Genomic DNA, 64012 nt, shown 5'->3' with positions numbered 1-64012 from the left:
GGGCAAAGTCTCGGAGGGACTCTTGGGGCTTCTGTCTTTTCCCGAAGAATTTCTGCTTCAACTCGGAGACAGTACACTTGTCAAAGGTATTGCGTAGCCTATCAAGAATCTGGACCACATTCTGACACTGTTCTCGGGGCCAAGACTTGACTTCCCGGAGAGCGGGTCCTTTCAACTGCCCGATGAGGATGCCCACTTTCTGTTCCTCTGTAAACGGACACAGGGCGAAGGTGGCTAACAATTTGTCTCTGAATTCAGAGAGAGTGTGTGATTCTCCCTCGTAGTGGGGTAACCAGGGGGCCCCCGGATAGTAGGGCATAGTCAGAGGCATCATGGTGGGAGTCCCAGGGACACTAGTTGTAGCAGGGCTGAAAGGACTCTCTGGAGGACTTAACATGCTCCGGTACCCTGAGGAGGGACCAGGGGACGGGACTTGCGCCAGTCCCGTATCTTCGTCCTGGGCGGACATGACTGGCCTAGCTGAGGGAAGTCTGTAGGGTTACACAATGTCCGTTGCTATGGGCGATGGCTAGAATGGGACGTGGGCACCTTAAGACACAGTCACTATTCCCTGGGAGGTGAGCCAATAACCTAGCGTCGGAAACAATCTCTACCCCCCTTTAACTTCCCCAGCGGTACTCACTCAGGATCAGCCGCGGTGACAGGACAGCTCCGGTACACGAAGGTCTCCGTTCCCGATGTCCGGCAGGCAGCAGGGCTCGGTGATGCTCAGCGGTGTTCTCCTCCAGTCGCAGGACACGTGCGCCGGAACTCCGGATGAGGCGCACACTGTTGGCAGGCTTCAGGCGCGGCCTGCGCCGAAATCCAAGATGGCCGATTAACCCTCTTCGTTGCCGGCCGCACACGCTCCAGCTCCTCCTCCACGGTAGTTCGCGCCACTCGCGCAGGGGGCGGAGCCTAGTGACGCCTCTGGAGTTCCCGCCAGTGAGGATTTGGCGGGCTGGAAATACTTGCTGCGCCACACGCCTCTGAGGTAAATGCTTCGGGCGCAGCAGCGCCGGATGTAGCAGAGCTGACACAGTTCTTGCAGGGCTTAACCTCCTGAGTGCTGGAGCGGAGCTCGACAGCACGTGGCAGCAGTAAAACAGTTCAATGTGAAACACACAAAGTCACTTGGGCCTATACCCGAATGGCAGCAGGGTTAGGCAGTACAATCGTTTCTTAATAAAGTACAGTCTTTAGTGCCAGGATAAGGCACAGAAGTATATATCCTGTGATTCGTGACGCCACTTGCAACATCCCCCACCGGGGCCTAGCCTTAAAGGGGAGGCCTGGAGACAGCCGGGGCCCGCTGTACCGGAGTGGCTGGCGGTTGCGGCCTAAGCACGCTATCGTCACGGTGCTTGGTACGGGGGAACCGGAGGGCTGTCCTACAGCCTGGCAGGTCTCCAGCAGGGTGGTGTTGGCAAGAAATGATGAGGGAGCGGCTGCTATAGCGGATCTCCCTAGGGCAGTGATGGCTAACCTATGGCACTGGTGCCAGAGGTGGCACTCTGAGCCCTTTCTGTGGGCACTCAGGCCATCACCAGAGAGGACTCCAGGTATCTTCCTGCAGTCCCAGACATCCCAGGACTTGCTGTGCACAGAGCTATTTTAAAGGGACAGGACTACCTGGGACTATTTTCTGCTTTATTGGTGTCCTCAGAGTGCTGGTATCAACGAAAACTGTGGCATAGAAGGAAGTATAAATCACAAATTAAATTTCTGTGTTGGCACTTTGCGATAAATAAGCGGGTCTTTGTTGTAGTTTGGGCACTCGGTCCCTTAAAGGTTTGCCATCACTGCCCTAGGGCAACCCCTTAATGTCCCGAGTGTGAGTCTCTGGGTGATGGGCAGGGTGCCGGTGATGAAGGCAGCCGTATTAGCAGGGACCAGACGGAGACAGAAGTTGAAGAAAACAACTTACAGTTCTTTATTTGAACTGCAGGAACCGCAGCAAACGTGCCTTTAACAGGTAGGTAGGGTGCCGAGATGTGAGTTGGAGGGAGCCTCAGGAGATAGTTCACCAGCCTGGACGTAGAGGGCAGGCTGGGAAGGCAGCTGTGTCCTGGTAGGAAGCTTCAGCTTGTCCTGTAGGGCTTCAGGTATCACCTTCAAAGGTAAGATGATACCCCTTTTCCTCACTATACTAACTCTAGTCTAATGCTCCACTCTTCAGAGGCAGGGGCTAAGCTCTTCCTGCTCTGGTATGGGCTAGACAGAGATTTCTCACTCACTCACTGATTCTCCTAGGATTCCACACTAGAATAATCTAGTCTCCAGAACATTCCTGGCCAGAGGTTTTTTATTACCTTCCTTTGGTCAGGTGGTGGCTGCTCCTCCAATCACATCTCAGCTTACAGAGCACAGGATGTAACACATATCATTGGACAACAGCATCTTGCATTATACAAAATACTTAACCTCTGCCTTGCCAGGCAGGATTCACCACTGCAATATCCCTATGTCCTATCAGGACCATGTTGTGTAATGGGATTACATGCAGGTGGGACGTATTCGCAAACCCTCCCTCGCCATTGCATCGGCGAGGGTGTTGCACAAGATTACCACATAATTATGGTACCCGAACCAATATTACTACATACATTAGTTACAGGACCAGAAACAAGCAAAGACAGACAGTCTTATACTGCACCAGATTTATCACAGTGCCTGATGCTGGATAATAAATCTGACTTAGTAGACTGTCTGTAGGATAACAGAGAATCACCTCAGACAGGAGATGGTGCAATTGATGACATCTGGCTTTGATTGCAGGAACCGTTTTCATTTTCTTCTTCTACCTGGCCACCATGTCAGCTTCTTACAGCTATGAGCTATGATTTGTCTATGCAGATTTGGCAACACAAAAATATATAAATCACTTTTATGCCCCTACAGTAGCCAATATAGTCAGAGTAGCCCCACAGTCACCAAAATAGTAACTGCCCCAGGTAGCCCATAGTCACGTTGCCCCAAAGTAGCCTAGTCACAGTGTATTAAACAATCATGGCTGACTATTATTAAGGCTGGATGGATATAGTCACAGTGTCCCCCACTGTAGCTGCCAGTCACATTTCCCCCTCACAGTAACCAGGTTGCAGTGAGCCCCATAGCAGTCAAGTCATAGTCTATCCTTGATTTTTATCACATAAATAAAAATATAACTTCCCTTAATCCATTACCTTTTCTTTGCAGAATCTTCCCTGCAGAGATGCAATGCAGGTATCACGTAATGGCAGCTACAGGTTCAGGTTTATGTGCAGTGGCTAACCTGTGGCCAGTGAGATGTTGTACAAATTAGTACAATTAATCAGGAATGGAAAAGATGGAACACTGGAACTCCAGGCCCATGACCTGAGTCCCACTTTTCCCCCCTGATGGTTTCCTTGCATCCGTGTGTCCATCATAAGACCGTGGACAGATATCTATCCAGCTAGCAACAAAGCTACCTATAAAATGACTGCAGGCAAATATCCAGTAGATTCAGAGTAATTGATAGCTATGATAATGGATATAAACTCCAAGGAAGGAAGCAGCACTCCAGGATATATAGTGAATGTTTATTCCACCAGTGGTAAGAGCTACATTTCGGCTGACTCTATGCAGCCATTCTCAAGCATAGTGAAACAGTGATACAGGGCGGGTTTAAATCCCCCGCAGGATGTGACATCATGATTACAAAAACAGGTGGTGTGATAATGAGTTGTTAAATCATGCTCAAAAACATATAAATGTGCAATATTATTACATCATATGATCATAACACAGTATCAAGTGTACAAAAAACAGTGTAGCCAATCGATATGCCAATCGATATTCCCCCGCACGCCGTCTAGCCACAGTGTGTAAACATCATGTTAACGATTGTGTATTATTATTACATCATATGATCATAACACAGTATCAAGTGTACAAAAAACAGTGTAGCCAATCGATATACCCCCGCACGCCGTCTAGCCACAGTGTGTAAACATCATGTTAACGATTGTGTAAACATCATGTCCACGTGTTCCGCTAGTGCCACGTTCATAACGCGACGCTAGCGCACAGGGGGCGGAGTTTGGGGCGATCGCATATGCGTTTCCAGAGAAACGCATGCGATCGGGTTATTAATCGCATGTGTTTCCCGGGAAACGCATATGCGATCGGCCCGAGCCCCGCCCACTGTGCGCTAGCGTTGCGTTATGAACGCGACAATAGCGGAACGTGTGAACGCGCCCTCAGGGATCGGTCCCGCTATTACGAGAACTACCAGGTGGGACGGCAGACATCTTTGAAGTGGGCAAGAGCACATTTAGCTGATGAGCAATAGAGCTGTCACAAAAACTATGGTATGACTGCGCTACGACAGGTACGTAATAACTTTAGGTGTATTCCCAAGGGTTTCATGAACAAAAAGTTGTGATTCCAGGCGAATTCAGCCCAACATCATGTGGTCAGGCGGTACCCTGGAGGAAGCTGTCAGGTCAGATGCAGGTCATATGTATGATGTTAATGTGATAGAATACACAATGTGGGACTCCTTAACCGCGTACTGCCAGGCGGACCCGGGAGATCCCACGAGAGGAGAAGAGAAAAAAATATAAATATATAAATATAAAGGTAGTGGCTGACAGTCGGCGCTCTGGGTTGATTATTAACAGGCATCATGTGAATAGTGATCTAGATCAAAAACAATCAAAAACAATCAAAAACAATCGTTACACAATCGTTAACATGATGTTTACACACTGTGGCTAGACGGCGTGCGGGGGAATATCGATTGGCTACACTGTTTTTTGTATACTTGATACTGTGTTATGATAATATGATGTAATAATATTGCACATTGATATGCTATATATACCTTTTATATGTTTTTGAGCATGATTTAACAACTCATTATCACACCACCTGTTTTTGTAATCATGATGTCACATCCTGCATGGGGATTTAAACCCGCCCTGTATCACTGTTTCACTATGCTTGAGAATGGCTGCATAGAGTCAGCCAAAACGTAGCTCCTACCACTGGTGGAATAAACATTCACTATATATCCTGGAGTGCTGCTTCCTTCCTTGGAGTTTGTGTGCATATGGGATCCTGAGTCAGTTCTTTGAAGCCTGCACCCACATTGGATTTAATCTGGTTATCCACAGTGCTGCTCCTTCTACCTATTTATATGATAATGGATATAGCTATAAAGTTAATTGGAAAATTTGATAACTTTTTATTATACAAACGGTAACTTTTATTTGCTGATAAAAATTCCATATTGTTAGCCCCTATCCAGTTCAAGTCCTAATGCCTGCAATTTCAGAAATTCAAATCTGTACTCTTGGAATTGCAGCATGAGGGAAAATACTTCAAAAGCATAACAAAATTTGCCAGTCAGGGGCCCCAAAATTTACTGAGGTTTTATTGAGTGATTATTTGATTAATATAGATTTTTAAGAAATGGGGTATAATCTTGGAATTCCTGTGTAGCAGCGCAGTGAAGGTTGCGGTCACATGGGGCATTTACATTGCACTTAAAAACACAATGCAAATGCCTGGGGGCGGGTTCAGCCCAGTTGCATATGCATTTCAATTGAAACACGTGTGATTGGTATTGAACAAGCAGTGTTTTGTTTTTTATGAGTTTTTTATATGAAATGTAAAGGTTTCCTAGTAACGTCAATATAAAATATATAATTTATTTTGTAGTGATATATACAGAGACCTCTGATAAGATACTATAAGATCTCTATATACCAGTGCATTAATCTTTTATTCTTTTTAATAGTGTAACTCTATGGAAGCTCTAGTGAAGCTCTTAGATAAAACCCTTCCATTCTTCCATCCTTATTGGATAGTGGTTAAGATCACTGTATTTCTATTGCATGCTTGATATTTGATTTAGGTCTGAATGGAATTCCCAGCCTCTTTTCTTGGCAGGCCACTGCCACCCTGCACTAACCCGTTGTGAAGAAAATCAGGTGTGCACTGCGCAATGCTATTAGTTGCAATGCTATTAGTGCACATGACAATTGACATGTAGATAAGTAAGCATGGGCAGGGACTTTACATCTTTTTAACATCCCAAAAATTCCTTCACGACCACTTAGAGAAACTCCCTGGATCAACTAAAACTATTTACAAAAACAGCAACAGCATGGTGGCACCCACTGCAGCTCACAGGCATCACTGGAGCATTGCTGGGAAGATGAGAAGAAGGAGGACAGTTTGCCTTTGGCTCACATGAGCCACTACATGCTCCAGTGCCTGCTTAACGAACGCTGTGTTGGCCATAAAGTCAATAGTGCCATCCTGCTGTATCCCCACTATAAAGATAGCATACCCTCCTTGATTCAACCACTAGAACTTGATAGGAAATGAGAGAATACATGCACATCCTTGTGGAGTTTCCATCCGACAATGAGAGCTCTATGGCAGTACAAGGCCAAGAAGGAGGAGGAAGTCGGCATAGCAGCAGACGCATCAGCACCATCTTGGAAGGGAGGGTTGACACGCAACACGCAACATTGTGTTTAATTCTCTGAAACGTTCATCAGTGCCAGCATTAGATATGGTCCATAGTACCAGGACGTAGACTGTGGCCATTCTAAGGTGAATGTGATTTACATCGTGGATGAGTACCTGATGACACATCTCATGTGGACAGAGCTTGTCCTCTATGCTTTGGAGGTGCTGGACTAACCTACAGAAAGTGTCCTATCATAGTGTGTGTTTAGCACTGCCTGGGGTTTTAACACTGACAAGAGAATCTGCCTATTCAGAGTCAACATGGACATTCTTATATTTGATAAGATGTACCAAGCATGGATCCCATGGGTCTTGGCTGTGCCAGCACCTAAGTGAGTGGTTAAAGTGTTGACTACCTCCTCCTCTGCCTCTTCCACTTTCAATGTTCTTAGATCAATATTTATGAAAATTCGCTAAAAACGCCTGGTCATTAAGGCCTTTTAAGGCCTGGCGAGAAAGGGGTTAAAGAAAGTGAAAATTTGAACCTTTGTACATTTTGATTTGGATGTAATTAAATATTTAAAAGAATATTTAAGGAATATTTATAGTGTATTTATTTAAAAAAAAATAGTCAGGTGCTGTGACTGCACTATAGTATCATATAGTACTATCACTGCCCCTGTACTGAAGCATATCAGTATTTACATGCAGTTCTTCAGACTGCCATAAAAAGGGCAATTATTATTTTTTGCAAGTTCCTGACAGACCATATCTCCAGCAGCATACTCTCCCTAGCTCTGTCATGACCGGATGAGTTATAGGAGAAATTAGTACTATTTGGTACTGGAACATTGTAATGTATGAGGATATAGGTGGAAATAGTACTAACACTGGTACTGGAACCTTGTGCTGTATGTTCATATAAATCCCTAGTGGAGCATCTATGGCTTTAAGCCTTCACACGCCTATAAGGCACCTTAATTGGCAAACTCTCCATAAGGAGAACTCTTACCTTCTGACTCTAACCCTAACTTGTGCAGCAACCTGTCACAAGCTCTATCTCCTCTCTGGAAAGTCGCCCAGACACGTGAACCTGCCTTATATACAGCTGTGTACAAATGTATATGTTCCATAGCAGGCATAGCTGTGTTGTTAGATGGACAAACACTGGTTGATTGGCTGCTCAGCTGCTTATCAACCAGCGTTTTGGTCTGCAGCCGAACACCAAACACGAACTCTTGGCTATCTTGGTTATCCGAGTCCAGGGACCCAAATGGTAGGGTTGAGGCTTGCTTATCACTAGTAGTTATGTAAAAGTTTTCTCCTCATATTTTTCTGAGGAACAAGTGTCCGAATTATGCATATCCACTAGTTCAAGTACATTTATGTGCTATAACTCCTTCACCTCTGTTTTCCAGCCATGGGGCTTCCAGTCACTTAGAACTGCTGGCCTAACTATAGATTTGTGGACACCCATATAGTTTTCCCCCTAAATCTTTGTTTCAGCCTGTCTCGTTGATATGCTGGTGAGGAGGATTATCAGGTCATACTTTGCATGCCATGTGTCCGCCTCTTCCTTTGCTCTCTCTGTCCTGGAGCTGGCAGCAGCAATGGGCACTACACAGTTCTCAAGTGAATCCATTTACGGCTCCAGCCTCCTTTTACCTGGTGCCCGGCCAGACTGGCCATGTATGGGCACCCCTCTGCTTGTGTGGAAGCCCAAGGGGGGAAGGTCATTGCCCAGAAGCCTAATATGGCTAGACAGAAGGGGAGAGATCAGGGAGTGGAAGGCAGGGATGAGTAGGATGCATGAGTTATATATAAATATGCTTTAGACATTACTGCTGCCTGACCGAGCTGGAGAGCTAGCCATAGCATCCCCCTGCACTGCCTGAGACAGACCGGAGCCCTAGGTGAGTGCCCCTCCGCTACCTGTACTTGCTGACCTGGACAGGAGAGTAGCCTCTGACAGGGAGATACAGTGGAAACATGAGGGAAACATAATAAATTAAATATTAATATGTGGTATAGCCATAAGGTGATAACATACAATTATTCAAGCAATGATAACACAGTCTTTAGTAGAATTATCACGAAAAGAAGAGTAGCTAAATATAATGCAACTTGATCAGAACAGTGAGAAGTCTAGAAACAAGTGGCACAGGCTTATTTTTCTTCTCCTATGAGTCTTGTCACATCAGCCTTGCTGTATCACTTACAATGGCAGAAGATAAAATTACAATTTGTTTGCGGGTAGACAAGCTGACTTTTACTGTCTAGTAAAGAATTATAAAGTACTTTAGGCATTTTTAGATGTTTTTATCCTTGGCATACATTTTTTTTCTTTTTTACCTTTTTTTAAAGAAAAGTGTTTCATTTGCCATTATATTAATCCATAAACATTTCCTCTGTAGAGTTTTTTTTTAAATTAATATTTTAAATGTATTAACCCTATATACCATGGGGCAAAATTATCAATGTCTGTACAAGACTTTCTTGGCATACGGTGCACTGAAAAGAATGGCGTACGTCACATTAGACAGATTTATGAACAAAAAAAAAGAGTAGGTCACGCCTTGCTATATAAGCTAGAAACGGCATGGCTTCAAAAAAGCGGAACTGTATACAAATTTATGGTAAAAAAAAAGTTGTAACCTTAGCCAACTAATAGGAGGAGCAAAATATGAATAGACAGCCTCAACCTACACTAGATATATATTCCAGCATCAGACACTTTGATATATCTGGAGTATAAGACTCTTCGGACATGTTTGTTTGAGTAAATACTTGTATCCCCCAAGAAATGAATAATTAATAATCTTTCCTTTCCCTTCATTATTCCTCCTAATAATGAATGAATTAAATGTCAACTAGGTACTACCTTTCTCCTTGTTAAAGGGATCTGCATAGACTGATCCATCCACCACTGATACGGATGGTGTCAGACATTGAAAGGGAACAGCACCACATATAACTCAAAAAAGATTGCATTGGTAAATAAAAGTATTTAATAGTTGACCAAAATCATGAAATCATACATATTTATCAGGAATAAATACAAATGAACAGCTTGAGTGTGGCACTTTACAGACTGAAGAGTATAAATGAATTACTGTAATTTTTTATTATCACAGATATAAATAAGTTTAGTATAGTCATCAACAATTATACATATACAACACAAAATAACTAACTTCAAGCAAATAAGTGTATAAACAAACCATTGGTGGTCTAAGTGCAAGCAAATCTTGCCAAGTATATCAAAAGAGTAAAGTGAAAATCACTCAGCGGTGGATTCCATATACTGTAGCAATCCTTGAGAAAGGTCTCTAGACTGAATTTTCAATATCAAATAAAGATCAAGTGCTGAGTTATTTTTATCTTATTTCTTGAGTGCTACTCTTTTCATTGCATATATACGCCTATTGGTGCTGTGTATCATAGTATACAGGACATTGTGCACAACCCTTTATGTTAATGGTGTAATTTATGTGGACACTTTTAGAAAGCTACCATCATGTGTGACGATGAAGAGACTACCGCACTTGTGTGCGACAATGGCTCCGGGCTTGTGAAAGCTGGATTCGCTGGAGACGATGCCCCAAGAGCAGTATTTCCATCTATTGTTGGTCGCCCCCGCCACCAGGTATACATAGATGCACTGGACAGGAACATACTTTACTGTAATGCTTTGATGTTTTATTTATATTATCAGAATAACTTTTGTGATAATGTATACTATTAGTTTTATAATAATTATCAAGCACAGTTCATCTTTGTAAATTAATTTTTGTCTCATTACCAGAGGCTACAGCAACTCTATAAATGTACTCTTTAGACAATACCTATGCTAGGGTAATAAGCTACATTAATTTACATTTGATTTTTTCAGGGTGTCATGGTTGGTATGGGTCAAAAAGATTCCTATGTAGGTGATGAGGCCCAGAGCAAGAGAGGTATCTTGACTCTGAAGTACCCCATTGAGCATGGTATCATCACCAACTGGGATGACATGGAGAAGATCTGGCATCACAGCTTCTACAATGAGTTGCGTGTAGCCCCAGAGGAGCACCCCACCCTGCTCACTGAGGCCCCATTGAACCCCAAAGCCAACCGTGAGAAGATGACCCAGATCATGTTTGAGACCTTCAATGTCCCAGCTATGTATGTTGCAATCCAGGCAGTGCTTTCCCTGTATGCCTCTGGCCGTACCACTGGTAAGACTCTTATTACATGCACTAACCCCTTTCATTTTAGGAATAATAATTGTTCTACTTACAATGTATGTAAAGAAATGACCTACAGTCAGATTTAATGATGTATAAATGACAATATTACAAAATACTCTGAAATATAAAGTGTTTGGGCTTAGTGCCAAACATTTGAGCCTTCTGCTATTTTTCCAATATGATAGCTTCAGAGTTGTCCTTCATGCAACTCATTTACCATGTTTTTCAAATACTCTTATTTTTAGCACAGACAATAAGCTTTAAAAGTCGTAGAAGGGCTAACACATCAGCTAGAAAGTGTGCATTTCATTACTACATGCCCCTTGTTTTATTTACATGATTACTTACATTGTGAGGTTTTACATGAATATGTGCTTGCAGGTATTGTGCTGGACTCTGGGGATGGTGTAACACACAACGTCCCAATTTATGAAGGTTATGCCTTGCCCCATGCAATTATGCGTCTTGACTTGGCTGGTCGTGACCTGACTGACTACCTTATGAAGATCCTGACTGAGCGTGGTTACTCTTTTGTCACTACTGGTAAGTTATAATTGGTCAATCTTCACCTCCTTGCACACATAAGGGCTCATTCACACTGCCGTCTGTGGGGCCGTACATGAGGCCGCATGTACATCCCCATAGACGGCAATCGCGGCATGGAGGGGAATCCGATGCCATACATGTGTGGCACTGATCCGGGCCGTACACCGCAAAAAGATAGAGCAAGCTCTATCTTTCGGCGTGTGTGCGGCCGTGTCCCACTATTCTCTATGGAGGGAGGAGGGGTCACCTCCTCCCCCACTCCAGCACACGGTGGTATGCCCGCACGGTGGGCATACCGCGTGTGAATGTACCCTAATTTAGATTTATAAATGTACAGATATATAAATATTTTGATTATTATTTTTACATTTAGCTACAAGAATATATTCTATAACACTTTAACCCCTTTATGGCCATGGGTCATGGATGCCTACAAATGAAGAGAGTGTATATACTTTTGAAATTCTGCAAACTTTAAGCTAAGGTTTCCTGCAGCCTCTTTTATATTTTGCCTTAAGCTGAAAGGCTGGAGGGGACACACTCAAACGCCTATATCTCCTGAAGCTAGAATCACAAATCTGGTATCATATCTAATAGGAGAATCTTCCTTTTAATAAGCTATATGAATTATGTATGGATGTTTCATAGAACCGGTGATATCCACTCTTGAAGTTACAGTCGGAAATCCGGAAAAGTATATAAAAATCAAAAAATTTTACTACAAGTTCAAGAGTGGATATCTCTGGTTCTGTGAAGCATCCATGCACAATCTATATATGGCAAGAATTGTGTTCAGGGTTCAAGAGATATAGCCTTCTGAAGTTGGCTACTGTCATGACATTTATAAACGTGCTTTCTGCACAGGGCTTGTACCAATAGGACAAATATAGCCGTATGGCAGTCGTGAATGGGGTTAATATGAAGTTGCAATTAATTTCAATGACTTCATTTTTTTGTAGTGTTTTGTCATGTACAATATTTGCTTTATATATTTTACTAAATTCAATATTGTCCAAAACAGCTGAACGTGAAATTGTCCGTGACATCAAGGAAAAGTTGTGCTACGTGGCTCTTGACTTTGAAAATGAGATGGCAACAGCTGCCTCCTCCTCATCTCTGGAGAAGAGCTATGAATTGCCTGATGGGCAGGTCATCACCATTGGCAATGAACGTTTCCGTTGCCCAGAGACTCTCTTCCAGCCATCCTTTATTGGTAGGTATATTGTACATTTATGTGTATATTGATTAACAGAATATTTTCTACTAGGGCTAAATTTTTAATTATGATGATTCTAGGTATGGAGTCTGCTGGTATTCATGAGACAACTTACAACAGCATCATGAAATGCGACATTGACATCAGGAAAGACTTGTATGCCAACAATGTCATGTCTGGTGGTACCACCATGTACCCAGGTATTGCTGATCGTATGCAAAAGGAGATCACTGCTCTGGCACCCAGCACCATGAAAATCAAGGTAATGTAACAAACCTAATATTTGATTTCTGATTCATTTAACATATTACACAAATATTCTATATTCCTAAATTACTTTCCATATGTTTTTATTCTAAAAATACATAAGACTACCATAGAAGCTACTATCCAATACTTCTCGTGTAGTATAACTACATAGTATGTTTACCCACAAATATTATATTAAACTTATGTAGTTTCCATTGGTAAATGTATAATAATGGAATAAATTATTTGTATATTTCTAAATGGAAAAATCCTAATGCTTGTCTTATCTCTCACAGATCATTGCTCCACCTGAGCGTAAGTACTCTGTCTGGATTGGTGGCTCCATCTTGGCTTCTCTGTCCACCTTCCAGCAGATGTGGATCACAAAACAGGAATATGATGAGGCTGGTCCATCCATCGTCCACCGCAAATGCTTCTAAATGTCTTCACTTGATTCTTGTTATCTTCTGTCTCAGGTTGACAATGTTCTTTGCTCAAAATATCCCAACAGCCATAGTATTTTACAAATGGAAATGTCTGTCATTCTTTTCTATTACCTATTGTGACTCAACAAATATGCAAAGTGTACATAAATTGTAATTTATTTTAAAAAGTTTTGTAACTTCAAAAACATTGAACATAAGGAAGCGAAGAGAAATATCAAGGAACAAAGAAGATGACCACTTCAGCTCTTAAAATTCTTATATTGGAAATCTGGTCTTGATAAGAGTTGGTCTTATCAGAGCAAATGTATTGTATCTTCTCAAAGAGAATGGAGGGGTTTGATTCTATTAAATACAGATTCAGATGTTTCTTTCTTTGAAAATGTCAATTTAATTTAAAAATATACTGCTAGAAATACAGTGCCTCAGTGGTTGCTACAAAGGTGTCCTGGCTTTGAATGTGACCTACAACCACACAATGTTTGTGTGGGTTTCTTCTTAAACTCAATTTAATATCTTGAGAGGTTAATTTCCCACCCTGCAACATTGACCCAGTGGTGTAGAGGTGTGCACTTATATGGCAGCCATGTGTTCTTGGCTCTACAACCTACCCTTCACTCTGAGCCACTTGACAGAAGCACGGTATAAAAGGTTTATGTTGACATGTTACAAAGTCAGTCCATTTATGACTGACTGTGGTGACAGAACCTAAAAGGATTTTATGAGAAGAGTTTAGTAGGCAAAATTTATCATTAATTCTTTCCTCGGTTCTGAAAAGATATACACATATGTAGAAGGAGGAAGACTGCATCCTTGAAGATTTCTTGCTGCAGCCCCTACTGTGTTGTGTGTGTTACGAATTTCTGCTGTATAATTTCCAGGAATAATTCTGTAGTCCCACACATATTCAGGTCATCACATAGTAAGTGGGTTTTATAACACAGCAGTGGTCAGTACAGAATATGTTTTCTATTATTTAAATTGCATAGCTGTTGTTCCATCGTAGTGTGTTTTTCATTTTACTGACAACTTTATGCATATGAAAGCAATTTATACAGTTCTTGAACAGACAAGATCAGCTATTGCAACCGTAAAATCAACAGTTTAAACACTAGGGTTGAAGCAAAGTAAATTAAAAAACAAGATTAAGACTGGATTAGATTTTATTGAAAAATAATTTTACACTTTAAATTTTGTGTGGGATCAAATTCTAAAGACACATTTAATAGCTGTGAAAACATGGATAAAAAAAGAAGTAAATGGAGTTGGGGATATGCCATAAATACCTCAGATGGGAAAACTCCTAATAAATATAATATAACATTTAAAGAGCACCTGTCACCAGCTTTTCCACCAACTAAACCCAAGAGACACCTATGTTAGGGTTTGAAATGTCATTTAAGTTATGATAAAATTTGCCTGTTTAAAAATGGCCTTCAAAGAACTTTAAAGAGATAAGTCATTTGGAAGGTATGAATTGTCACTCACGTTACTCCTATCATTGGGCTTTTTTATCACCAGTTTTAAAGGAAATCTAACATCAAAATCAATCAGATACACTTAATCATAGGTCCTGCACCATGACTGTGGTATTAATCTTGTGTCTGTTATTCATGGCCTCCTTTCTTCTACAATGAACTTTTAAAACTATGCTAATGAGCCAGAAATCAGAAACCCCCCTCCCTGCCAAGATGACAGGAAGTAGGGGGGGAAGGTGAGACTGAGACCTGTTGCTGCAGAGTAACATAGCATAGCACAAAGTACTTCTGTAACATTCCCATAGCCCGTTTAGCACATTAGCATAATTTGATAAGTCGATCTTAGAATGTAGGAGGATAGGTATAACAACTATAAGATGATCACCATAGTCACAGCGCCTGGACCTAAGAGTAAGTGTCCCTGGTTGATCATGCTTCATTTTAGTGATAGATTTCCTTTAACGTTAAAGAAGTAAAGTCAAAAAGATATTTGCTATGCTACCTATGAGTGCTGTTAGTTCAGTTGTGTAAAAGGTTCACATTTTAAGTACTTTGAGGAAATTGGATTGAACAGTGTAAAAGGAACCTACCGCTGACACTTATGAGTGTATCCGATTGGCACAGGTCTGATAAAGTATCCTGTGAATGACTTTCTGGTCTCCAATGCTTCCTAGAAAGAGGTTGAACCTGTTTAGATTTGGAAAAGATGTTACAGGGTATAGAACATGAATCCAGTGTTGCATGACATTTATTAAATGTTTTACTTTTTAAATTGGAGAAGGAACCACTAAGTAATATTTTAAAATATTTTTTTTCACTGAAACAGCTAGTACTGTAAATTAGCAATATCTTTTAGGTAATTAAGCCTGTTATGCCCTTTGAGTTATTCATACTTTTACTATTGCTATCTTTTACAGCTAGTATGTCTTAACATGCTACCATGTTAATAATTTATTCGTCAATGTTGGGCTTTTATAAAGTGGAAAAACTGTGGTAAAATGTAGCACAGATCCCCTCTTACATGAGTCTAGTACACCCCGTATACACATGTGCACCAGTATATCCGAGTAAGTCCTCACAATAGGATTTCCTGCAATCTTTTAAATTATACACTAGAAAACACTGACAACTCATTTGATATCTTACCCACATTCTAATAATGAAACAATATCATATTAAACATTGACATCCTCTTATATGGTATGAAGAATTGGGTTATCTGTAATGTATCTGCAGGGAGTATGTCAATGTAAGAGGGATGGTTAAGAAACTCATCACTGGGAGCTTGGCATATGAATCATGTTGCTCTATCCAAAACCTTGTCTCTATTTTTAAATAAATGCCTTGCTATATTTGCCTTTCCTGATAACCACACTTAGTAATGGATATCTTTCTTAATTACTTCTTTATTTGAATAAAACAGGTTGAAAGACTTATGTATCTGGGATGGGTATAAAATAATATATTTTATAATTGGTCAGTAATGCAAATTGTATTTAATACTTGAATGATTTGTATACATTTTAGGAAATGTCATTTACATTTAAACTAAAGATGTCATTATCTGTACATCTTTGGAACAACCCTTTAAGAATGTGGTTATAAATAATGGAATATGAAGGAAACTAAAGCTTTAATGCTTGCAAGTCAACGGTACAGGATTTTATATTGAAAGATTTCCGGTTACAACAGTATTTTATTTCAGTTCTTCTTCTATAAAGAAAGAGACCAAGGAAAATGAATTACAATGATGTGAGTGCCAAGCATTGCATCTCACCTGCTACAGTAAATCATGTCCCAACTCAACACATTTAATGCTCCCTCAGTACTCCTTTGTTAGCTCTTTAACCTCTTGCTGCCGATGCCTTTATTCCATTTTGCATTTGTTATTTGCTCCTCTCCTTTCAAAATCCATAACTCTTTATTTTTTGGTGTATAGAGCTGTATGGGGGCTTTTTTTTCTGTGTTACAAATTGTATTTCCTAGTTTCAGTATTTAATATCAATGTACTGAGAAGCAGGAAAAACATTACAAATATGGTGTAATTGATGAAAAATGCATTTGGGCCATTTTCCTGTGAGCTCTTTTTTTTACGGCACTTTATGATAATCAGTAGATTATATTATGTCTGTGTAAAAGAAAAAAATGAATTAGTCTAAACTCTATGTCTAGTCTATGCTATGCTGTGCCAATTCAGTCTCCTAATGGTTCACAAAAAAAACTTAAAGTAACAAATCCAATCTCATCCGTAACAGCTTAATGACCCCACATTTCTCAGGTTTTCTAACCCACTATAAAATATCTAACCAACAAAACTCAGCGAAAGGAACAATTGAAGTTTGTATTGTGCTTTTCACGACCAGTCAACGTAAAATAAGGAAGACTCACGGGCTGAGCCCTCTCCATTTACGCCAGGTGTCTACACTACTGTACAGAATATTAAATGATGCTTCTAGGACGTACAGTTCATCTCGCAGATGATAAACCATCACATGGCTCTGTAATCTGAAAATTAAAAAAGTAAGGCTTGTAAAGGAGGAAAGTAACAATGGAAATACAAAAACCTGAAAAAATCTGATCCTGGAAGGGTTAAAGGTAATTCTGGAAATTATTCCAATAAACAATTATTAAACATTTTCTATAAATTATACTGTAATTCTCACATACTGGAGTAATGATATAAATGCATTTTAGGTTTCAAATATTTCAAGTAGATTCTTGTCCAGCCATTAGCAACACAGATTTGAAGAACAGCTAAGGTACTAAACATACTCCTGGTAATATTAGCCTGGTGACAGTGCTCAGTCTCTATGCCAGTAAATTCACTGTCCTTATATGATCCTAAAAGCGTTTAAGCCTTCTAAATCCAGTTTATACATCAATGGGACACAAGCTTTTACTTGTAAAGATATTCTCAAAGCAGCTATGTAAATCACTAATAGTTCTTTAGGTGTTACTTCATCTTATAGAACTTAAGAACCTAAAGTATTTGATAAATTGTGGTACAAGCTCTTACCAGTATATACCGTATATACTCAAGTCTAAGCCGACCCGAGTATAAGCGGAGACCCCTAATTTTACCACCAAAAACTGGGAAAACCTATTGACTCGAGTATAAACCGAGGGTGGGAAATGCATTGGTCACAGACGCCCCCAGTATATAGCCAGCCTGCCCCCTATAGTATACAGCCAGCCCAGCTTGCCCCCAGTAGTATACAGCCTGCCCCCAGTAGTATACAGCCTGCCCCCAGTAGTATATAGCCAGGCCAGCCTGCCCCCAGTAGTATACAGCCTGCCAGCCTGCCCCCAGTAGTATACAGCCTGCCCCCAGTAGTATACAGTCAGGCCAGCCTTCCCCTAGTAGTATACAGCCTGCCTCCAGTAGTATACAGCCACCCCAGCCTGCCCCCAGTAGTATACAGCCAGTCCCCAGTAGTATACAGCCACCCCAGCCTGCCCCCAGTAGTATACAGCTAGCCCAGCCTGCCCCCAGTAGTATACAGCCACCCCAGCCTGCCCCCAGTAGTATACAGCCAGCCCCCAGTAGTATACAGCCACCCCAGCCTGCCCCCAGTAGTATACAGCTACCCCAGCCTGCCCCCAGTAGTATACAGCCACCCCAGCCTGCCCCCAGTAGTATACAGCCTGCCCCCAGTAGTATACAGCCACCCCAGCCTGCCCCCAGTAGTATACAGCATGCCCCCAGTAGTATACAGCCAGCCTAGCCTGCTCCCAGTAGTATACAGCCAGCCCATCCTTCCCCCAGTAGTATACAGCATGCCCCCAGTAGTATACAGACTGCCCCCAGTAGTATAGAGCAACCCCAGCCTGCCCCGAGTAGTATACAGCCTGCCCCCCAGTAGTATACAGCCTGCCCCCAGTAGTATAGAGCCACTCCAGCATTAAAAAAAAAAAACTTATATACTCACCCTCCAGTGGCCCCGATGCGCAGCGCTGCTCCCCCGATGTCATCGCGGCTCCTCTTCTGTCTTCCCGGCTCGTCTTCTGGCTTCCCAGCTCCTCAGGGCGCCACCATCTCCTTCTCCCGGCCGGCAGGCGCATAGTATGACGCACCGCTGCTGACGTCATACTATGCGCCGCCTGGGGGAAAAACATGGCGGCACCCTGCAGGAGGTTACAGAAGAAAGAAGAGGAGCCAGGAAGCCAGAAGACGAGCCGGGAAGCCAGAAGAGGAGCCGCGATGACATCGGGGGAGCAGTGCTGCGCATTGGGGCCACCGGAGGGTGAGTATATAAGTTTTTTGTTTTTTTAAAGTGCATTGACATATGTATTGACTCGTGTATAAGCCGAGGTGAGGATTTTCAGCAGATTTTTTGTGCTGAAAAACTCGGCTTATACACGAGTAAATACGGTAATTAGAGATGTTTTATTGGTGTTAATAATCCCATTTATGTTAAGTTTGCCATACACACTAGATGCATACCAGCTATCTATATAGTATGGGGTCTACCCCAATGGCAGATGTTGGAGAAGAGAAAGGTTAATCTTGTTAAAGGCTTACCGGTAACACCAGCGATCGGCGCTAGCATGGGCGCCGCCATCTTACCTGGGATCGCCTCTCCCCGTGACGTCATCGGGGGAGGCGATCCATCTCCATGGTAGCCTCGGGTCTTCCGAAGACCCGAGGCTATTTCGTTTTAACCCCTTCATTACAATGTGCTGATAGCACATTGTAATGAATGAGGAGGAAAATCCCCATATACTGCCATACTGTTGTATGGCAGTATATGATAGGATCGACCAGACAACCTAGGGTTAAAGTACCCTAGGGAGTCTGAAAAATAGTAAAAATAAAAAAAAAAAAAGTTAAAAAAAAAAAAATTATAATAAAAAAACCTAAAATTTCAAATCACCCCCCTTTCCCTACAACTGAAATAAATATAAATAAACAGTAAAAATCATAAACACATCAGGTATCGACGCGTCCGAAAATGCCCGATCTATCAAAATATGATAACGCTTTTTCAAAGCGTTTAACCCCGTAACGGAAAATAGCGCCCAAAGTCGAAAATTGCACTTTTTTTGCCATTTTGAAAAATATAAAAAAATCTATAAAAAGTGATCAAAAGGTCGTACAGTCCTAAAAATAATATAATTGAAAATATGATCAAATTTCGCAAAAAATGACACCACCCACAGCTCCGTACACGAAAGTATAAAAAAGTTATTAGCGCCAGAAGTTGGCAAAATCAAAAAAAATTTTTTGTACAGAACGTTTTCATTTTTGTAAATGTATGTAAACATTATAAAACCTATACAAATTTGGTATCCCCTTAATCGTAGCGACCCAAAGAATAAAGTAGTCATGTCATTTGGGGCGCTCATTGAAAGACGTAATATCCAAGCCCACTTGAAAATGGCGCAAATGCGTTTTTTCACCATTTTCATTGCATTTGGAATTTTTTTCCCGCTTCCATTCCGCTGGCATGGAATATTTAATAAAATAAAAATTTAAGGTACAGTATGGTAACATTTACAGTAAAATGGACAATGGTAATGTTGTTGTTGTATGCCTTATGTTTATGAGCGACAGTTTTCCTGCTATATACCTGCATGTCATTTAAATTAAAAAAAGGACCATGTTAAATTCAAATCTGTTTTTTTTTTAATTTTTACCGGTGTTTTGTATGCGTTGGAAAAGGGGTAGTCTTATACGGCGAATATATCTTAAACTCTATATTTTAACAGGAAAGTAGGGGGGTCGTCTTATATACCAGGTCGTCTTATACGCCGGAATATACGGTATATATATAACAGCCACCAATACTTTAGGTTGGTACCCATTTATCAACTGTGTAAATATACATATATAAATAAAATGAAACAAATATTTGGAAAAAATTATTGAAGAGAGAATTTATACAAAATAATTGGAATATGAGGACAATTTTTACTAAAATAGTTTCAGTCATTTCAATAAGACCATCCTGTTTGAGAGTTTTTAACTTGTACATCCAGTATTTTTAGTATTTTTAACCTGTTGTTTGTCTCTGGATTTATATATTCTATTGGTGTGATTTTAATTTTGGATTCCCCTTTATGTTTCAGGAAGCACTGGCACTGACAATCAACCAGATAATAACATCATTGCTTTGCCAAACTTAATAGAGTGAACTTCTCTTTTGTTGTTTTAGAATTAAAACTGGAAGATCTTTTTACCGATTTGCAGCATGGGCAGCATGGTCTATTACATGTAAAGCTGCATTCGTGTTGTATCTTCATGGTCTTGTTAGAATCCCATAATTTCTTGTTTCTATGCTGTTTGGGAACGCTTGGGGCCAAGACATTTTTTTATGGTGGGTGTGTAATGTTTTTTAAAAGAAAAACATTTATTACAAAAAACATAAAACCAGGGGATAAGCAACAAAAATCCAGGGCTGTTGGCGGGATGGCACAGATATAGGGGCAGATTTATCAAGTGGTCTGAAAGTCAGAATATGTCTAGTTGCCCATGGCAACCAATCACAGCTCAGCTTTCATTTACCAGTGCTCATGAATATTTTAAAGGGGAGCTGTGATTGGTTGCCATGGGCAACTAGAAATATTCTGACTTTCAGACAGCTTGATAAATCTGCCCCATAGTGTCCCAGAGCTGCAGGCATAATAACACGGATACAGACTCCCAGAGCTGCTGGCAGGATGGCATGGATACAAAGTCCCAAAGCTGCTGGCAGGATGGCATGGGTACAAAGTCCAAGAGCTGCTGGTGGGATAACATGGGTACAGAGTCCAAGAGCTGCTGGTGGGATAACATGGGTACAAAGTCCAAGAGCTGCTGGTGGGATAACATGGGTACAAAGTCCAAGAGCTGCTGGTGGGATAACATGGGTACAGAGTCCCAGAGCGCCAGGCAGGATGCATTGGTACAGAGTCCCAGAGCGGCAGGAGGGATGGCATGGATACAGAGTCCCAGAGTTGCTGGCAGTGTGGAATGGATACAGAGTCCCAGTGCTACTGGCAGGATGGCATGAGTACAGAGTGTCAGAGCAGCAGGAGGGATGGCATGGGTACAGAGTACCAGACCTGCTGGAAGTATGGAATTGATAGAGAGTACCAGAGCAGCAGGAGGGATGGCATGGACACAGAGTACGAGAGCAGCAGGTGGGGTGGCATTGGTACAGAGTCTCAGAGCAGCAGGAGGGATGGCATGTATACAGAATCACAGAGCAGCAGAAGGGATGGCATGGGTACAGAGTACCAGAGCAGCAGGAGGGATGGCATGGATACAGAGTACCAGACCTGTTGGAAGTATGGAATTGATAGAGAGCCCCAGAGCAGCAGGAGGTATGGCATGGATACAGAGTGCCAGAGCAGCAGGAGGGATGGCATGGGTACAGAGTCTCAGAGCAACAGGAGGGATGGCATGGGTACAGAGTACCAGACCTGATGGAAGTATGGAATTAATAGAGAGTCCCAGAGCAGCAGGAGGGATGGCATTGGTACAGAGTCTCAGAGCAGCAGGAGGGATGGCATGGATACAGAGTACCAGAGCAGCAGGAGGGATGGCATGGATACAGAGTCACAAAGTAGCAGAAGGGATGGCATGAGTACAGAGTCACAGAGTAGCAGAAGGGATGGCATGGGTGCAGAGTCCCAGAGCAGCAGGAGGGATGGCATGGATACAGAGTACCAGAGTTGCTGGCAGTGTGGAATGGATACAGAGTCCCAGTGCTGCTGGGGGGATGGCACGGGTACAGAGTCCAGAGTAGCAGGCGGGGTGGATTGGATACAGAGTCCAATGCTGCTGGCAGGATGGCGCGGGTACCGAGTCTCAGAGCTGCAGGCAGGATGGCATGGGTACAGAGTCTCAGAGCAGCAGGAGGGATGGCATGGGTACAGAGTCTCAGAGCAACAGGAGGGATGGCATGGGTCAGGGGCGGACTGGCCATTGTACCCACCGGGAATTTTCCCGGTGGGCCGCTCAGTCCTGGGCCGGTCTGGGGCCGGTCAGGAGCTGGTCCAGGGCCGGCCGTACTCCCTACAACTTTTAATTTAATGTATAGTACCTGCATCGTACGATCGTACGATGCAGGTACTATTAATTTGCACACAGACGCAGTGCAGCACTGCTGCTTCTGCGTCTGTGTATACATTCAGCTACACAGGTCGCACAATTAACGTCATTGAGCGACCTGTGTAGCGTGGAGGAGGCTGGCACTTACCGTGTCAGCTGTCCGGCCCTCCCTGCAGCTCCGCGGCTTGGTGTAAGAGGCGCGGAGCAGTGACGTCACTATCCCGCGCCTCTACACCAAGCTACCAAGGACGGGAAGAAACCTACAAAGAGGTGAGTATTGTTTTTTTAAATTATAGAATGGGGGACATTAATCGGGGGGGAGGGGGGCGGGCATTGTTCTATCTATCTGGGGCTGGCAGGGGGCATTAATTATATGGCGGGGGTGCTATTATTCTACATGTGGGGCTGGCAGGGGGCATTAATTATATGCCTGGCGCGGGAGGCATTAATTATATGTCAGGCGGGGGGGGGGCATTAATTATATGTCTGGCAGGGGGGCATTAATTATATGTCTGGGGGGGCATTATTCTACATGTGGGGCTGCAAGGGGCATTAATTATATGTCAGACGGGAGGGCATTAATTATATGTCTGGGGCGGGGGACCGGCATTATTCTATATCTGGGGCTGCAGGGGGCATTAATTACATGTCTGGTGGGGGGGGGGGCATTAATTATATGTCTGGCGGGGGCATTAATTATATGTCTGGGGTGGCATTATTCTATATCTGGGGTAGGCTGGGGTCATTAATTCTATGTCTGGGGTAGGCTGGGGTCATTAATTCTATGTCTGGGGTAGGCTGGGGTCATTAATTCTACGTCTGGGGTAGGCTGGGGTCATTAATTCTAATGGTAGTTATATTCCTGTACATAGGGGGCAGTATTATAGTAGTTATATCCTTGTAAATAGGGGCAGTATTATAGTAGTTATATTCATGTACATAGGGGGCAGTAGTATGGTAGTTATATTCCTGTACATAGGGGACAGTATTATAGTAGTTATATCCTTGTAAATAGGGGGCAGTATTATAGTAGTTATATTCTTGTACATAGGGAGCAGTATTATAGTAGTTATATTCCTGTACATAGGGGGCAGTATTATAGTAGTTATATTCTTGTACATAGGGGGCAGTATTATAGTAGTTATATTCTTGTACATAGGGGGCAGTATTATAGTAGTTATATTCCTGTACATAGGGGACAGTATTATAGTAGTTATATTCTTGTACATAGGGGGCAGTATTATAGTAGTTATATTCTTGTACATAGGGGGCAGTATTATAGTAGTTATATTCCTGTACATAGGGGGCAGTATTATAGTAGTTATATTCCTGTACATAGGGGGCAGTATTATAGTAGTTATATTCTTGTACATATGGGGCAGTATTATAGTAGTTATATTCCTGTACATAGGGGGCACTATTATAGTAGTTATATTCTTGTACATAGGGGGCACTATTATAGTAGTTATATTCTTGTACATAGGGGCAGTATTATAGTAGTTATATTCTTGTACATAGGGAGCAGTATTATAGTAGTTATATTCCTGTACATAGGGGGCAGTATTATAGTAGTTATTTTCTTGTACATAGGGGGCACTATTATAGTTATATTCTTGTATATAGGGGCAGTATTATAGCAGTTATATTCCTGTACATAGGGGGCACTATTATAGTAGTTATATTCTTGTACATAGGGGGCAGTATTGTAGTACGGTAGTTATATCCTTCTACATAGGGGGCAGTATTATAGTAATTGGCTTGTATATGGGAGAAGGTATTGTAGTAGTTTTATTTTGTATATAGAAGGCAGGATTTAATGGGTTATTGTAGCATTATTCCTGTACATAGGAGGCAGTATCAATATATTCTTTCTCTGAATTGTACATGTATGGCACAGGGGAAAGGTATATAAGGCTTACCGGGTCGTGTGTTTGCATCATTTACTGATCAACAGGTCACATTCTTTGCACATTAGATTCACTTACTAGCAAAACATGTTCTTGTTTTGCATTAAGGCCATCTACCAACATTTTGTCTGTTATAACCCCACCTACATTATCTGACCACACCCACTTGTTTTGACTCCGCCCATAAAATGGGGCCACTTTTATAGTTTTTTCCAGGGCCATTTTAAATTCCCAGTCCGCCCCTGGCATGGGTACAGAATCCCAGAGCAGCAGGCAGAATGGCATGGGTACAGAGTCCTAGAGCTGCTGGCAGTAGGACATGGATACAGAGTCCCAGAGCTTCTGGCAGGATGGCATGGATACAGAGTCCCAGTGCTGCTGGCAGGATGGCATGAGTATAGAGTGTCAGAGCAGCAGGAGGGATGACATGGGTACAGAGCCTCAGAGCAGCAGGAGGGATGGCATGGGTACAGAGCCTCAGAGCAGCAGGAGGGATGGAATGGGTACAGAGCCTCAGAGCAGCAGGAGGGATGGCATGGGTACAGAGCCTCAGAGCAGCAGGAGGGATGGCATGGGTACAGAGCCTCAGAGCAGCAGGAGGGATGGCATGGGTACAGAGCCGCAGAGCAGCAGGAGGGATAGCATGGGTACAAAGTCCCAGAGCTGCTGGCGGGATAGCATGGGTACAGAGTCCCAGAGCGCCAGGCAGGATGACATAGGTACAGAGCCTCAGAGCAGCAGGCAGGATGCATTGGTACAGAGTCCCAGAGCAGCAGGAGGGATGGCATGGATACAGAGTCCCAGAGTTGCTGGCAGTGTGGAATGGATACAGAGTCCCAGTGCTGCTGGCAGTGTGGGATGGATACAGAGTCCCAGTGCTGCTGGCAGTGTGGAATGGATACAGAGTCCCAGTGCTGCTGGCAGGATGGCATGAGTACAGAGTGTCAGAGCAGCAGGAGGGATGGCATGGGTACAGAGCCTCAGAGCAGCAGGAGGGATGGCATGGGTACAGAGCCTCAGAGCAGCAGGACGGATGACATGGGTACAGAGCCTCAGAGCAGCAGGAGGGATAGCATGGGTACAGAGCCTCAGAGCAGCAGGAGGGATAGCATGGGTACAGAGCCTCAGAGCAGCAGGAGGGATGGCATGGGTACAGAGCCTCAGAGCAGCAGGAGGGATGGCATGGGTACAGAGCCTCAGAGCAGCAGGACGGATGACATGGGTACAGAGCCTCAGAGCAGCAGGAGGGATGACATGGGTACAGAGCCTCAGAGCAGCAGGAGGGATGGAATGGGTACAATATCCCAGAGCTGCAGGCGAGAACAGATTAAAACTGCCATGGGCCCTGGGCTGTATGAATATTATAGCTCCTACAAGTCTGGAATTCACTTCCTACTAGAATCAATCGAAAACGTTACACAAGAGTACTGTGCCGGTGTCTGCATATTTTAGAGTTGCCCTTCAATAAGTCTTAACACTTGGTGGCACAGAAAGTTATTTCATTTTCCAATGCCCAAAATGTGTAGACTGAAATCCTCTGATAAATGTAACTTTTAAGTTTTGTCTTGGTATAACAACATGTATGGTCAGCTAGCGTTCCCAGATCAATTATGGCATGGGGGATGTATAAACATGAAGTTTTACTAATGAATGAAGGTAAAGCATTGTGTTTTAGTGAAATGTTCAAATATTATATTGGCAAGAAACTATCTCCTGTTTTATGCAGAAAATGTTTTTTTTCGGTGGAGTGGAGCTCCATCATCTTATGTAGTATTGCCACCAAGTGTCCATTTGTAGAATTGTGTTTTACAGAGTAAATTATTTATTTATATGTGATGATTTCATTTTAATTTTGCTGATTTTAATAAAATTTTGGCCCTGTTATTGGATAGTCAATTAATAAAAAACTCATTCCCATGAGTTTTTCCTCCTCCTAGTCACTAAAAATTGCTGGGCTGAATAGAACTTTTTAGCCAGCCACACAGTTGTCCCCCTTTGTGTTTTTTTTTATTTCAGTCCGTCTCACTGATGCGCTGGTGAAGATTATCAGGTCATACTTCGCATGCCATGTGTCCGCCTCTTCCTTTGCTCTCTCTGTCCTGGAGCTGGCAGCAGCAATGGGCACTACACAGTTCTCAAGTGAATCCATTTACGGCTCCAGCCTCCTTTTACCTGGTGTCCAGCCAGACTGGCCATGTATGGGCACCCTGCTGCCAGTTTGAAAGCCCAAGGGGGGCAAGGTCGTTGCCCAGAAGCCTAATATGGCTAGACAGAAGGGGAGAGATCAGGGAGTGGAAGCCTGGACCGAGAGGGTTGCACAAGTTATATATAAATATGCTTTAGACATTACTGCTGCCTGAGCGAGCTGGAGAGCTAGCCATAGCATCCCCCTGCACTGCCTGAGACAGACCGGAGCCCTAGGTGAGTGCCCCTCCGCTACCTGTACTTGCTGACCTGGACAGGAGAGTAGCCTCTGACAGGGAGATACATTGGAAACATGAGGGAAACATAATAAATGACATATGAAGGGTTGGTACAGCCATAAGGGGATTGAAGCAATGATAACACAGCGTTACGTAGAATTATCATGAGAAATAGATCAGCTAAATATAAAGAAGGCTGTCACATCAGCCAATGGCAGCGGATGAAATGACAATTTGTCTGCAGGTAGACAAGCTGCCTTTTACTGTCTATGAATTATTAGTTGAAGGAAGGAATATGATATATGGGCACTGATGGATGCCGCATAACTTTATGAATAAAATGACAACTAAGTGCTACCTTTCCCCTTGTTATAAGGATATATCCTTGTATAGTCTGATCCATCCACCGCTGATATGGACAGTATCAGAGATTGTAAGTGAATGGGACCACATAGAAGGAACAAAAGATTTAATTGTTATTTCATGGTGAATACAAGTAATAACAATGATAAACATTTATTTATATATTTCCATCATATTCCACAGTGTTGTGCAGATTATGTGGTACATTTGCAAGTAAAAAGTAATAACTTAATCAGATGAAACTGAGGGCCTTGCTCGGAAGCTTTTTCTTTTTAAAACACACAGGTCAGGAGTGGTAGGAAACATGATTACGCATTCTTGTACTAAAACACAAGATGCTCCATTAATCTGTAATTCATATCATAAAATAATCAACATATGTACAACAATAAATTTAAAAAGACATTTAAAAACGCCTTAATAAATAACAGAATTAGATTGTGTGAGCATAACGGGGAGGAGAAGTCACTTTCCATATGGAGAAGGGGAAATAAGAAATGCATGCGATCCAGTAATATAATTATTTACATCCAGTTAGGCATTAATTATTAATCCAGGTAAATAGTAAATTATAATACCAAAAGTACTATATCAAAAATAGTTACTCTAGACTGAAGACACCATATAACCTATCACATCCCATCTCAGCTCCTAATCCTTCATACTGTGACAGGTTCTCTAAAACGGTGGAGCTTTGTAGCAACACTCTGCAGAATGTGTTTTATGCATAGACAGGTGGTCCTCTACTTAAGGACACCCGACATATAGACAACCCATAGTTACAGACGGACCCCTCTGCCCACTGTGACCTCTGGTGAAGCTCTCTGGATGCTTTACTGTAATGAAGCTTTATTGATAATTATTGGTCCAATTAGAGTAAAAATTTTGAAACTCCAATTGTCACTGGGGCAAAAAAAAAACATTTGTCTAGAACTTCAATTATAAAATATACAGTTTTGACTTACATACAAATTCAACTTAAGAACAAACCTGTGGACCCTATCTTGTATGTAACCTGGGGACTGCCTGTATAACAGAAAAACATTGTCCAAGCAGCACAGGTTATGAAAAAGTCACTGTTGGCCTTCTGCAAGCTTTTATAAAGTAGGCCAATCTTCACATATATTTCTAAAGAAAATCACTCTGTGGCAATGCCTCAGAACGTTCCTTTCACCTTGCTACCCTTTTCATTGCATATATACACCAATTAGTGCTGCGTTTCATAGTTGTGTACAGTGTAGTTATGTCTAGTATACAGGACATTGTGCACAACCCTTTATGTTAATGGTGTAATTTATGTGTACACTTTTAGAAAGCTACCATCATGTGTGACGATGAAGAGACTACCGCACTTGTGTGCGACAATGGCTCCGGGCTTGTGAAAGCTGGATTCGCTGGAGACGATGCCCCAAGAGCAGTATTTCCATCTATTGTTGGTCGCCCCCGCCACCAGGTATACATAGATGCACTAGACAGGAACATACTTTACTGTAATGTTTTGATGTTTTATTTATATTATCAGAATAACGTTTGTGATAATGTATACTATTAGTTTTATAATAATTATCAAGCACAGTTCATCTTCGTAAATTAATTTTTGTCTCATTACCAGAGGTTACAGCAACTCTATAAATGTACTCTTTAGACAATACCTATGCTAGGGTAATAAGCTACATTAATTTACATTTGATTTTTTCAGGGTGTCATGGTTGGTATGGGTCAAAAAGATTCCTATGTAGGTGATGAGGCCCAGAGCAAGAGAGGTATCTTGACTCTGAAGTACCCCATTGAGCATGGTATCATCACCAACTGGGATGACATGGAGAAGATCTGGCATCACAGCTTCTACAATGAGTTGCGTGTAGCCCCAGAGGAGCACCCCACCCTGCTCACTGAGGCCCCATTGAACCCCAAAGCCAACCGTGAGAAGATGACCCAGATCATGTTTGAGACCTTCAACGTCCCAGCTATGTATGTTGCAATCCAGGCAGTGCTTTCCCTGTATGCCTCTGGCCGTACCACTGGTAAGACTCTTATTACATGCACTAACCCCTTTCATTTAAGGAATAATAATTGTTCTACTTACAATGTATGTAAAGAAATGACCTACAGTCAGATTTAATGATGTATAAATGACAATATTACAAAATACTCTGAAATACAAAGTTTTTGGGCTTATTGCCAAACATACATAAAGCCTTTGTTCTACTTTATCCAATATCACAGATTACACCACAAGTGTTCAATCACACTGTGCATTTAAAAAAAATGCCCAAAAAATGAAACGTGTGACCGCACCCTAAGAACGTGTACGGCTTCAGAGTTGTCCTTCATGCAACTCATTTACCATGTTTTTCAAATACTCTTATTTTTAGCACAGACAATAAGCTTTAATAGTCGTAGAAGGGCTAGCACAGCAGCTAGAAAGTGTGCATTTCATTACTACATGCCCCTTGTTTTATTTACATGATTACTTACATTGTGAGGTTTTACATGGATATGTGCTTGCAGGTATTGTGCTGGACTCTGGGGATGGTGTAACACACAACGTCCCAATTTATGAAGGTTATGCCTTGCCCCATGCAATTATGCGTCTTGACTTGGCTGGTCGTGACCTGACTGACTACCTTATGAAGATCCTGACTGAGCGTGGTTACTCTTTTGTCACTACTGGTAAGTTATAATTGATCAATATTCACCTCCTTGCACACATAATTTAGTTTCATACATGTACAGATATATAAATATTTTGATTATTATCTTTACAGTTAACTACAAAAGTACATTTTATACTCACTTTAAAGGACCTCTGCCACCAGGATATACTGGTGTGTACCCCCTCTGGCAGGATCTGCTCTTCTTTAAGCTTCTTATGCCCATGTTTTTAAGAAATAAATGTTTTAAAAATAATGCCAATGAGCCTGAGGGGCTCCAGGCTCCATTGACATCTATGGAGCCCGAGCCCCTCAGGTTTATTTGAATAATTTTTAAAACCTCTTTTTCTAAAAAACAAGGTCCATAGAAGCTTAAAGAAGAGCAGATCCTGACAGAAGGGGTACACACCAGTATGTCCACGTGCTTGGCTTACAATCCTTCATCCTGGTGGTAGATGTTCTTTAACGTGAAGCTGCCATAAATATCAATTACTTCCTTTTTTTACATGCAGGAGTTCCTTAGGAAAATGTTTGAGTAACTATGTCTGTTGACTGTAGGAAATCCTGCAGTAGAAACTATATTGTGGCTGGACTTAACCATCCAGTGTAGTGTTTTGGCATGTACTATATTTGCTTTATATATTTTACTAAATTCAATATTGCCCACAACAGCTGAACGTGAAATTGTCCGTGACATCAAGGAAAAGTTGTGCTACGTGGCTCTTGACTTTGAAAATGAGATGGCAACAGCTGCCTCCTCCTCATCTCTGGAGAAGAGCTATGAATTGCCTGATGGGCAGGTCATCACCATTGGCAATGAACGTTTCCGTTGCCCAGAGACTCTCTTCCAGCCATCCTTTATTGGTAGGTATATTGTACATTTGTGTGTATATTGTATATAACAGAATATTTTCTACTGGCGATTAATTTTAAATTATGATGATCCTAGGTATGGAGTCTGCTGGTATTCATGAGACAACTTACAACAGCATCATGAAATGCGACATTGACATCAGGAAAGACTTGTATGCCAACAATGTCATGTCTGGTGGTACCACCATGTACCCAGGTATTGCTGATCGTATGCAAAAGGAGATCACTGCTCTGGCACCCAGCACCATGAAAATCAAGGTAATGTTGATAGAAATATATACCTACTATATGTAACATACAAACCTAATATTTGATTTCTGATTCATTTAACATATTACACAAATATTCTATATTCCTAAATTACTTTCCATATGTTTTTATTCTAAAAATACATAAGACTACCATAGAAGCTACTATCCAATACTTCTCGTGTAGTATAACTACATAGTATGTTTACCCACAAATATTATATTAAACTTATGTAGTTTCCATTGGTAAATGTATAATAATGGAATAAATTATTTGTATATTTCTAAATGGAAAAATCCTAATGCTTGTCTTATCTCTCACAGATCATTGCTCCACCTGAGCGTAAGTACTCTGTCTGGATTGGTGGCTCCATCTTGGCTTCTCTGTCCACCTTCCAGCAGATGTGGATCACAAAACAGGAATATGATGAGGCTGGTCCATCCATCGTCCACCGCAAATGCTTCTAAATGTCTTCACTTGATTCTTGTTATCTTCTGTCTCAGGTTGACAATGTTCTTTGCTCTTGGCTGCACGAAATCTCCCAAAAGCCATAGTATTTTACGAATGGCTGTCATTCTTTTCTAATACATATTGTGACTCATGTTACGTGTACATAAATTGTAATTTATTATAAGATGTTTTGTAACTTCAAAAACATTGAACACATGAAAACAAAGATCAAGGAACAATAAATGAGTCATGCCCCACAAGTTATTCTTTATATATTTTAATTAATAATGTATTATTTAGAGGATAGTTTCTTTTTATGACATCTTAATATTCTTTTAGCATTTTCACACATCTATTAGAATTCAACTTATTATACAATAAATGTCTCATTAGAAACTTATACCAAAAAACTAATGCTACAATATCATTATATGTAACATGCATTTAAAGGACACCTGTCATCAGGTCTGTGTCACTTGTCCTGTCACCACTACCTGGTGGAGCAGCTCACAAGGATCCCATCACAGTCTTTATCTAGTCAATTCATACATTAATCATTATAAAATCATATTTTCTTTATTTTGTAAATGAGGTTAGTCATATGGTCAGAGGCAGTGATGTCACCCCCCTCCCCTCTCCTCCCCCTGCTCATGTGTGTAATGTATAGCAAAGCATTGCTAGTGTGTGTGCTGCATCTGCTGACATGCTGTGTCCTCCTAATACACAGAGACACAGACATCAGCGACACAAGTACCCAACATGTTCTGCTATAACATGGCTGCCTGGAGCTGTTGTATCTCTTCTATATACACACACACAGGCTGCAGGGGGCGCCAGCACATCATTATACAGCCTCACATCATTATACAGGCTGTCAGACAAGCACTGGGGGTGTGGCTGTACCTCCCACTCATGAATAAGCTGGACAGTTTGAATATGCTAATGACTCATTGGACATTTCAAAGGTCATTTGCATACAGCTTTAGGACCTCATTGCTTAGGTTTACAGGCATGTAGAGGGACAATGAAGGGATAGAGGCAATGCTCTCTAATGGCAGTTTAAGAAAATATATTTAGTTTAGGGGGGTTATTTTGCCTGACGGGTTCTCTTTAAACCTCTCTAAGATATCTGCCAAAATTAGATTAAAAGTGATCTTCTATGGTGAAGATCTTCTCAAAAAAGCGCAGCTCTTAAAATATGCCAAAGGAAATCTGGTCAAGATAAGAGATGGTCTAATCAGAGAAACTGCAGAAGTTTTCATTACATCTTCTCATAGAGAATGGAGCCGTTTTCCTTGTATTAGATACAGATTTCATACAGAACCATCTTCATGAAGTCATTGAGGATATTAAGATAGCACTCACCTGACTTCCTTTTATTCAAAATATATCTTCTGTTTTTACACAGATTTCATAAAAGTTTTAGGGGCAAATTTACTAAGGACCTTGCGCCAGATTTTAGTATCCGCACCACATTTATTTAGCAACACAAAATTTGTGTTGGATGTAGAATAGTGCACTGAAATGGGCGTTCCAATGCACAGTCGGACGCCACATTTATCAGGCAAAGTCCAACAGAAGTGTGTTGCACAACTCATTTTAGAGGTGCACCAAAAAAAAGTTGGTGCAATCTGTCGGAGAAGTGCAGAGAAAGCCAGATTGATGCAGAAGATGCGCCACAAATCCTGAATCTGGCGCCCCCTGCACCATACACAGGCAAATTGCACACGTTGTGGCACACGTTTTTTAGTAAATGTTCCCCTCATTCTTTGAAAATGTCCATAATGAAATAACAAATATGATCTGACACAAACCAACTGGGTGAAATAGACTGGCTCATGTTGGTCAGGGTTTTATCTAACACTAAAAATAATGGGGCGGATTTACTTACCCGGTCCAATCGCGATCCAGCGGCGCGTTCTGTGTGGAGGATTCGGGTCTTTCGGCGATTCACTAAGGCAGTTCCCCCGATGTCCACCAGGTGTCGCTGCTGCGCTGAAGTTAGTCTGAGTGCACTGAAGTTCACCAAGCCTGGCCGGGTGCAGGTAAGCGCGTGTCAAGCGACACTTTTTTTTTTTAAATGCGGCGGAAACATGCTGGAAACATGCGATTCGGGCCCTTAGTAAATGACCCCCAATATCTTGAGAGGTTAATTCAGTGGTGTAGAGTTGAACATGTACAATATTTTTCAGACTATATGATGTACCCTTCTGTAAGGGCCGATTCACTATAAGAGTGAATAATAATTCTCAAATTCTGTAATCACAGACTGATCACTGACAGTGTGAATAAGATCCATCCCAGATTTGGACATAAGAAAGGAAAAATAGATTTGATATAAATTAAAAATTCCATGGTTGTCACACACATCACTGCAACATACCCACATACACAGCTCAGCTACATACAAATGCAAACACACAGACATCTCCGCTATATGGACACATGTACACGGCTCTGCTATATGCAAACACACATACAGCTCAGCTACAAACCCAGCCCTTTTACATACCCATATATAAGTAACTTGCTTTTGGATAAGGAATAATTCTTAACTCATCCATGGCTCCTCTCGTGCATGCTAGCGCTGACATGCTGCTTACATAATTGAAACTCTTTGAACTCTTCATTCTGCTGGCAGAAGAAGGAGGAAAGGGCTTGTAACTAAAAGTTGGTGTCAGGCAGGTAGAAGAAAAGAGAGCAGTGGGTGCAAAAGCACTGGTCTCTCACAGATCCAATGTAACACTCCACTATAAATATATAGTAGTGCCGGCGCTGTATACCTATAAGGAGGTGAGTATCTTTGCTAGTATTTAGTTGGGGATGACTAACCTTCCCCGATAAAAAAATAGATAATAGATAAAAAACCTAAATAATACCTCCGCTGTGCACGGTGTTCCACGTGTGGATAGAAAAAAAACAGTACAAATTAACTACCGGAATAGATGATCGTGATGATCGTACCTGGTTGCCGTTACTCATTTGCTATTGCCCCGGTTATATTCCTAAGAGTTCCAAAGTTGAGTATGAGATTCTTTTAAAACAATGTCAGGGTTGTGGATTCTAGTGGTCTTACTCTCAATGTTATACTGCATTGAGAGGAAGACCACTAGAATCCACAACCCTGACGTTTTAAAAGAAGAAGAAACTCAACTTTGGAACAACTTTGGATCATCATGATCATCTATTCCGGTAGTTAATTTGTACTTTTCATTTAGCCACAGGTGGAACACCATTATCTAGATCAGTGATGGAGAACCTTTTGGAGACAAAGTGCCCAAACTACAATCAAAATCCACTTATTTACCATGAAGTGCCAACATGGTATTTTAAGCAGTAACTTATTGCTACCTGTTCTTCCACATCTGTCAATCATATCGGCACCTTGAGGCAACCAATACAGTTGAAAGAAGGAGGGCAAATCAGACTCTTGTTGTAGCTTCTCTCCAGGGTCTCTCTGTAGAGAAAGAATGGAAGGTCCAGCAGGAGGACCTCCAAAGATAATGCAGTTCTGTCAACACCTTCTCACTTTTCCCGCAGTTCCAAAGAAGTGTTGCTTAAGTTGCCTGGGTCTGCAGGAAGATTTGGTCCTATTTGGTGAACTCTGTCCTGGGGCGATGGTCTGAGTGCCCACAGAAATGGCTCTGAGTGCCACCTCTGGTTCGCCACCACTGATCTAGATTTTCAATTAAGAAACATGTCATTACACGTAAATGTGTACTTTGATTTCTAGTATCATTCCATCATTTTTATTTGTTCTGAACACATTACAATTTGTAAAGAATAAAAGAATATACTGTATAAATATACTATATAAATAAAAATAGCATCTTATCCCACAAAAAAATTTGAAACAATACTGGAGTATTGACAAAAAATTTTTCTAAGATGATGGTTTATTTATTTTTTGGTCCAAATGTCAAAAAACAGAGGAGGAGGCGCTGGAACTGGAAGCATGTGTTAAGCTAATCTTCTCTCACAGTGTCCAATCAGCAGCAGGAGATGTCAGAGAAGTATTGAGCTGTGATTTTTTTCTATGTTTATCTAGAGGCTGTGTATTAATCACAATGTTATGAAAGTTACATTTACACGTTGTTTGCACTAACATCACATTTACGTTTGCCTTACACTGCCTTTACTATGGTTTTAGAATGTTGTGTGTGCATCAGATTTACACTTAAGTGTCGTTTTCTTTTATGTCTGGGGTTTACACTTACGTTCACGTGGCGTTTGCATTTATGTCACGTTTGCATCGCATTCACGTTTATGTGGCATATATTGCACCATCATCCACTTTGCACTTACATTGTGTTTGCATGCCATTGACTTTGTGTTTACGTTCACATTTACATGGCGTTAATATTGCATGTGTGTTTACAATGCATTTGAGTTTACCCTGTGCTCATGTTTCCACCAAGTTTGCATCCTGGTTGTATCACAATTTGTAACATTGTATTTTTGCATACACTGGGGCTCATTTACTTACCCAGTCCAGTCCCGATCCCGCGGCACGTTGTCCGACGAGGATTCGGGTCTGCTGGGATTCACTAAGGTCGTGCGTCCAATATCCAGCAGGTGTCGCTGCTGCGCTGAGGTCCGCCGGAGTTCACCTTGTTCTTCCTGGTGCATGTGAGTGCTGATCTTACGACACAATTCTTCTTTTAAATACAGGGTTTGTCCGAATCTGTCAGGTTGTCTGTTGGCCACGCACCCCTGATTTGTGTTGCGGACTCGATGCATCACAATTCAGCGCAAAACGGTGCAAATCGGAAATATCTCTCAGGGGGCGCTGGCTTCCTGGATGCCCCTGCTGGCTGCCTGTGATATCCGGGAGGGACTGTGCTGCTGGGTGCAGCGATCACACACACGCGATCACACACACACGCGCGCGCGCGCGATCACACATACAGGCGATCACACACACACGCGAACACACACACACGCGAACACACACACACGCGAACACACACGCGAACACACACACACACACACAATCCTTCTGCGCTCTGAAGTGTAGGGAGAGTAAGCCCCGCCCACCAGCTCGGAGCTTCTGCTTGCACTCAGCAGACTTGTCCTGTGTGCTGCTGCTGCTGTTCCCCCTCCCCCCTGCACTGCTGTGGTAGTTTACTATGTAGTCGGCAGTGACAGGAGGGAAGGGGAAGAATTAACAATGACACAGGAAGCCGAACAGGAGGACAGGAAAGTGATGCAACTGATGCCCAATCTCCAAGCTGATCCCTCCAGCAGCCCACACATGTGTCTCCCCTCAGCTGCTAACTTCCTCATCAGTGGCCCAGTCTTATCTTATTACCCCCTTCAGCTGCTCTTCAGCCTTCTCCATCCCCCAGCTGCTGCATCATCTGCAAGATCTAGAAAAAATGTAAGTAGTTATTTTTTGATATGAGTGCATTGCATGTATCTGTGTATAATAATACATGTGGGATGTGTATATGCATGTAGTAAGTGTTTGTGGGATGTGAATATGTATGTAGTAATCGTGTCTGGGGATTGTGTATATGTATGTAGTAAGCGTGTCTGAGGATTGTGTATATGTATGTAGTAAGCGTGTCTGGGGATTGTGTATATGTATGTAGTAAGTGTGTCTGGGGATTGTGTATATGTATGTAGTAAGCGTGTCTGGGGATTGTGTATATATATGTAGTAAGTGTGTCTGGGGATTGTGTATATGTATGTAGTAAGTGTGTCTGGGGATTGTGTATATGTATGTAGTAAGCGTGCCTGGGGATTGTGTATATGTATGTAGTAAGTGTGTCTGGGGATTGTGTATATGTATGTAGTAAGTGTGTCTGGGGATTGTGTATATGTATGTAGTAAGCGTGTCTGGGGATTGTGTATATTTATGTAGTAAGTGTGTCTGGGGATTGTGTATATGTATGTAGTAAGCGTGTCTGGGGATTGTGTATATGTATGTAGTAAGTGTGTCTGGGGATTGTGTATATGTATGGAGTAAGCGTGTCTGGGGATTGTGTATATGTATGGAGTAAGCGTGTCTGGGGATTGTGTATATGTATGGAGTAAGCGTGTCTGGGGATTGTGTATATGTATGTAGTAAGTGTGTCTGGGGATTGTGTATATGTATGTAGTAAGCGTGTCTGGGGATTGTGTATATGTATGTAGTAAGCGTGTCTGGGGATTGTGTATATGTATGTAGTAAGCGTGTCTGGGGATTGTGTATATGTATGTAGTAAGCGTGTCTGGGGATTGTGTATATGTATGTAGTAAGCGTGTCTGGGGATTGTGTATATGTATGTAGTAAGTGTGTCTGGGGATTGTGTATATGTATGTAGTAAGCGTGCCTGGGGATTGTGTATATGTATGTAGTAAGTGTGTCTGGGGATTGTGTATATGTATGTAGTAAGTGTGTCTGGGGATTGTGTATATGTATGTAGTAAGTATGTCTGGGGATTGTGTATATGTATGTAGTAAGTCTGTCTGGGGATTGTGTATATGTATGTAGTAAGTGTGTCTGGGGATTGTGTATATGTATGTAGTAAGTGTGTCTGGGGATTGTGTATATGTATGTAGTAAGCGTGTCTGGGGATTGTGTATATGTATGTAGTAAGCGTGTCTGGGGATTGTGTATATGTATGTAGTAAGTGTGTCTGGGGATTGTGTATATGTATGTAGTAAGTCTGTCTGGGGATTGTGTATATGTATGTAGTAAGTGTGTCTGGGGATTGTGTATATGTATGTAGTAAGTCTGTCTGGGGATTGTGTATATGTATGTAGTAAGTGTGTCTGGGGATTGTGTATATGTATGTAGTAAGCGTGTCTGGGGATTGTGTATATGTATGTAGTAAGCGTGTCTGGGGATTGTGTATATGTATGTAGTAAGCGTGTCTGGGGATTGTGTATATTTATGTAGTAAGCGTGTCTGGGGATTGTGTATATGTATGTAGTAAGCGTGTCTGGGGATTGTGTATATGTATGTAGTAAGCGTGTCTGGGGATTATGTATATGTATGTAGTAAGCGTGTCTGGGGATTATGTATATGTATGTAGTAAGCGTGTCTGGGGATTGTGTATATGTATGTAGTAAGTCTGTCTGGGGATTGTGTATATGTATGTAGTAAGTCTGTCTGGGGATTGTGTATATGTATGTAGTAAGCGTGTCTGGGGATTGTGTATATGTATGTAGTAAGCGTGTCTGGGGATTGTGTATATGTATGTAGTAAGCGTGTCTGGGGATTGTGTACATTTTTCGTGCAATGTAAAGGTGCTTTTAATGGCCCTTGGCACTCACTATGGCATATTAATAGTGAGGCAAAGTGCACTGGATAAATGGAGACTGGAAGAAAAAAATCTGTCACTCCCTGCATGCGCAAAACACATACATATGGGGCACAGTGTTATGTTCTGATGCTCTTCTGCTTTCTCTCCATTTATTACACATGCATGATCAAACCAAGCCGATCATGCATGTGTATGAGGGTGTTGGAAGAAATAGCAACTTAATGAAGGTTCATCTGCCGGCAATCACTATCTGTCTATGAGATGTATTAGTCGTGCACTACTTTGATGCTATTTGCCAGCGGCATGTGAGTCTCAAAAAGACTGGCATGTTCATGGTGCGCTGATGCACAGTGCTTATACTGTACCTCACTGCATCAGGAAAGGTCCTTTACAACCTTTGAAGACAACAATACTTTAATGAGGGGGTGCTGTACACTTCAATTGATGAAGAGAGTGATGTATAATATTTTAGTATGGGGGGGGGGGCATTTCAGTTATCTCCTCAGGCAGCAAAAAGGCTAAAATCGGCTCTGGGTACATTGTGGTCATAAAGGGATGGACATGGTCAGCATCAATACTCAGGTAGGCTTTGGCGTTGCAACGATGCTCAATTGATACCAAGGGGCCGTTGATACAAGGCAGGATGGATCCATGCTTTCATGTTGTTGACTCCAAATTCTGACCCTACCATCCGAATGTCGCAGCAGAAATCGAGACTCATCAGACCAGGCAACGTTTTTCAATCTTCTACTGTCCATTTTCGATGAGCTTGTGCAAATTCTAGCCTCAGTTTCCTGTTCTTAGCTGAAAGGAGTGGCACCCGGTGTGGTCTTCTGCTGCTGTAGCCCATCTGCCTCAAAGTTCGACGTACTGTGCGTTCAGAGATGCTCTTCTGCCTACCTTGGTTGTAACGGGTGGCGATTTGAGTCACTGTTGCCTTTCTATCAGCTCGAACCAGTCTGCCCATTCTCCTCTGACCTCTGGCATCAACAAGGCATTTCCGCCCACAGAACTGCCGCTCACTGGATGTTTTTTTCTTTTTCGGACCATTCTCTGTAAACCCTAGAGATGGTTGTGCGTGAAAATCCTAGTAGATCAGCAGTTACTGAAATATTCAGACCAGCCCTTCTGGCACCAACAACCATGCCACATTCAAAGGCACTCAAATCACCTTTCTTCCCCATACTGATGCTCGGTTTGAACTGCAAGAGATTGTCTTGACCATGACTACATGCCTAAATGCACTGAGTTGCCGCCATGTGATTGGCTGATTAGAAATTAAGTGTTAACAAGCAGTTGGACAGGTGTACCTAATAAAGTGGCCGGTGAGTGTATGTATGTAGGTAACAGCATCTAGATGAGCATAGAGAGATCACACACTGTCTGCCACTGATTGGACAGTATGAGAGAAGGCGGCAAAAGGAAAACAAAAAAGCAGTGGCTTAGGAAGATGACAATGAAAACGTGTAAAGAAATGCTTGGTCATTAATTTAGATTTATCTTTTAACAATAGATTTTACAATACTAAAGCAGCTAGTACTGTACATTAGCATTATCCTTCAGGTAATTCAGACTGTTTGAGGTTTTACTTTTGCTATCTTTTATAGCTGGATTACAATTTAAGATCTCTTAACTTGTTATTATGTTAATAATGTATTCCTCAATCCCTGGGCCTTAGGACATTTTGTTAGCAGCAGGTGAAAAATAGAAAGGTTTTTTCTTTCACCTATACCAGTGATGGGGAACCTTTTAGAGACCGAGTGCCCAAACTACAACCAAAACCCACTTATTTACCCTGATGTGCCAATGTGCCATTTTAAGCAGTAACTTATTGCTACCTGTTCTTCCACATCTTTTAATTGTATCGGCCCCCAGAGGCCACCAATACAGTTGAAAGAAGGAGGGCAAATACAGACTCATTATAGCTTCTCTCCAGGGTCTCTCTGTTTAGGAAGAATGGTGGGTCCAGCAGGAGGACCACAAAGATAATGCACTTCTTTTAACACCCTCTCACTTTTCAAGCAGTTCCAAACAGTCGACCTATACCATCTCCGACATCTATACCATCTTTACCATCTCCGACATCTACACCATCTCCACCATCTGTACTATCTTCGACATCTACTCCATCTCCGACATATATGACATCTGTACCATCTCCGACATCTATACCATCTCCGACATCTATACCATCTCCAACATCTATACCATCTCCAACATCTATACCATCTGTACCATCTACACCATCTCCGACATATACACCATCTCTGACATCTATACCATCTCTGACATCTATACCATCTCCGACATCTATACCATCTCCGACATCTACACCATCTCCGACATTTACACCATCTCCGACATCTATCTATATTGTATCCAACAGCTACCACCAGAATCAAGGATTGCAAACCAAGAACACTTACATGTTGGTATGTTTCCCCTCTGGCAGGGGTTCTTTTTATTTTGTAAAAACAAGGGCATAAGAAGCTAAATTAAAAGCAGATCCTGTCAGAGGGGGCACACACCAGTATGTTAGTGTGCTTGGTTTACAATCCTTCAGCCTGGTGGTAGATGTCCTTTAAATTTGTGTGTGTCTGTTTACTCTCTCTAGGGGTCAACCCCATCAATCATGAGAATAGGGGTCCTCTGAATGTGCAGCAGTTTCATGAATCACCAGCATCCCATGTGACAAAAAGTTGTAGAGAACTATACATCTGTAAATATATCAATGAACTATAACAGGAATATCTAATGTCCTGCCACTACTATTCACACAGCGTCTGCCTAGTATGTATACCCTATATAAACACATGTGCTCCAGTATATCCTAGTAAGTCACAATAGGATTTCCTGCATTCTTTTAAATGATACACCAGAAAACACTGACAACTCATTTGATATCTTACCCACATTCTAATAATGAAACAATATAATATTAAACATTGACATCCTCTTATATGGTATGAAGAATTGGGTTATCTGTAATGTATCTGCAGGGAGTATGTCAATGTAAGAGGGATGGCTAAGAAACTCATCACTGGGAGCTTGGCATATGAATCATGTTGCTCTATCCAAAACCTTGTCTCTATTTTTAAATAAATGCCTTGCTATATTTGCCTTTCCTGATAACCACACTTAGTAATACCAAAAGAAAAGATTAAGCAGCACAGTAAAAGACAAAACATTTTTTGTAAGCGGGTGGAAGCTCAAATGACCGGGTAAAGAGTCCCTCCAAAAAATCCACTAAAGAAAGTAAGAAGAACTCTAAGACAATGGGCAAACTAGTCTGCTATATTGTAGAATAAAGGAAAAAGAAGGGGTCATCCCAAAAGTGTGAAGTGAAGCCTCCTGTCTTTTCCCTAATCAGTCGGACATTCCTGACCATAAAATGGCCGCAGATGGAGGGTCACGTGATCTCTAATTGGAGATTGTTCATGGACAGATTCTAGCATATTTGCTGCCTGAGGGTAATATTAAAATGCTGCCCTCCACTCCCTGTTCAATAAATGCTGAAAATTGTGTGACTGAATACAGGTTCTGAGAGTCATTGGTGGCATCTAGTACCTTATAGATGACAATCTCCACCATCAGTAGGACTTTATTCCAGGCTCTTCCATTCATGACATATCACTGCTGAATTCATGGTGATATCTTCAGCTCCGTGCAGCACACCTCCACACGGCGTCCCTAAAAATACCACTGTCACTTACAGTATAAAGTCTCCTGGATAACAAAACACTGTGCTCCTAAATGATATATACCCCTCACAACACAACTGACCACACGCTACCACACACATTCCTTCCTTATATATATATTCTACTGGAATTATAGCATGCACAGCACCAATCAATATACAACAATATACCCCTAATTTATTAATACAGACCACCCATCATTTGGTCTACATGATGCAAAGTAATCTATTGTATCCTATAAGTAATATATCCCACCCTGTTATTATGTTACATGATTTTATATGCAGTGCTCATTTTTCAGCAAAAGAAAAAAAGGGAGGGGGGAAATGTAGGGGAAAGAAAGTTGTGAGTGTGATAAAATTTAGCTTTTATTAGTTTATTTAAAATCTCGAGTATATTCTCACACTTTAAAATAAAGTGTAAATCAAGCAACTAGTATGGCATTATTGTGCTTTGCCATACTGTGTCCTTAGAATACACAAAAGATATAGACCTGATTGACATGGGCAGGCAAAACAGCCACAATCAGGTAATAAACATGCACCAAAAGTTTGAACGCAAGTGATATACCACCCAAAGAAAAAATTTTTTAGCAACAAAGAATACTTTATTATGTGCCAAATAAATTAACAATAAATACAATTACTGGACAAGCAACATATGTTTAAAACTCTGCATAGTACAATAGATGGCTGAACAAAAAGCCTCAAGGTAGGTGAGACAGTCATAAGGGCTGTCATTAGGCACCAATGCACTATAGTGCAAGGCTACAAGACAGTAAATGATAACACATACAAAATAATATGACCGAGACAGTAACAAATACCATACCCAATAGTAACCAGCAGAGGAATGCCCCGACACGTGTTTCGCACAAAGTGCTTTATCAAGGGGAGTGCAGGTAGAACGAACTAGTGCCTATTTAACTAGCAAAGGACCAATCAGAGGGGACCTAAATTGTAGACTCAGGTGAAGCATATAGCGTTAAAATACAAACGCATACCTAAACGCTGTGTAGGAACAGCGTGGAAGCCGGAGGTAAAGCGCAGAGTTACTGCGCAGGCGTGGGAAAACAAATCCTCGCGAGACAACGCACTCGCTAGTATCAGACCTCATCTAGTGTCAGACCTCATCTAGTGTCAGACCTCATCTACGACGCAGAATTCGAGAACACGTTTTGGGTATTGAGGCAGCCAGAAATGAAACGGATTTGACAAAATTGAAGACTATTCCCCGTCACTTTAAGGAACATCACCAATGCGATGGATCCAAACTTAAGGTGAGGGGGATTGATCGGGTCCTAATAGATGCCAGGGGTGGCAATTGGAGGAAGGTGTTGGCCCAGAGAGAGACCAAATGGATTTACCTCCTAAATACGGTTACCCCGCATGGTCTCAATGAGAATCTGAGTTTCGCACCGTTCTTATAATTTTCCTTGCTTTTCTTATTAGGTTTTCCTCTCTAGTGTAGGTCTTAATCATGGTTTTAATTATTATTATTTTTTCTTTTCTGTTTTGTGATTTACTTTTGAACTTGTGCCTTTCACCTATTTTTTTCTTTTCACAGCTAAAATTTGGACCATTTCTTTCATCAACCTCGGGACCATTTTCCATTTACTGGCCTTACGAGAAGCCCCACATAGCCCTGATGGCCAGCCCCCTCTCCCCCCCCCCCCCCCCCGCTCACCTTCACGAGTGCTTCACTGGGTTTTGCACTGCACTGTGTGTTCACGGTTTTCGCCCTTGTTCACCTCATCGAATTATAATTTCCGTGCTTTGTAGTATTTTATGTATGCATCTCGTAATGTTCAGTACTACTACTAATGCTTCATACAGTATTTTTGACATTTGCATATTATTTAGGTGCATTTTAAGCTTGTATAACCATTTCATGTATCCCTAACATGTAATGTGAGAACTATTAGCACTTTATAATCGATTGCATGTCCACTTCATGTATCTCTGATAATTATTGTAAAAACCATTTGCACTGTATAATATCAGTGTATTATTAGGGTATTTTCACTGTATTATTAGGGTATTTTTCCATTTGCATTTTTGCACTTTATTCATGTAGCATTGTACACTTCCATCAGCATATTTTACATTTGCACATTATATATTTCATCACCAGGTCTATATGGCTGTTTTGCCTGCACAGCCTTTCAATTTTGCTTCATGCACTTTTTAATGTCATGTATAGGCACTGTGCACTTTTTCTACATTGTCTACCAGGACAGTTTTTACATATCCATGAGTTTTTACTTGCACTTTGCCTGGGGCAGTTCTCTAATCATAATGTCGCTTGGACTGATTATCCAGTGACACTTTTCACTGCTGTGCATGGCACAGCTTACTTATAAGAGCGAGCCCCTGCCCCTATTATCTATGGTGCGGCACGGTTCGCTTGATCGTGCGACACTTTGCGGCGCAGGCGTGCGCTCCCTCTAGCGAGTGCGTTGTCTCGCGAGGGTTTGTTTTCCCGCTCCTGCGCAGTAACTCTGCGCTTTACCTCCGGCTTCCACGCTGTTCCTACACAGCGTTTAGGTATGCGTTTGTATTTTAACACTATATGCTTCACCTGAGTCTACAATTTAGGTCCCCTCTGATTGGTCCTTTGCTAGTTAAATAGGCACTAGTTCGTTCTACCTGCACTCCCCTTGATAAAGCACTTTGTGCGAAACACATGTCGGGGCATTCCTCTGCTGGTTACTATTGGGTATGGTATTTGTTACTGTCTCGGTCATATTATTTTGTATGTGTTATCATTTACTGTCTTGTAGCCTTGCACTATAGTGCATTGGTGCCTAATGACAGCCCTTATGACTGTCTCACCTACCTTGAGGCTTTTTGTTCAGCCATCTATTGTACTATGCAGAGTTTTAAACATATGTTGCTTGTGTTGTATTTATTGTTAATTTATTTGGCACATAATAAAGTATTCTTTGTTGCTAAAATTTTTTTTCTTTGGGTGGTATATCACTTGCGTTCAAACTTTTCATACTGTGTCCTTGCCACATAAATAATAATTTTGTACTTAGGGATATAAGTTCAGGTGGGAGTCCCCTTATATTTTATTTTGTCCCTCCTGTAATTATACTGATGCCCACCGATTGCCCACCACAATTCCTTGTGGGGATCAGAGACTGTGTAGGATGATAATGATCTATTGTAGAGATCGCAAGGAGCAGTTGTGTATCTGTCTTTTATATACAGTGCTCCCCTGACCAATGTAAATATATAGCACTCCCTAATGAATATATACTGTGTATATATACTATATATATATCATTTTTATTTATTTTTATAAAGCCCTGCTCTCATATACATTAAAGGCCTCGTTATTCACCCCCAAATAAATTATATACAGCATATACAGTATATTATAAACAGCCCCCCCCCAGCTTAGCAATTTACTGCAGCCCATATACAGCCCCCCACCTTAGTAATATACTGTACCACATATACTGCCCCCTAGCTTAGTAATATACTGTACCCCATATACTGCCCCCTAGCTTAGTAATATTCTGTTTCGCATATACTGCCCCCCAGCTTAGTAATATACTGTATTCCATATACAGCCCCCCCAGTATAAGAAGAATCTGGACCCATATAAATATATACAGCCCCCCCTCCAGTATAAAAAACGAATCTGGCCCCATTTAAATATGAACAGCCCCCCCCCCCCCCACCCCCAGTATAAGAATAATGTGGCCCCATATAAATATATGCAGCCCCCCCCACCCCCAGTATAAGAATAATGTGGCTTCATATAAATATATACAGCCCCCCACCCCCAGTATAAGAATAATGTGGCCTCATATAAATATATACAGCCCCCCCCATCCCGATTATAAGAATAATGTGGCTCCATATAAATATATACTGCCCCTCCGCCCCCAATATAAGAATAATGCGGCCCCATATAAATCTATACAGCCCTCCAACCCCCAGTATAAGAATAATGCGGCCCCATATAAATATATACAGCCCCCCTCCAACCCCAGTATGAGAATAATGCGGCCCCATAGAAATACATAGAGCGCCCCACCCCCAGTATAAGAATAATGCGGCCCCATATAAATATATACTGCCTCCCCGGCCCCAGTATAAGAATAATGTGGCCCCATATAAATATATACAGCCCTCCCCCAGTATAAGAATAATGCAGCCCCATATAAATATATACAGCCCCCCCACTCCCAATATAAGAATAATGCTTTCCCATATAAATATATGACATAACATATGAAATATATACAGCCCTCCAAGCAGCCTTAAAGGCGCTGCGTTGCTCCGAATGTAAATAGCACCTGTGTCTTAAAGAGACAGGTGTGATTTACCTGGTGGGCAAAATGCCGCTCTTAAAGGGATCCGCATTCTCCCGCCATGGTAGATGCAGCCCTGGCTGGTAGAAGTCAGAGTGGCACCACCCATGATGAACTCCTACCTATGCCTCTGGTACAGGCCTTTGCTTTGAATGACTTCAGCACATCTATAGGCACAGGACAACACTAGTCTCCCACACTGCTCTGAAGAATGCAAGCAAGGAACCACAAGTTCCATAAACCATGACACTTCATCCACCACATTTTTTTGACTCATTTTGGGTTCAGTCTTTTCCCAGTATGTTGACGGAAGTAATCTACGGCCACAGGACATCAGTAGTCTCTCCGACTGCTAAGGTGTGATTTTGGTCCACTCTTCCACAGTTGTGTGACCGTTGTTAGTTCTTGGCCATAACTTTGTCACCATGGATTTTCCAAAGGAGGTTTCTCTGGACTGGCCATTTCACTTTTTCAAGGAACTGTTTTACATGTGTTGTGTGACCAGGGGCATTTTCCTGCATGAAAATTTAGGTCAATGAATGCAAGAGTAAACTAAAGTGAAGAATGCAAGGAAGAAACTATGTGTTTTTGAAGAAGGTTTTGCATTCACTCTGCCATGCAGCTCTATGAGAGGTCCCACTCCTGTTGTAGAAAACATTCGGACAACCCGACTGATTTGGACTAAGCGCGGGATTTAACATTCAAAGTTGTGTCACAAGCCATGCACTTACATGCACCGGGAAGAAGGTGAACTCCAGCGGACCTGAGCGGGGAAGCGACACATGCAGGAAATTGGACGCACGATCTTAGTGAATCATGGCAGCTCCGAATCCTCGGCGGACATTCCGGATCGGCGGATGCAACGGGACGGGTAAGTAAATGTGCCCCAATGTGTCCAATCAGTTCCAAATGAGTTAAACCTGATTTCATAACTAAAATGAACGTTGGACCACTTCTCCCCTGTCCACACAACATTCTCCACAGCAAAGGTCTAGAGTCTAGCCTTTTGATTATTTCTGATAATGAAGGGTTTATTAGCCTTCATCTGGATAACCTGCTGCTGGAGGGTTTCAGTTACTTTAAAACGGCACACCATTTGGGCAAAGTCAGTAGAAAATGGAAAGTTAGGCTGCTAGGTAAGGAAGACTGTGAGGTCGAAGGGGGACCCTAAACCAACTACAGGTCCTTGTGGACAGGTGGTTTAGGGTTCCAAATTGACATGTATGAGGATTGTAAGTGGGAAAAATTTTTAAATAAACATTTTTATTTACTTAGATGTGAGTCCACTGAGGCATGTGGAACTCACATCTTCGGGGCCCGTGCCAGCGCCTCCTCTCACGTTGCAGGATGTGAAGTAGGGACAGTAGTTTTTGACGGCTTTTTATGTGGAAAAAATTGTACTTTGTAGTAACATAATTTAATAATCTGTACTGTACACTGGGAAGCTAGAAAATACTAAAAATGTAGTGGAATTAATAAAATAACGCAGTTGTGCCACCATATAGGGCATTTATTTTTTTCTTACGGCTTTGACTGTGTGATCCAAATGACAACTCCCCTTTAATTTATTCTGTAGGTCAGCATGATAAAGGTCATATTATTCTGATATGAGATCATTTTCACATTTTAATAGATTGGTTAATTTGGGATACAGATACGAATTTATTTAGAAATGGGGTCTAGAGAACAGCCCCACCCAGTTCTTCATCTTCCCACCCCACAAAAGACACACACAAAAATACACATTTTACAATCCCAGTCACAGTTTGCCATAACCCCACAAATTACTATATTCCTAATCACCAATGTTTCCTTCATAAGCTTTATACGTCCCCAGTAAACCTCCGCCATAGACTCCCTGACCCTTCCTCCTGCCATGGCTCTAATAACTGAAGAGCAGCAGCCTGCCCGTGCTCCCGAGTCACGTGACTGGAGCGCATCACGTGAGCTGCTGATGTCAGCCCGCCCCTACCGAGTGTAGTATTTATCCTGATATTTAACCACATAATCGCCAAGTGTTTGTGTTACACATCAGCGGGACGCGATATGACAAGACTCTGCCTCTCCTGAGACCCAGCTGTGAGTATTCAGCCCACACAGGTGCTGCCCGGAAGGACAGGGAATAGCACACAGGTGGCATGTACCGGGGTCAGCACTCACTGCTGCCATGTATGACGGCACCTAGAGGGAGCTGGAGACTACAGCTAAAAATAGCCATTTTCTACTCCCTGTACTATAGCAGAGATTTCTACACGGACCATCTGTCACCGTGTTGTGTTCTGGAAAATGGAGGTTGTGGAGATAATCTAATTCAGGGCTCTGCGATGTAAGCAAAGCCCTTTATATAAATGCCCCCGATGGGGCAAAATTCAAGACGTATCTATAGTAAGAAGTATAGATCCCCTCCATGGGGCAGAATATGTGGTGTCTCTGTAGTATGCAGTATAAATGATTCTAATGCCATCTATGGGTCAGGATCTGTGATGTCTATGTAGTAAGCAGTATAGATGCCCTCTATGGGGCAGGATGTGTGGTGTCTCTGTAGTAAGCAGTATAGATGCCCTCTATGGGGCAGGATCTGTGATGTCTATGTTTAGCAGTATAGATGCCCTCTATGGGGCAGGATCTGTGGTGTCTCTGTAGTAAGCAGCATAGATGCCCTCTATGGGGCAGGATCTGTGGTGTCTCTGTAGTAAGCAGTATAGATGCCCTCTATGGGGCAGTATGTGTGGTGTCTCTGTAGTAAGCAGTATAGATGCCCTCTATGGGGCAGGATCTGTGGTGTCTCTGTAGTAAGCAGTATAGATGCCCTCTATGGGGCAGGATCTGTGGCATCTCTGTAGTAAGCAGTATAGATGCCCTCTATGGGGCAGGATCTGTGGTAATAATAATATTTATTTATATAGCGCCATCTTATGCCGTGCCGCTTTACAAATTATAGGGTACAGTATTTCTACTCAGCAGTAATGATGCATTTTCTCGACATAACTATTAAAATAATGAAATCGAAATGCAATAAAAACTTCATATTAATCAGTCATTTGCTATTTATTATGCAGTTATGGTAAAGCACTAAGAGCACATATACATAGGCTAACCTGCTCTGCTCAAAGGGCTTTTATGCATGGGACCTTTAGGCCATCTACTCACGATGTGTATTGCACACAGATAATGCAGTAGCAGTGTGAATGTGATTTTACAAAAGTAACGCAGACATTGGGGGTCATTTACTAAGGGCCCGAATCACGTTTTTACGGCGGGTTACCCAAATTTTTCCAAGGGATTATCACGATGGAGGACGGGATGCTGGGAGGTGTTGTCACGATGGAGGACGGGATGCCGGGAGGGGTTGTCACGATGGAGGACGGGATGCCGGGAGGGGTTGTCACGATGGAGGACGGGATGCCGGGAGGGGTTGCCACGATGGAGGACGGGATGCCGGGAGGGGTTGTCACGATGGAGGACGGGATGCCGGGAGGGGTTGTCACGATGGAGGACGGGATGCCGGGAGGGGTTGTCACGATGGAGGACGGGATGCCGGGAGGGGTTGTCACGATGGAGGACGGGATGCCGGGAGGGGTTGTCACGATGGAGGACGGGATGCCGGGAGGGGTTGTCACGATGGAGGACGGGATGCCGGGAGGGGTTGTCACGATGGAGGACGGGATGCCGGGAGGGGTTGTCACGATGGAGGACGGGATGGTTGTACCAGAGATGGGAAGAGTGGGGCATTACTGTGCCACAGGAGCAGACAATGCCCTATCCTGCAGTTTTCTTGTTTACAGCCATGAATTCCTACAAATTATTCTTCAGGCTGAGGGGCTCTGTGTGGTTCTCTAGTTGTAGCTGGTTACATAGGGGAATAACGTTCAACGTTACGAATAAAAGAACATGAAGAAAAGAAGTATTTTATAGGGAATACACTTATTTACTGTAATAGAGGAGACTATATTTCTTCAGTGGAAGATTTCTGGGATTGTACTACCACATAGAAGCGCAGAAACCGGTCTGAACGCATGCGCTCTGCTCTTGGGGGCGGTGACTGTTTAGGTTTAAATGGCAGAGCGGGAGGAGGGCCAAGTGGCAGCAGGACCCGGGTGACGAGCTCTGTGGTCGGGAGACGCCACGCTGGGAGTTGCTGTGCCAACGGCGTGTACATAGCGCCCTGATAACAGCAGGTAGACGGCGCGGATAACGGCAGGTTGCTTTGTGCCCCGCAGGTGTCCCGCCGTGTGTGACCGGGAGGATGCATTGTAAGACACTGCGCAGCGAGTACATGAAGCGCTTCAAGGACCCGCACTGGGAGGCTTATAGGAACTGCTATGAGGAGATGCTCAAGTACCGGCTCTCCAGGAGGCTGCTGGAGCACGCACACAACCCCTGGCTGTGGGACGGCTGGGAGGGCAGCTCCGGCTCCAGCAGCGGACACTCCACCCCTTCGACAGCGACTGCAGCGGCCAAAGCATCAGAAGCGGCTGTGCCTCCACAGAAACCGGAGGAGGACGTCCCCAGCTGCACCCAGGCGCCGGGGGGTGCGGGGCAGAGAAGTGACCCCGGTGCCCACAGACCAGGTAGGTACCAGCACATGCGCACACACACAGCAAGTTGTCTGAAGGAACTCACTGGGTATAACTGGATGAGATAAGCCCGCAGTCACCTTCATTACATTGTAGCATGTTCTATTCTCACAGACTACACAATGAGAGCATCTACCATCACAATCCAACATGACCCTGTGACTGTGGTAAAATTCTTATGTTTGTTATCCTTGGCTTCCTAACTTCTAAATTCAACTTTTATAATTCTGGTAATGAGCCTGAAGTGTTCTGGAGGCTGTTACCATCCATGTTATTGCTTCCCAGGCTGTTACACTGTACACTGTCACTGTGTGCTGGAACTTTCTTTACTGCTGTGAGACTACATCAGACAGAGGAAGGGGGAAGCACTGGAGGTGCAGGGGGGGGGGGGGGGGGGGTGTTAAACAAACTGAATCTGCACCCCCAAGGGGCTCTAGTAACACCCCCAGAGCCCTTCAGGCTCATTAGCTTCATTTTTAGAAGTTATATTTTAGAAGATCACAGTGCCTGGATCTATGAGTAAGTGTTTTATCATTATGTATTTTTATGGTAGATTTTCTTTAATCCTCACAATGGAGGATTAAAAAAAAATCTTTGAATTTTTTTTTTTCTTGCCCATAGTAGGCACAGAAAGTCAGAAGTCCCAATGGGGATGGATTTGTTATGACAGACACCGAGAGGTCCCTATAGACATCATTGACTAAAAATAGGCCCGCTGGGTTTCTCATATTTTACCTGGTTTTTCTGCCAGAAAACTCCATAAGTTAATGATAGGAAATGATATCATCAAGCAGTACAATGGAGGCAGATGTGAACCTAACCTTAATGTCTGGGGTGAAGTACACTTTTGCTGTGTTTGTGGTATTTACACCATAGTAAAAAGACTCAATTCCTTCAAGTCCATGGATGTGCTGGCGTTCCCTGGTGCATTCGTGATCTCATATAACCAACAAAGGCAAAAATCTTCTTTTTGTTTCCCCTTCTTCGGTGCTGAAGATGTGCTTTGTATTATAGTATATCGTTATAAATTCTTATACATGGGGTCATTACAGAGAATAACCAGGATGGTGACAAATCTACAGAAGGAAATGAAAAATCTGCAAGTCATTCAAGACCACCTCCTAGCCACAGTGCCTCATCCAAACTAAATGCTGGAAAGTTAGAGGCAAGTCCACAGAAGATGAGCCTGACAAATGAAATTCGCCACCCTTTTGCCCTTTATGCGTCTGGTGAGAGAAAAAAGGACACAGGGAGCCAGAAAACCCATAATGTGTGCGCTCCGGCGCAGGAAAACGAGGTATAGTTTTGTTTTTTTCTTGGTAGCCCTGTAGAAAGCATGCACATTGTGGACTGATCATATCTGATGGAATACTGACTGCTACAGCATGTTGGTCTGAGGGATTGACCCACAGTTTTGAGTATGCAAATCAGCAGACCATGTAAGGTATTGGCCCTGGAGATCTGTGTAATCAGACAATTGTGTGTGTGTGTGAGGTTAGTAGCAGCAGGACTGTGAAAATGCATTTACATTTCAGGATTGTTTCCAGACTGTAGCATTAGGTTAGTCTCCTCAAAATGGTGTGCTATTTGATTCAGTCTTTCCTGGGCTGGGCTGTGTTGGGGAGATCTCATCTAGGAGTTAACCCCAGTTTTTCTGTCCAAGTACGATCCGGGATTTGTAATGCATTTTTCACTGCTAATAGCAAAATTCACAAGGTACAGTTATACTGATCTCTACCTAACACTGTCTGCAGCTTTGTATTGGTTAAACTGCTAGTAGACACCCTGTAAAGAACCATCAAAGGGAAGCTCATTTAAAATGTTTCTCTAGGCACGATCATTGATAACTGTAATATAATTGTAGTATTACCTAATATGAGGGTATAAGTGAATATAAATAAAAATGCTTTCAGAGTTTCTTCTAACATAGATTTCCATGGCTAGAGAGATAATACCTAGACACGCCATTGCTTGTGTTTGGGGTAGGAGGGGGGGTGACAATGACTTTAATTTGTGGCTCTGATTTCCGTGCATGTATAGGAGGTCCATTACATCAAAATCTACTCTAGAAAGTTTTACTCTCGCTGGATAGTTCCATGTTGTTTTTTGTCAGAAATTCATAATCAACTGTTCTAGTTGCCCATGGAAACTAACCAGAGCACAGCTTTCATATTACAAACCGCTGTGGGGAAATGAAAGCTCAGCTTTGATTGGTTGCTATGGGCAACTAGTACAGATTTGTTCTGAGACTCACATATGTGGTTCTCTGTAAACTGTCTTATATTACTAGTGCTTTGAGGTCTTTGTGATGCTTTATTTTTAAGATTCATGAATCTGCACTGAGAGCAAAGAACAGAAGGCAGAAGGAGAAGAGGAAGCAGATCCTGCAGAAGCAGAGAGCCCGCTCTGCAGATGCTGAAAGAGTCCTGAGGAGGAAACCTTCCCCTGTAGACAACCCCTGGATGACTGAATACATGAGATGTTATTCAGCCAGAGCCCGCTAATGCTACAATCCGCTCCACGTTGACTGATTTCCTTGGACACTTCTGCCCACCGCAGATCAGACAGGTTTTCTATATATATTTTGAGAAAGTGTCTACTCATAAGACACTTCAGCTTCTGAATCACAGCAATACTGAGCCAAACTGACGCAGCCTTTTTCTAAAGGTTTTTATACAAAACATTCCAGGGTTTGTCCAGTAAGGAGGTGTTAGGAGAAGACTTCTCCAGTTTTACATGTATATATTTTCTTAAGAATTAAGTGTTTTGGGTCAAATGTCATCATTCATTGTTGACTCACTAAAGCTGCTGCTGATGTATGAAGACACATGATTGTAAGGCTGAACAAAGATGTGACCCCCCCCCCCCCTCAAATGTTGAAATGTATCTGATGTAATTCCAATCTTTGTGACAGCAGTGATGAAGTGTAATAGTAGAACCTATAGAATGTGATGTATTGTCTGGTGTCTTCATGTTGTGCTTTATAAGGGAGTTTCCAATCAAGTTTCATTTGAAACAATTACCAGCAATAGATACCAAACATGTATTGAATGTAGACCTGTCAACAGGAATGTCATTTTTAGCTGGTGACAGGTTGCAGTAGCCTAAGCTATGCTGATATTAAAAATGCCTTTGTCAGCATTCTGAGTAGTTTCAATACTTTATATAAAGTTTCATTTGCTTTAGCTGGCTACCTACCAGCAGCATGTAGTGAATCCCCGGCGATGGGCAGTTGCAGCCTGTGTCTGCCTGTGTCTCCTCATACCTCCCAACTTTTCACAAATAGAAAGTGGGACATTAACCACGCCCTTGGCCACACCCCTTCACCACGCCCCTTCTCGATATTCAGTGATTGTTTTCTTTCAAAGCTGAATTTTGCAAAGGTGATCACATAATTTTTGAAAGACTCAGAGTCTGGTTACACGTACCACTAGTGCTGCATTTGCAAACGCACCACTAGTGTTTTGGGTGCGCCTCGGCCGAGGCCTTCCCTCATGTGCTAGTGTTACGTGTGTAAACGCTAACCTAGTGGTACTTGTGACGGCACCCTGATATGTATACATGCAAAATGCAATAGTGTCCTCAAGAATGCCCACACTTGCCCCTCTGCTTCTTGGCACCATCTGAATGGTGAGCATTAGGCTACATTCACACAATACTGTACCGTTGTATGGCGGGCATACACCGCCCCTCTCCATAGGATTATATAGTGCACGGCGCCTTATATCGTGTAAAGATAGGACATGTCCAATTTTTCTATGGGCTATAGAGCTGTACGGTGCCACTCCCGTACAGGGCCGTGAGCCAATAGAAGTATATGGGCAACGTATATACGTCCCCCATACGTTCGTGTGAATGCAGCCTTAGTCACGTGTGGAGTCAGAGACATTAGTTTAATCCTACGTCACTAATGGCCTTTTCATTTTTGCATTTTTCAATCCTGAGCTTATTATATTTTTCCATGTACAGAGCTGTGTGGGGGCTTATTTTCTGCGTAACAAATGTCACTTCATAGTTACGGTATTTAATATTTCATGCCGTATACTGGGAAGCAGGAAAACATTTCAAATGTAGTGAAATTGGTGAAAAACTTCATTTGCGCCGTTTTCTTGTGGGCATCATTTTTACAGCTTTCACTGTACTCCCCAAATGACTTGTCTACTTTATTCTTTGGGTTGGTCCAATCACAGGGATTACCAATTAATATAGATTTTATAATGTTTTTATACATTTACAAAAATTAATCTTCTGGCGCTAATAAATTTTTAATACTTCAGTGTACGGAGTTGTGGGTGGAGTAATTTTTTGCAAGATGAGATGCCATTTTCAATGCTGCTATTTTTAGGACTGTAAAACCTTTTGATCACTTTTTATTACATCTTTTATATTTTGCAAAATGGCAAAAAGTGGCATTTTTTGACTTGGACGCTTTTTTTTTTCCGTTACGGAGTTAAACTCTGGGAATAACGGTTATATTTTGATGGATCAGGCATTTTCGGACGCGGCGATACCTAAAGTGTTTATGATTTTTACTGTTTATATATCAGTTCTGGGTAAAGGGGGGATTTGAATATTTATGGCCGTTATTTTATTTTTTTTACAATTTTTGAGCCCCTCTAGGGTACTTTAACCCTAGGTTGTCTGATTGATCCTACCATATACTGCCATACTACATTATGGCAGTATATGCGGATTTTCCACATCTATTACTGTGTGAAAATCACACATTGTATAAGATCGGCTACAATCAGACAGGTGTGGCATTTTTTTAGTAACCTGCAAACTTTCAGTCATGAAAGTTCACAGGTTATAGCGAGGGCGCAGGCGCTGCTGTCTGTATTTCCTTCATGCCCTCTTGGCGTGGAGAAGATGTGAAGAGCAAAATAATCGCAATGTCTGGCGGTTTGCAAGGCGTTAAATGTCTTCTGTCATACAGTCACTGACCTTACACCATGTATGATGGGCGTGGTTGTCCTCCCTGGTCTCTGCTGTGGAGATGGTCAGTGTAGAGGTGGCAGCTGCTGGCACATCACACCAGGCAGCAGCGATGTGGCTTCTGACTGTGCTGCTACCCTACCCCTCCACAACTATCAGGAGCTGCAGAGGAGTCTCCTTGGTGTATGGCCGGGTCACCTCTCCTGCTGTGCCCCGTGCGGACACAACGACCGGAGGCACAGCTCACACAGGGGGAGGAAGTGGAGGGGGGGACAACTAGGAGCTGCAGAGACGTCTCCTATGGCCGGGTCACCTCTCCTGCTGTACCCTGGGATGACACTGAGACCCAAGGCACAGGTCACACAAGGGGGAGGGGCCGTCCCGGAGGAGTGCTGGGAGCTCACTTCCTTGCAACTGCGCTGCTCCTCTGTCTGTGCATGTATAGCAGTGTGTCCCAGGACCAGGAGACGGGACTTCGTCTCTTTGGCCGGGGACAATGCCAGGAAAAGCGTGACTATCTCTCAACCATCCGTGGCAGCGGGACAGGGGTGTAAAACCGTGACTGTCCCGCTGAAAGTGGGACTGTTGGGAGGTATGCATTCTTCCTCTACTATACACCATTCCCCTGCCTGCTCAATGCACATGACAGGTAGTGCGGAGGGGTAAAGCAGCTCCATGACTGTGGAGGAGACTGATACTGGCACACACAGGGTACAGCTACCCCTCCCCTACCCCCGGGGACTCACCAGACACTGCTGGCAGGTAGCCAGCTAATGTGAATGAAATTTGTATAAACTATTGAAATGATTCATAATGCTGACAAAGATGGTTTTAGAATCAGCAAAGCATAGGCTATTGGAAAGTGTCACAAACTAGAATTCAAATTCCTGTTCACAGGTTCACTATAAATATCTGATCAATGGAGGATTGACACAATTGAGCTTCTGGGCCTGGCACTATTAGATGGAAGGAAATGGCTCCATCCACCATGTAGTGGCAGTGCGGTATTGGCGCAGGTTGGGCTCCTATTTACTCCAGCCTACACTGTGAGTGGAACCATCTGCTAAACCCAGCGGGTTGTCAGGAACAGAGGAGGCCTGCAGGTCAGGTATTGATGGATGTTTTAGATAATCATAGCCTGAAAAGCACTTTCATTTTGAAATGGGTCAGATTTTGTCCCTCTGCATATCTTATTTGCTCTATTACTCGTACTGATCTCCACCTGAATTCCTTGTTATCTGTTGTATCGGCATTTGGGCCTTTGTTAGGAGAGCAAATGCAGTTGGATGAAACTGACGCTCTTATCACAATACAGCTAAATGAAACCGACTAAATGAGTTAAAAGATGTGAAAGCAGATGTATTCTAGGTAATGTTTATCTGCTTTACCCTTCTAGCACAGAGCTTTATGATAATGTGGAAGGAGCAGAGAAATCCAGTAGTTGTCATTGGATTAGTGCAGTCTGAACTATGAGCAGTTTGCCTGTGGCGTGTGCTGGTGCATGCTCTTCATGAATCTAGTGCCCCCCACCACTGCTCAGGAAGTGTGCACTATTTTTTTTTTTTTTTTTTTTTTATGTTGCACTTTTTTCATGCTGCAGAATTGTGGCGCAGACAGAATTTTTGTGCATGACGGTAATAAATGTGGCGCAAACTCAGACCAAGCACTAACTTGCCACTTTAGGAGCACATTTTTTTTTTCTCACCGGACACAGTGCAGCCGCGACACAAAACTGGTGCAGACACTTTATAAATACATGAGCAAGCAGTTTGCAAGTTCTTTTCAGTGTGAAGTCAGACAGAAAACTGGTGCAGACATTTTATAAATACATGAGCAAGCAGTTTGCAAGTTCTTTTCAGTGTGAAGTCAGACAGAAAACTGGTGCAAACTCTTTGAGGATCACCCAGTGTAATGGAAACAAAATGCACTGGGGCGTCCCATGGCCGGTCATGTATGCAAATGCTATTGCACCCGTTGTTTCGCATTTACACATTACCCAAAGGCCCCAAGTCAGCACAAAGCATGCTGTGTACCTCCTACATTCCTTTCTAGCGTAGAACATTAAAAGGTGTAAATGTCAGTCACAAGACCCAGTAGTCTTACTATCAAGGAACAAAGCTCTGGGAGACCAAGTTTTAACTCATGAATTGATTACAGAAAAATCACAGTGGATGAATGTGAGAGATTTTTATTCAGGGCTCCAACAACCCTTCTGCAATTGTAAGGTGATCTCCAGATTAATAGGTCTTTGTTCCCAGTGCTGGCATACACAGCAGAGAAAAGACAGACACCTGGTCATAAGCTGCACTCAAATCACACTTTATTCCAAGAGCCCAGTCGTGTATATCAAAAACAGAAAAAGCTATGCAGAGGGCGTAAAACGGTGATAAAATGCTATAGGCTAGCTTGAATATACTTTAAACAACTCCCCTTTCCCAATGCATGCTAATGAACTCTGCGTATCGTTTCTTAAACTAAGCACAGGTCTCCAGGGAAACAGAATGTTGTCACTATCCCAGCTACAAAATGTACTGAGAAGAAGGCTCTTCAGTCGTCAAAATAAGATAAGCAGTTTGTCCTTCAGCCTGTTTCTTCTATCTAACTGGAGTCCAGGTCTAGCAGGCAGATTGTACAAGATGGTGTATGAATCATGAGATGATAGCCATCTTTTTCATTGTCAGCCAAGTGTTAAAGGGTTTTCCCACAAATTAAAGTTATGCCCTACCCCGTGGCAACAAATCATACAGTACAGGTAATAACAAAAAAAATCATGTGCATTTTTTTTTCAGCAATAACAAAATCACAAAACCATCTTAAAGTTAGAACTTTGCTCCACAAGGAACTTTTTGCAGCTTTCAGGGAATGGTTTTCTATTTGGAAGTATACAACTCTGCATTTCGCGTCCATACATTTAACACAAGACTCCATCTTTCCCTTGAAGCAAGGACTCTTGGCACACCAGGATCCCCCTTGTCTCAATGTCAGACCTGCAAAACCTGGATTGTGTAAGCAGGGCCCTGAAATCCAGTGGTAATCACGTCTCCCCTCAACCGTCTTTTTTTTCTAAGCTGAATAAACCCAAGTTTTGTCATTGTATTCTATCTTGGCCAACTATTTATGGGATTTACACCCATAAGTATTGAGTGTTTTTTGCACGTACCTTCCCTCCAGCCCTTTGCTTGTTGTCGGCTTATAGATTTGTGTTGTGATAAACTAAATTCTTTGTCAACATATAAATTTTGGCCCCTCTTCTTCGTATGTTTATTGGATTGATGACGTTATTAGAACTTTTATAGTGATCAGATCACATCAGATGAATTTTAGACTCTCATACCCGCCAAATTTGTGGTTTTTGGCTATCCACTCTTCCCAAAATTCAAATGGCTTTGGAAAGAAAGTTTGTTTAGTTGTTTAGATCCCGTTTTTCCCTAGGCAGCCGTAAACCGCACATTTGATTATGTTAAAACCACTCTATATTTTTTAATGATTTTCTATGATCTTTCAATCTGGTGCTTAAACGTCATGTATATACCACAAGTTTGTATAGACAAAGTATGTATAATGTTCAGTACCACAGAGCCACAACTTAGGAGGAATGTACACAGTGATGCACTTGCTAGAATATGAATGAATAAAAATTTAAAAAATATATATATTTTTTTCACAAAATAGAATACTCAACTGATCTGCAGTTGGAGGGTAGTAATTGCATGGTATCCCTAGTATGATTACCATACCGGACTGTGAAGCTTCATGTCTCCAAACTCCTAAGGAGGAAGTTGGGATACTATAATCGGAAATTAGCAAAAAAAACCAAATGATTTTATGACTTTTTGAGATGCACAGATATTTAGCAAAATTAGCATTTTGCTCCACTCCAAAGAGTGCAGGTAAGTGGACATGGTCATCCTGTCAGCTGATGTGTGCCAGGTTCATCAAAATACAATGGTTTAAAAAGTGGATAAACTAATCTGGCTCCAGTACATGGAAATGGTGTTTCCACCTCCATGCTTGAGAGTGGGGACAGTGATCTTTGCGTCATAGGCAACATTTCTCTTCCGCCAAACACGGCGAGTCCTCTGACCACAGCACACCATAAAAGTAGTACACAAGCCATGATAAATATGCCCCAGGATGTATCATGTACGTTACATAGCCTCCAGTCATTTATATTACCTCCTGGCTTATTTCAAAGCCTTAAGTCGCATACATTTGCTGCAGTTCTGACATGGCTTTCACTTGTGTGAAGAAGGTTACCATCATTCTGGCATTGTGATCTGAGGACATCCAGCTTTTGCATATGCTTTATTGTTGTCTTTTCCATTTGTAGCCTTTCTGTGATTTGGTGGCAGTAAATTACTTAGATTTTTTATTGCTATAAGCTTTTAAATTGTGAATGTGTTTTATACATTAACTTATACACAGAATATGTTTGACCAATAAAAAACAACTCTAAAAAATATAAAGTTTTGTATAATTCTATGATTTCTATATATGGAAGAATGTTGGCAGTCCTGCTATAGAACTGGTCAGATACAGTAATCTCTTTTGGAATGACCTTCCTATACAGTGGGTATGGAAAGTACTCCTTAAAGTACCCCTTTAAATTTGTCACTTTTTCTTTCATTTCAGCCAATTGGTAAGATGAATTACTGTACACCCTGCACCCCAGAAATATACACTCACCGGCCACTTTATTAGGTACACCTGTCCAACTGCTAATCCTGTCCCAACTGCTAATCAATCCAATTTCTAATCAGCCAATCACATGGTGGCAACTGCATTTAGGCATGTAGACATGGTCAAGACAATCTCCTGAAGTTCAAACCGAGCATCAGTATGGGGAAGAAAGGTGATTTGAGTGCCTTTGAACGTGGCATGGTTGTTGGTGCCAGAAGGGCTGGTCTGAGTATTTCAGAAACTGCTGATCTACTGGGATTTTCACGCACAACCATCTCTAGGGTTTACAGAGAATGGTCCGAAAAAGAAAAAACATCCAGTGAGCGGCAGTTCTGTGGGTGGAAATGCCTTGTTGATGCCAGAGGTCTGAGGAGAATGGGCAGACTGGTTCAAGCTGTGACTCAAATCACCACCCGTTACAACCAAGGTAGGCAGAAGAGCATCTCTGAACGCACAGTACGTCGAACTTTGAGGAAGATGGGCTACAGCAGCAGAAGACCACACCGGGTGCCACTCCTTTCAGCTAAGAACAGGAAACGGAGGCTACAATTTGCACAAGCTCATCGAAATTGGACAGTAGAAGATTGGAAAAACGTTGCCTGGTCTGATGAGTCTCGATTTCTGCTGCGACATTCGGATGGTAGGGACAGAATTTGGCGTCAACAACATGAAAGCATGGATCCATCCTGCCTTGTATCAACGGTTCAGGCTGATGGTGGCGGTGTCATGGTGTGGGGAATATTTTCTTGGCACTCTTTGGGCCTCTTGGTACCAATTGAGCATCGTTGCAACGCCACAGCCTACCTGAGTATTGTTGCTGACCATGTCCATCCCTTTATGACCACAATGTACCCAACATCTGATGGCTACTTTCAGCAGGATAATGCGCCATGTCATAAAGCTGGAATCATCTCAGACTGGTTTCTTGAACATGGCAATGAGTTCACTGTACTCAAATGGCCTCCACAGTCACCAGATCTCAATCCAATAGAGCATCTTTGGGATGTGGTGGAACGGGAGATTCGCATCATGGATGTGCAGCCGACAAATCTGCGGCAACTGTGTGATGCCATCATGTCAATATGGACCAAAATCTCTGAGGAATGCTTCCATCACCCTGTTGAATCTATGCCATGAAGAATTGAGGCAGTTCTGAAGGCAAAAGGGTGTCAAACCTGTTACTAGCATGGTGTACCGGTGAGTGTAGATATTCTTGCTACTTTATTAATCAAGAAAGCCTGCAATATAACATGGTCATAAGTATTCATCCCCTTTGCTCAGTATTGAGTAGAAGAACCTTTTAAGCTAGAACAACCATGAGTCTTCAAGTTTTTCACACCTGGATTTAGGGATCCCCTGCCATTATTCCTGGCATATCCTCTCCATTTCCCTCACGTTGGGTGGTGAATGTTGGTGGAAGCCATTTTCAAGTCTCCAGAGTTACTCAATTGCGTTTAGGCCAGGGCTCTTGTTGGCCAGTAAGGAAAGGTCACTGGGTTGTTCTGAAGCCACTGCTTTGTTATTTTAGCTCTGTGCTTAGGGTCATTGCCTTGTTGGAAGGTGAACCATCGGCCCAGAGTACTCTGGAAGAGATTTTATCAAGGGTATGTCTACTTGGCCGTATTTCATCTATTCCTTCAATTGCAATCAATTTTCCTGTCCTTGCAGATGAAGAATACACCCATGGCATGATGCTGCCACCACGTGTCACTGTTGGGATTGTATTTGGCAGATGATGAGCAGTGCCTGGTTTTCTCCACACATACCGCGTAGAATTAACACCAAAAAGTTAATTCTTTGTCTCCTCTTTTCTCTTAGTCTGGGAGTCCCTTGGAGAGGTTTGTGGAACATCTCACTACCAGGGACAGTCTGGGGACTACCAGATAATCCGGGTGGTCAGAGCAGCATAGAACTGAACACCCCTACCCAGGTTTCCCTATTTGGATTTCATGTAAGCACCTGACCCTATACACAGAAAGATTCACCATTTAACCTGAACCGCAGTAAGAATATGGATTTTTGAGATGCAGGTACATTATTTAAGTAATCACTGTACAATAGCATAATTGCAACAGCTCACTGACATTATATATAGAACAGATGCTAATCCGGGTCACAAGTGTTTCTATCCAACTCTATGATATTTAAATGAACAGGATGTTTTATACTATAATTGACTTAACAAAGTAATATAGGTTATGTTAACTTGGTAGCACCTATAGATTGCTGTTCTATATAAGATAAAAGTTAATATAAGTTGAGGTTAAAAAAAAAGACAAATAGTAAACTTAGTTCCAGTGTTTCTATGTAATAGGCTAAATAATCTTGATACTGATATTTTATTTGTGTAGTTGGCTATGTAGCTTGGTTCTGGCGTCATATATTATATTAGAATATATGCTGTTTGTATGTAGTACTCTTGCTTGTGGTAAAGTATCCATTTTATTTTTGGTTCTGGTAATATATCTGACTCAAGACAATTGGGGAGGCTTCTTTATAGCCCAGGGCCCATGATCATAAATGTATAATTAAACACTACGTTACAAACATAAGATGGCCCACAAGATGGCCTTGAAATTCCTAGTGGTAGCCCTGCTACAAATATATTGGGCAGACGCAGAAAGGGAAGCACTCAGTGTTGTAAGTGGGATGCTGTAGGGGAGTAATCAGGAGCCTTATCAGAGGAGGGAATGAAATCCTATTGTAACCACAACATCAAAAAGAGGTGCTACCTTCTCTGGAGATCATGAGAATAGTCACAGAGCAGAGAAAAGTTAAATAGAGGAGATTTGGTTGGTAGGAATGGTTGTCATGTGTCTTGAGAATATGGGATCTAGGAGAGTCTGACGTCCATCTGAGTAAGAGAGAAGTAATAGGTTTGGACTTCGACACCAGGGTTAGACTCCAAATATACTTGAAGAAAAATCGGGTACTAAAACATTTTTATGCCATGTGCTAAAAAGGACCTTTGTGATGC

General features: G+C 42.2%; 3 protein-coding genes across 3 annotated transcripts; all 3 read left to right on the top strand.

The window, feature by feature from the left end:
• Window positions 1-8217: 8217 nt before the first annotated feature.
• LOC140121553 (actin, alpha cardiac muscle 2-like) lies at window positions 8218-13500 on the top strand. The gene is made up of 7 exons (XM_072141264.1): window positions 8218-8360; window positions 9953-10093; window positions 10340-10664; window positions 11058-11219; window positions 12244-12435; window positions 12519-12700; window positions 12984-13500. Exons 2-7 carry the CDS (start codon window positions 9965-9967, stop codon window positions 13125-13127), a joined length of 1134 nt encoding a protein of 377 aa, XP_071997365.1. The 5' UTR covers window positions 8218-8360; window positions 9953-9964; the 3' UTR covers window positions 13128-13500.
• A 13312-nt stretch (window positions 13501-26812) lies between these two features.
• On the top strand, window positions 26813-31822 carry LOC140121552 (actin, alpha cardiac muscle 2-like). The gene is made up of 7 exons (XM_072141263.1): window positions 26813-26971; window positions 28649-28789; window positions 29036-29360; window positions 29848-30009; window positions 30663-30854; window positions 30940-31121; window positions 31436-31822. Exons 2-7 carry the CDS (start codon window positions 28661-28663, stop codon window positions 31577-31579), a joined length of 1134 nt encoding a protein of 377 aa, XP_071997364.1. The 5' UTR covers window positions 26813-26971; window positions 28649-28660; the 3' UTR covers window positions 31580-31822.
• A 16951-nt stretch (window positions 31823-48773) lies between these two features.
• On the top strand, window positions 48774-56017 carry CCSAP (centriole, cilia and spindle associated protein). Its single transcript, XM_072141261.1, has 4 exons — window positions 48774-48922; window positions 51064-51414; window positions 52473-52717; window positions 53745-56017. Exons 2-4 carry the CDS (start codon window positions 51090-51092, stop codon window positions 53922-53924), a joined length of 750 nt encoding a protein of 249 aa, XP_071997362.1. The 5' UTR covers window positions 48774-48922; window positions 51064-51089; the 3' UTR covers window positions 53925-56017.
• Window positions 56018-64012: the final 7995 nt, after the last annotated feature.

This window comes from Engystomops pustulosus, chromosome 3, assembly GCF_040894005.1.
Source record: "Engystomops pustulosus chromosome 3, aEngPut4.maternal, whole genome shotgun sequence".
NCBI classification, from domain to species: Eukaryota; Metazoa; Chordata; class Amphibia; order Anura; family Leptodactylidae; genus Engystomops; species Engystomops pustulosus.
The sequence above is the reverse complement of the archived record's forward strand: the minus strand, read 5'-3'. Positions and strand labels throughout refer to the sequence as shown.

Excerpts from the sequence above, each read along its gene's own strand:
- LOC140121553 (XM_072141264.1), top strand. The coding sequence starts at position 9,965 with ATGTGTGACGATGAAGAGACTACCGCACTTGTGTGCGACAATGGCTCC. Across the intron at positions 11,220-12,243 it reads TTACTCTTTTGTCACTACTG|CTGAACGTGAAATTGTCCGT; the intron begins GTAAGTTATAAT and ends TGTCCAAAACAG. Across the intron at positions 12,701-12,983 it reads CCAGCACCATGAAAATCAAG|ATCATTGCTCCACCTGAGCG; the intron begins GTAATGTAACAA and ends TATCTCTCACAG.
- LOC140121552 (XM_072141263.1), top strand. The coding sequence starts at position 28,661 with ATGTGTGACGATGAAGAGACTACCGCACTTGTGTGCGACAATGGCTCC. Across the intron at positions 29,361-29,847 it reads TGCCTCTGGCCGTACCACTG|GTATTGTGCTGGACTCTGGG; the intron begins GTAAGACTCTTA and ends ATGTGCTTGCAG. Across the intron at positions 31,122-31,435 it reads CCAGCACCATGAAAATCAAG|ATCATTGCTCCACCTGAGCG; the intron begins GTAATGTTGATA and ends TATCTCTCACAG.
- CCSAP (XM_072141261.1), top strand. The coding sequence starts at position 51,090 with ATGCATTGTAAGACACTGCGCAGCGAGTACATGAAGCGCTTCAAGGAC. Across the intron at positions 51,415-52,472 it reads CCCCGGTGCCCACAGACCAG|AGAATAACCAGGATGGTGAC; the intron begins GTAGGTACCAGC and ends GGGTCATTACAG. Across the intron at positions 52,718-53,744 it reads CTCCGGCGCAGGAAAACGAG|ATTCATGAATCTGCACTGAG; the intron begins GTATAGTTTTGT and ends TTTATTTTTAAG.